Source organism: Anoplopoma fimbria, chromosome 7 (genome assembly GCF_027596085.1).
Source record: "Anoplopoma fimbria isolate UVic2021 breed Golden Eagle Sablefish chromosome 7, Afim_UVic_2022, whole genome shotgun sequence".
In the NCBI taxonomy this organism is placed as follows: domain Eukaryota; kingdom Metazoa; phylum Chordata; class Actinopteri; order Perciformes; family Anoplopomatidae; genus Anoplopoma; species Anoplopoma fimbria.
The window spans coordinates 1882850-1936448 of NC_072455.1; the positions used below are offsets into that span (position 1 = coordinate 1882850).

The 53599-nt window shown below is 37.3% G+C and overlaps 5 protein-coding genes and 1 long non-coding RNA gene across 7 annotated transcripts in view; 5 read left to right on the plus strand and 1 right to left on the minus strand.

Annotated features, from left to right (window-relative positions):
* Positions 1-3689, minus strand: part of ttc29 (tetratricopeptide repeat domain 29) — a 7031-nt gene extending 3342 nt beyond the window's left edge. The window contains exons 1-5 of the mRNA XM_054601951.1: positions 3598-3689; positions 2769-2828; positions 1452-1615; positions 903-1079; positions 131-343 (exon numbers count right to left, since the gene is read on the minus strand). Of these exons, the coding sequence (XP_054457926.1) occupies positions 131-343; positions 903-1079; positions 1452-1615; positions 2769-2828; positions 3598-3689 (706 nt within the window). The remainder of the gene's footprint in view (positions 1-130; positions 344-902; positions 1080-1451; positions 1616-2768; positions 2829-3597) is intronic.
* Positions 3690-9985: 6296 nt separating this feature from the next.
* On the plus strand, positions 9986-15364 carry LOC129093829 (endothelin-1 receptor-like). Its single transcript, XM_054601952.1, has 7 exons — positions 9986-10591; positions 11186-11313; positions 11887-12085; positions 13031-13183; positions 13272-13405; positions 13519-13627; positions 15266-15364. Exons 1-7 carry the CDS (start codon positions 9986-9988, stop codon positions 15362-15364), a joined length of 1428 nt encoding a protein of 475 aa, XP_054457927.1.
* A 4103-nt stretch (positions 15365-19467) lies between these two features.
* LOC129093830 (transmembrane protein 184C-like) lies at positions 19468-26057 on the plus strand. The gene is made up of 11 exons (XM_054601953.1): positions 19468-19584; positions 20315-20445; positions 21308-21344; positions 22525-22730; positions 22813-22887; positions 22965-23058; positions 23219-23331; positions 24507-24606; positions 24779-24856; positions 25006-25099; positions 25771-26057. The coding sequence occupies exons 1-11, from the start codon at positions 19468-19470 to the stop codon at positions 26055-26057; spliced, it is 1332 nt and encodes a 443-aa protein (XP_054457928.1).
* Positions 26058-30269: 4212 nt separating this feature from the next.
* Positions 30270-36223, plus strand: LOC129093396 (NACHT, LRR and PYD domains-containing protein 12-like). The gene is made up of 7 exons (XM_054601409.1): positions 30270-30356; positions 30893-30969; positions 31131-32904; positions 33048-33221; positions 33387-33560; positions 33884-33930; positions 34191-36223. Exons 1-7 carry the CDS (start codon positions 30298-30300, stop codon positions 34721-34723), a joined length of 2838 nt encoding a protein of 945 aa, XP_054457384.1. The 5' UTR covers positions 30270-30297; the 3' UTR covers positions 34724-36223.
* Positions 36224-37211: 988 nt separating this feature from the next.
* Positions 37212-47499, plus strand: LOC129093394 (NLR family CARD domain-containing protein 3-like). 2 transcript variants are annotated; one of them, XM_054601406.1, is made up of 11 exons: positions 37212-37311; positions 39240-39337; positions 39420-39518; positions 39924-40022; positions 40453-40551; positions 40988-41064; positions 41226-42993; positions 43137-43310; positions 43479-43652; positions 43976-44022; positions 44282-47499. In XM_054601406.1, the coding sequence occupies exons 2-11, from the start codon at positions 39261-39263 to the stop codon at positions 44812-44814; spliced, it is 3147 nt and encodes a 1048-aa protein (XP_054457381.1). In that variant the 5' UTR covers positions 37212-37311; positions 39240-39260; the 3' UTR covers positions 44815-47499. The 2 variants fall into 2 exon arrangements, with proteins under 2 accessions (XP_054457381.1, XP_054457382.1); XM_054601407.1 differs by having other exon boundaries at positions 39246-39337.
* Positions 47500-48596: 1097 nt separating this feature from the next.
* Positions 48597-51510, plus strand: LOC129093417 (uncharacterized). The gene is made up of 4 exons (XR_008531289.1): positions 48597-48671; positions 49277-49351; positions 50055-50149; positions 50449-51510. It is a non-coding gene; the product is annotated as an uncharacterized LOC129093417 (long non-coding RNA).
* Positions 51511-53599: the final 2089 nt, after the last annotated feature.

The following is a 53599-nucleotide window of genomic DNA, read 5'->3' on the forward strand; positions in this document are numbered from 1 at the left end:
TCAAATGTAGTATTATATAAATATATACCAGTACTTTCTACTTAGTGTTACTAGTATTCGTCTTCCTCTCTCATATATTACGTGTACTCTATATATGTGTGTATTTCCAGACCTTGAGTGCTGAACCTACTCTCAGCTGCTATGCTGTGGCCCTCGTGGAGGAGCCTGAGGGCCTCCTCGTAGTCTCCGGCATCCAGCGGGGCGTCGGCCAGCCGGCTGTAGATCCTCCACAGGGCCCCGAGGGCCCGGAGCCTCAGGGGCCGGTCGCTCGAGTCCAACCAGTCGACCCCCTCCGCCTGCTGGATGCAAAGCTCCGCCTGCTGCCTCGCCTGCTGCAGCTCACCTGAGACACAACGGAGAGGGTTAGTGTGTGTGTCTCTGTGTGTGTGAGTGTGTGTGTGTGTGTGTGTGTGTGTGTGTGTGTGTGTGTGTGTGTGTGTGTGTGTGTGTGTGTGTGTGTGTGTGTGTGTGTGTGTGTTTGTGTGTGTGTGTGTGTGTGTGTATGTGTGTGTGTCTGTGTGTGTGTGTGTGTAAGTGTGTATGTGTGTATGTGTGTGTGTGTGTGTGTGTGTGTGTGTGTGTGTGTGTGTGTGTGTGTGTGTGTGTGTGTGTGTGTGTGTGTGTGTGTGTGTGTGTGTGTGTGTGTGTGTGTGTGTGTGTGTGTGTGTGTGTGTGTGTGTGTGTGTGTGTTTCCTCTGTGTGTGTGTTTGTGTGTGTGTGTGTGTGTATGTGTGTGTGTATGTGTGTGTGTGTGTGTGTGTGTGTGTGTGTGTGTGTGTGTGTGTGTGTGTGTGTGTGTGTGTGTGTGTGTGTGTGTGTGTGTGTGTGTGTGTGTGTGTGTGTGTGTGTGTGTGTGTGTGTGTGTGTGTGTGTGTGTGTGTGTGTGTGTGTGTTCTGTCCACCTTGCTGCAGGTAGACCTCGGCCATACACACTCGGGCCTCGGTGGCCGGTCTGGATCGGCCTCCGTGCTCTCGCTCTGCACAGCTCTGGTAGAAATGTAAACTGAGCCAGAAGTCCTCCGGAGACGAGAAGTACCGACCCAGAAACAGACGCTGGTCACACACCACCGTCCACGAGCCTGAACACACACACACACACACACACACACACACACACACACACACACACACACACACACACACACACACACACACACACACACACACACACAGACTCCATTTAGAAAATCATGAATTTTACAGTTTCCTATCATACAAACATACATAACAAGTATTCTGACAAGTAATTAAAACCTTAATATATCTAATAAGATTAATCATGTACACAAAGCAGCATGTATTTAAATAGAAATACTACATTTCCTTCCCCTTACTCACTGTTATCTACGTTATCAGAAGCTACTATTTCCATTAAATATACTACATTTAATGACTTTTAGAATGTTTGTATTCATGTATTCTTTCTCTAAATACTAATGAGGTTTGTGTACAGGTCTTCTCAGCCTGCTCGGCCCGTCTCAGGTGCCGCCTCATGGTGTCCAGTTTGTCCCACTGCTCCTCCAGCGGGGTCTGAAGTCTGAGAGGAGAACCCGGTTCGCCCGCCGCCCTCCGATCCAGATCAGAGCTCAGCAGAGAGAAGAGCTCCGAGAACGACCTGAAGGAACCGAGGACAGAACGGACTGTTTCACTGGAATGAGAACGTTCCCATGAGTCTGTTTCTATCAAACTCTGAACGGAGTCTCAACTTGTGTTTGATGATAATAATAATAAAAACAATAATAATAATATTCTAATAATTGTCAGAATTTTTTTTCACTAAATATATGAAAAAAGTGAAGAAAATGTATTAGTAAAAATTCAAAATATTAGTAAAATACTGGATTTTTAAAAAAAAATGCCCTTTAATTCCTGAAAAATATCCCCAAAAAATGATTGCTAAAATATAAAAAAAGATATTAATATTAAAGAAATGTCAGAAGTTTTGTTCGTTAAATATATGAAAAAAGTGAAGAAAAAATATTAGTAGAAAAAAATATATAAAAAAATATTTTTTTAGTTAATTACGTAAAAAAAAATATTTGTAAAATATTTGAAAAAAAATTGAAAAATTCTTGAAAATATTAGAGAAATGTCAGAATTTTTGTTCATTAAATATATGAAAAAAGAAAAGAAAAAATATATATATATGTAGAATTTATTAAAGTATACTTTGATTTTAGAATATTAAAAAGATATAGAATATTTTTGGGGGAAAAATGCCCTTTAATTCCTGAAAAAACCCCCATATATATTTATTTTTTTAGTTAATTATGTGAAAAAATATTCTTGGTAAAATATTTGAAAAAGATTGGAAAAGATCTGTTTATTTAAACTGTAACGGGCCTCCTGTTTTGGACAGTTCTACCTCTAAAAAGAGATTTTCTATATAAAGGGACATCCTGGTTAAATAAAGGTTGAATAAATATAATTTTGTTTTCTTAGATTTTGTTGTATTTATTTTCTTACTTTATACTGTTACTGCTGCACAGCTATTTCTCTTAGGATGAATACATTTAGAGATTCTTAAATACAGATAAATGTGTCGACACAATCAACAGGTGAACGTTGTAATTTATAAAGTTGATGTAGTGATGACGGGCAGACAGAGAGATACCTGTGGAAGCCGTCTTAAAGCATATATATATATATACATATATAAAGATATAGACATATATATATATATATATATATATATATATAGATAAAGATATATATATATATATATATATATATATATATATATATATGAGAGAGAGAGAGAGAGATACCTGTGGTAGCCCTCTTGAAGCAGCTCCACACAGATGTTCTGCTTTAGACTGTTTCTGAACCTGGAGACACGTAGAGAGGAAGAGGAGGAGGAAGATGTGTAGTTAGCCTGTGTGTCTTAAAAATAGTAAAAATAAAATGTAAATAAATCTGTTGCCTAAATCAAAACAAAAAGAAAATTCCAGATCATTAAAACCATTTAATACTAAAATACAACATTGTGTTAAAGGCCTTAAAGAAAGAGCAGCGTCGTGTTTAAAGGTGACAGTCGTGAACTCACAGCGATATCTCTGACTTGGAGAGAATCTGAGACGATGTGGTCTGGGGAGAGTCCTTCTCCTGCTTCATCCTGATGAACACACACACACACACACACACACACACACACACACACACACACACACACACACACACACACACACACACACACACAAACACACACACGTTTAGTTATTATTCAAATGCATTCATGAGTCGAAAAATCTTCAATTTCCAAACACACATATTTTAACAAGACTTGAATGGGACAAATCAACATACATATTACCCAGAAACCATCACTGCATATCTATATATGACAAAAACACCAAAGAAAACTAGATATTATTAATATAATAAAAGTTTTACAGTTTATTTATCGTTTTAGTAGTTTATGTAGAATAACATCTTGTGATAGATACTGACTATTTGACAGGGATACGTTTGCCTTTCATAAAAAGCATTTATTCATATTTAATGAAGTTATTATTTTACCAGAGGCTAATGTGATTTTAACATTCTTTACGAACACATTGTTGGAGGGACAGCTCTCTCTCTCACACCTCTACCAACCTGTACTGGGAGTGTTTCCTCCGCTGGTTGCTGTTGTTGGTGGTTTCCAGTAAAGAAGGCTCAACGTGACGCCGTGCCAACGCAGCGTTCATCTTCACCGGTCGTCAAACTACAGGAGAGAATGTTCAATTAGCAGGACTCGTTATCTTTATGCATTGTTATTCTTGTTATAATATAAATATGGTGCTGTGTGATTTGTAAATGTAACGTTTCCTGTTAAATATAATATAATAAAAGTAAACATTCACAGTCTGAGGAAACTTGTTCAGTTGATGAAGACTGTGTGAAGTGACTGAAAGCTCAGGAAAGTACATTTACTCAATGTTGAGGTACTGACTCCATTTTCTACGACCTACTACTTTTATTCCACCACATCTAAGAGGTAAATGTATTTTTTACAACACTTTATTTATTATAAAGCTTTAGTTTCTTTTTAGATGATTAATTCAAACTATAATCAACTAATAAATGATGATGTATTATTACACTATCAGTATATAAAGTAATTATTAGGAGCTCCGTCTTCACCAGCTGCAACATTAAAGTGATGAACACATTAATGCATCAATAATTATAGTTTTATTATATAATATATATTAATTTTTAAATGATCCATTCTGCATAATGAGTACTTTTTACTTTTAGTAATTTAAGTATTTTTTTTATGCTAATACTTTTGTTCTTCTCCATCCATCCATCCATTTTACATTAATATGTAATATAACATTTAATTCCTGCACTGTTTTAATAAATGGTAATCTATACAACATGGAGAAAATGAATTGCAATAGATGCAAAATAAAACAAAAAAATAAATAAAAATTCTACAAGCTTCAAATAAGTCATTAATTTGACCAGTTAAATCTAAAATAAATGAAAGGCCTCCAAATATATGCTGAAATATACATAATGCAATACTTTTACTAGTAAGAGAGTATTTCTACACAGTTGCATTAATACTTTTACTTAAGTAAAAGGTCTGAATGCTTCTTTAAATACTAACAAATACCAGTTTTACTAAAGAGAGTATTTCTACACAGTTGCATTAATACTTTTACTTAAGTAAAAGGTCTGAATGCTTCTTTAAATACTAACAAATACCAGTAAGTAGTACTGAATACTGATTTATTCTTCCTTACAGTTGATTTTTATAACAGCTTATGTTACAGGGCTAAAAGTTAACTAATTAAGCTTTAATTAGGGTGGTTTAATTAATTAATTAATTATTAATTTTTTTTTAAATTTTTTTTTTAAATTAAACACATGTTTATTTTTTATTCTACAGACACCACACTCTGAATAAAAACCTTAAACACGCACAGGCAGAAAACAATAATAAAAATTAAGTTATTAACTTACTTAAAGCTTAAAGTTTCCACGGTGCTCTCTGGAGGAGTTACTGCGTCACCATGGCAGCAGGCCGCATTCCAACTCTGACAGCCTGCTGACTGCCTGGTTCCATTCAGGAACAAGGAAGGTTTTTTTTTACCACATAAACAGACAGTGAAGATGCCAGTATAGTACAGAGGAAGTACTTTATTATTTACCAAAGTTAAAGTACTAATACCACACAGTAAGAAATACTAAAAAATGTAGTAAAAGTATTCAGATTGTGACTGTTGTACTATTATTATATTAGATTATTAGATTATTATTTTCATGCATTAATGTAAAAGCAGGATTTTACTGTTATTGGTTGAGCTGGGGATCATTTTGAACTATTAACTATTGATTATTTTTATTATGGATTAATTATTGGATCATTTTCTTTATTAGTCGATCATTTGGTTTGTAAAAACAGTGAAAATATTAAATATTGTTTGTCACAATTACACAAAACGACACCTTTACAATGTTTGTTTCTACATTATTACTATACATTAACATTATAAACTAATACATTAACATTATAAAAATAAATGAATGTAACTAAACTTATAACTTAAACATTAACTTTATCACAATTATTACTAAATAACATTATTAACATGATTACCATGAAATGTTTTTACATGAAAAATTGTACATTTATTGATTATGATGAATCAACTAATCATTTCAGCTGTATTTGTATATTTTTATACGTTTTAAGTGCAAAAGTCTTAATTTGTAAAGTAACCAAAGTGAAAAGTGCATTATTATAGACTTTAGACTATAGTAAAGTACATCAAATGTGTATATGTTTGTATATGTGTATACAGAGCAAGAAAAAGTTACAAAATAGAAAACAGTGACACTTCAATAAAAGAAAAGGATGCATGAGGAATACGAGTATTTCCTGTTGAGGTAAACAGATGTTGGAGATCTCACCACAGCTGGGATGGAAACTGTGTTCAGTCTTTTGTGGCGAATGTGAAATATTTCCATCAAAGAGTTGCAGAGTTTCTAATAAAGTTTTGTGTTTGGGTTGAAAAATCATCAGCAGCAGCGTTTCCTGTCTGTTTCATTTAAAGAGACTCTTGTATGTTTGTTCTGCTCTGTTCTGTAATTTGTTCATTAAGCCGAGCGTTTGAAGACGAGGGCGAGAACTAAACTTCCACCAAATAACAAAAGTGTAGCTTTGGTCGTCATAAAGTTTCTGTGTCAAATAAAAAGCTTCTTCACAAATGTAATATATCTTCTTTTCATCTCTGCGGTCAGGACGTAGTCAAATAAAAAAATGTAGTTAATGTAAAAAAACAAATATTCCTTTACTTTGTTACTGTTACAAATTCTGCCTTTGTTATTTTTAATTGGAAATATGGTTAAAATAATAATAATAACCCGTTTGAACTTTTATTTTGAAATGCAATATTATACAAAATACAAATTAATCACATTTATTTCAATCAATTTCTCATTTAATTTCTTAAAAGAGAAGAAGAGAACTTTATATTTACACAGTACTGATGTGCTGTGTGTGTGTGTGTGTGTGTGTGTGTGTGTGTGTGTGTGTGTGTGTGTGTGTGTGTGTGTGTGTGTGTGTGTGTGTGTGTGTGTGTGTGTGTGTGTGTGTGTGTATGTGTGTGTGTGTGTGTGTGTGTGTGTGTGTGTGTGTGTGTGTGTGTGTGTGTGTGTGTGTGTGTGTGTGTGTGTGTGTGTGTGTGTGTGTGTGTGTGTGTGTGTGTGTGTGTGTCTTTATCAGGCTGCATGATCCGAGTCACGTACGGCCTTCATCTGTTTATCTCCTCCTTTACTGAAACAAACAAACTGAAAACTGAGTCTGAGAGGAAGCAAGAGGTCATGATGGAGGAAAGGAAGGACAGATGGAAGGACAGATGGAAGGACAGATGGAAGGACAGATGGAAGGACAGATGGAAGGACAGATGGAAGGACAGAAGGACAGACGAAGGGATGGAAGGACAGACAGACAGAAGACAGACAGAGGACAGGAAGGACAGATGGAAGGACAGACGGAAGGACAGAAGGACAGATGGAGGACAGATGGAAGGACAGATGGAAGGACAGATGGAAGGACAGACGGAAGGACAGATGGAAGGACAGACGGAGGGACAGAAGGACGGAGGGAAGGACAGATGGAAGGACAGATGGAAGGACAGATGAAGGACGGACAGATGGAAGGACAGACGGAGGACAGATGGAAGGACAGACGGAAGGACAGATGGAAGGACAGATGGAAGGACAGATGGAAGGACAGATGGAAGGACAGATGGAAGGACAGATGGAAGGACAGATGGAAGGACAGATGGAAGGACAGATGGAAGGACAGATGGAAGGACAGAAGGACAGACAGAAGGACAGACGGAAGGACAGATAGAAGGACAGACGGAGGGACAGAAGGACGGAGGGAAAGACAGATGGAAGGACAGATGGAAGGACAGATGGAGGGACAGAAGGACAGATGGAGGGACAGATGGAAGGACAGATGGAAGGACAGATGGAAGGACAGATGGAAGGACAGAAGGACAGACGGAAGGACAGACGGAAGGACAGATGGAAGGACAGATGGAAGGACAGATGGAAGGACAGATGGAAGGACAGACGGAAGGACGGATGGAAGGACAGACGGAAGGACAGATGAAGGACAGATGGAAGGACAGATGGAAGGACAGATGGAAGGACAGACGGAAGGACAGATGGAAGGACAGATGAAGGACAGATGGAAGGACAGACGGAAGGACGGACGGAAGGACGGACGGAAGGACAGACGGAAGGACAGATGGAAGGACAGATGACGGAAGGACAGATAGAAGGACAGAAGGACAGGGAAGGACAGAAGGACAGGACAGAAGGACAGACAGACAGACAGACAGACAGACAGACAGACAGACAGATAAAAGTAACTAAACCTGACAGACAATTGTAGTAAAAGTACAATATTGAGATCTAGTGGAGTAGAAGTATAAATTAGCATAGAATTCTTGAATGTGTACTTAAGTACAGTACTCGAGTAAACAGACTGAGATGTTTGAAGCCTCACAGTCATGGACGGTGATGAGAAATCACATCTTCTAGCTCTGCTTTCTATTTGGCTGGTAGAACGTCTTAATAGAAAAGAATAAAGTAGAGAAACTGGCTTTCCGTAAACTGAGTCTGGGTTCTGCCGTCACTCGTGTTCAAACACTCCAGTAAAGTCAAGTGTTTTACTGCCTCAATTTCCACAACTTTATTTTATAATCAAACTCGTAAGAGAAGAAACGGGTTAAACGCTGGCTTCAATCACAGTAAAAGTTCAGTCGCTTCAGTGTTTACGAGATGTTCCACTGTAGCGAGGAGGGAGGAGGTGACAAGGGGGCAGCAAAGGAGGGGAGGAGGGGAGAAAAGTGAGGCGGTAGGGTGATCAGAGCTTCTTCAGTTTGACTTCTTCAGTTTAGTCTGGACGAAGCAGAGCTCACTCTTACATTGGAGTGACTTTGGAAGGATTTAATCGAACTAAAAACCACAGAAGAAGACGGAAAAAAACACAAACAGGTGGGATTTAAACACTTTTCTTTGCTTTGTGAGAGGATAGAACTTGGATTTTGAGTGAATTTATGTCACAATTCTCTTTAGGATTCACAGAATATTTTATATATCAACAAATAAACATGTTTAAATGATAAAAGGCATCAGTTGAACAGATAGTTACATTACATTACAGTCATAGTTGAAGTTTATTTTAAGTTAAATTATGTGGTTTGACAATGACGGCTCATAGACAACAGATAGTATCGTTTTTTTAAAGAGGAAAATTAAATAAAAGTAATAACTTTTCCTTCAATAACTTCTAGGTTTATTTTAAAATAATGTTATTTGTATTAGCTTTGACTCATGTATGAAATTTAAAGCTGTAATATTTAATAAACATATATTTCAAACACTTTTAAAATATAAAGGACATTTATGAGCTGCTGTGTTTCATATAAAAGCTGCTATAATCAATAACATTATATAAACAGTGGATTGAATGATGTTTTAGTGTCTTTCAGCTCATTGTTTATCTGTCCAGCATGAACCTTTACTGTTCTGGTTCACCTTTAGAACTTTAATAGCATCGTTTTCATAAAAAGAAGCTGTAAAAACGGATATTTCTTTGTTGGTGAAAAACAATGAAAATTTCGGATTATTTTAGCTCTGTATCTGCAGGTTGTGTGAATAGGCAACTGTTTGCAAAAATGTGATGATATGTCAGTGTTTTTTCTGCCCCAGAGAGTCCAAAAACTCAGATAAAAGAGAAGAAATCTGAAATGTAGCGTTTTATGAACAGCATCCAGAATTTAGAGAGACAAAGTAAGTCCAGACTTTTGAGAGCTTGTTGTCCAAACACATTCTCAATCCCAACTTCTCAAGTACAGACGCTCTGCCAGTGGCCTTTCAGCTTTAATCTATGACCCTTCTAGTGTCAGATTCTACTTGTGTAAAGTGTGTTTTCAAAATAAACTCCCATCTTTGGTTTAGGCACAAGGGACACGAACATGCTCTCCTGAATGAAAGTCCTGTGTTTGTATGACCCATCCACCTCTGTTTACACCTGCTCTACGTGACCTATCTCACTCTTTGTACGTCATTCAATGAGTTTAAAGTGAGACTGGGTTTGTTTATCTGTAAAGACGTCATGAACCATCTCACATCTGGACTAACATCTTAGTGAACTATAAACAGTTCAAGAAACATCTCACAAAACTGTTGCATCATTCTGCAAAGTTGCAAATCTTTCTAACGGATCCTGTTTTTGTTCTTTTATCTTGCTTTCAGGCCTGATTCAACAGAACGACACCTTCTTTACTCCACTCTTCTAGAGACTCTTGGGGTTGCAGCACTGGGGTTTTAGTAAAAGTTTCTGGAATCTGGAATACGTTCTGCAATAAGAGCAGGTTCCGAACTTGGTTCTAGAATCTGTTCTGGAGCCACAGAAAGTTCTGGAAATACTGCCGGTTCCACAGTGTCCTTTAGATTTACTTTACTCTCAATGGGTTCAGAAGGTTCCAGGACTGGTTCTGGATTCACAAAAGCTGGTTCCAGTATGGGACCCCCGTCTGGTTCCAGGGTTCCCTCCATGCTCTTGGTCGCCTGGTGTTTGGTGTTCGTCCTGCCGGTCGGTTGCCGTGGTAACTTCTCATCCGAGACGTCGGACATGTCCAACCTGCAGGACCTCCACGTCACCGACCCGCCTCTGGGACCGGGATTGGACCACCTGGAGCCACATCTGGCGCAGGAGACGGTGATCCTCTCGTCCTCTCTGGAGAAATCAAAGTCGAAACACGTGAACAAGCAGAAACACAAACACGAGAGAAAACCTCACCCGTCGTCCTCCAACTCGTCCCTGGCGGTCCGCTCTCGCCCCGTGCCGCCCCCGAGCTGCCTCCACGCCACCTCCATCAAAACCGCCTTCAAGTACATCAGCACGGTGCTGTCCTGCATCATATTCACCGTGGGGATCATCGGAAACGCCACGCTGCTGAAGATCATCTGCCAAAATAAAAGCATGAGGAATGGACCCAACGCTCTGATAGCCAGTCTGGCTCTGGGAGACCTGATATACATCGCCATCGACATACCGATCAACGTCTACAAGGTACAGAACTTCAGCGTGACGTCAGCTACGTGTTTGTTTCTTACTTCAGAACATTACCAAGGAGTCAAACACTTAATAAAGACAATAAAGTCTGTCATTCCTTGGTTTAATGAATATTTTATCTAATTTCAACACAGGAAATGACAAAATAATAATAATAAAAGCCCATTCTATCAAAATAATTGTAAATATTATGATTCCTTTTGAGAAAGTTGTCAAATCAAACATATTCCACCTTCATTCTCATGTGTTTAATGCTTAAAATAAGTAATAAAAGTTGCTCAAAATATTAAATAATGACTCTTTAATCATTAACCAGTGTCCTGAGTTTACAGGAGCAGAAATGCATCATGGGACACAAAACTCATTCCCAGTAGCAGCAGTGTGTGTGTTGTGTGTCTCAGTCAGGAGGCTGAGTGTTACACTGATAACGGCACTAAAATACCCCACTGACTGAGATAACACACACTTTATGATGTCATGTTAATCTGTGTGTGTGTGTGTGTGTGTGTGTGTGTGTGTGTGTGTGTGTGTGTGTGTGTGTGTGTGTGTGTGTGTGTGTGTGTGTGTGTGTGTGTGTGTGTGTGTGTGTAGCTCCTGGCTATGCGCTGGCCGTTTGCTGACAGCGTGTTCGGTCTGTTCCTCTGTAAGCTGTTTCCATTCCTGCAGAAAGCTTCAGTCGGCATCACCGTCCTCAACCTGTGTGCTCTGAGTGTGGACAGGTAACACACACACACACACACACACACACACACACACACACACACACACACACACACACACACACACACACACACACACACACACACACACACACACACACACACACACACACATTAGACACACAGTCATTAAGTAGCTTTTAAAGGTACAGTTTAATATTTTTTGTATAGGAGGCTCACAATGTCTAACAAGCATCCCCTGCTTTATGGTCTGTTTGACTCTAAATGGAGCATCATTTACTAAATGAACATCATGCTGTATTGAAGAAGACTTGAAACTAGAGATTGAGACCATAAACTCATGTTTACAATGTTTACTGAGGGAATAAATCAAGAGAGAAGTAGAGTCATTTTCTCATAGACTTCTATACAACCAGAGGAGTCGCCCCCTGGTGGACAGGAGAGAGAACGCAGAGTTTTAGAGACCAATTCATGCCGTTAACAACAATGAAAACCATTATCATTCAATAACAAAGAATCAGTTAATAAGAAAGGTTACGGTGAGTTTTCAGGGTGCATGATAACCTTGTTTACACATCCATAAATGATAAATAATAACAATCACCTGTTCAGGTATCGTGCGGTGGCGTCCTGGTCCCGGGTGCAGGGCACCGGTGTTCCCACGGTGACGGCGGTGGAGATCGTGGCGATCTGGCTGCTGTCCGCGGTGCTGGCGGTGCCGGAGGCCGTCGGCTTCGACATGGTCACCTTCGACTACAGAAACGTTACCATGACGACCTGCATGCTGCAGCCCAAGACGCCCTTCATGATTGTGAGTGTGTGTTTGCACCAGAGAGTGTGTGTGTGTGTGTGTGAGTGTGTGTTGATATCTTCTGTAAACCTTCACCTTCAAACCTAAACAAAACAACAGCCACACAGTGGAGGTATTAACTACATATTTGAGGTACTTGTACTTGAGTATGTAGATAAAACTAGGTCTGCACCATCAATACTTCTACTTTGAGTACATTTTGCTGACACATACTCTTACTTCCATAAGCTTTTGAATGCAGTTCTTTTACTTGTAATGGAGTATTGTCACACTGTGGTATTAGTACTTTTGCTGCAGTAAATGATCTGAATACCTTGAGAAATGTGTGATTTTAAACTAGCATGGTTCATGTTATATAGAAAAGTTTAATGTAAAATCAAAAATCTTATTTCCAGGTCAGACTTTAAACAATTCATTCCTGTAAGTAGTATAACTGAACGGCGGTCTGGTGGGTCTGGGTTCTGGCCCCGGTCCGTCTGCTTAATGGAGGTTCTCTAAATGGACCCTCTGGTCCGTTTACGTGATCTAATTATTGTTGTGTTTCAGGGCGAGGTCTCTTTAACTCGTTTAGAACATCATTTCCTGTTTACATCTGCAGGTCGTGACTGCACTAAACACGGTCGGCCCGGCTCTCAGAACTGAACCTGGGTCAGCTGACCTGCTATCAGTCTTTAGAAGTGTTCTTTCTCTCTCAAATCATTTCCACTGCAGTCTGTAAAAACTTAATGAGGGCCATAAAGCAGGGTATGATTTAGGGGCGGGGCTACACGCTGATTGACAGGTCGACACCAGAGACGTATACAGCGTCTCTACGTCACTCCTCCTCTGTCCAAATATGCTTACTTCCTGTTAACTGGTTGCAAAAAAAAACCAAGATGGCGACTTGGTTTCCAGAGATGGTCGTAAAAATCATATATATATATATGATATATGATCTTGTTTCAGTTCTACCGGGATGCGAAGGACTGGTGGCTGTTCGGCTTCTACTTCTGCGTGCCTCTGGTCTGCTCCGTTGTTTTCTACGGCCTGATGACCTGTGAGATGCTCCGACACCAGAAGGGAAGTCTGAGGATCGCACTGAGTGAGCACCTGAAGCAGGTAAAACACACACACACACACACACACACGGTATAAAGGATTTAAGCATCGGTATGTTTGATGATCAGCTTCTCGTTTCTCCTCGCAGCGTCGTGAAGTAGCCAAAGCCGTGTTCTGCCTGGTGCTGATCTTCGCTGTGTGCTGGTTTCCACTTCATCTGAGTCGCCTGCTGAAGAGGATGGTCTACAAATCCCACGATGCACACCGATGCCAACTGTTAAAGTAAGGGGGAGAAACAAACACATGCAATAATTAAATATGCATTAATACTTTTCAAAAGGAACGGAATACTTCCTCACAGCTGATGTTTTGTGTCTCTTCTTCTGTGGTTGTAGTTTCCTGTTGGTGCTCGACTACCTCAGCATCAACATGGCAACCATCAACTCCTGCATCAATCCCATAATCCTCTTCTTTGTCTCCAAGAAGTTCAAAAACTGCTTCAAGGTAAAAACATTTAAACAAACCGCCTTTGTGCTTTTAGTGTTGATGAGGAGTGAATGTCAGAGTGACATCACAACGAGGTCACGGGGTCAGAGGGCGTGAGACAAAGACGGACAGAGAGACACGATCTAAATATTCTGGGAGTGATAAACACAGAGAGGTCGCGACCTCTTGATAAAAAAGGGCTTGTGGGAAGTGACCAGCGACATGTCTGCTTAAAGGGGCACTCCACCGGCTTTACACATGAAGGTCAGCCTACTCCTCCAGTGGAAACAATCTTTTTAAAGCCTGAGAAAATAACGCTTGTGATGTCATAGTGACGTCACCGGGGTTTATCTTGGCCTATTTTGTTTAGTTTATGTTGTTTATTTTCAAACTTACATAACTCAAATACACATATCATAAATAAACAAGTTATAACTTTGAAGTAGTGACAAACCAGGTTTAGTTTATCACATCTACCGTTTTTACATCGTTAATTAGCACAGCTTTAGATGTATTCATTATTTGTGTTTGTTCTTCGTGTTTAGCATTATTAGCGTTGTAAACAATGAAAGATATTTAGGAACAATCAGCAGCTTCACTGTTTAAGAGTTACACGTCCGTTATCCATCAGTGATGGGAAGACGACATATGAAAATGGACTGAAATCACATTAGAAGACATTTTGAATTTGTGTTTCTTGGTGTAGATGGCTCCGCTAAGAGGAACTACAAAAGTACAGAATCAGTACACCTGCCGGTCAGACAATCATTGTTTTGGTAAACTGATCACATATTGGGAATCTAAATACTTACTTTCTCGCCTGAAAACAACAACTTTTTTTAATCTTAAAAACAGCTATTTTCACAAGTAAAGGATGATTAAGCTAGCGATGCTAAGCAGAGTAATTGTACTTCCGCTCTTTACCGGATTTATAAATGAATATATGTATTTAAAAGTACAAAACAAAAAATCAAAAACAATAGTGTTCCTTTGTCAGTTTTATATTTTTTAATCATCTTATTTTTTAATATATATTTTAAAATTAATTGAGTGTATTGCACATTGTTATTTCCTTGTCAAAACTATTCTATAACTGTTTTACATTTTAGTTTTTTTAACTTATTTCATACTCACACAGAACAACTTTTCAATTTAGTCTGGAAGCATCTTATTTTTGTACTTTAAACATTAATTGCGCAGTTTTAAAATCCACCAAATCTTTAAATTTGAGCACATGACAACAAAAACATGTTGGTTGGTTCAGAGTAATCAATTTAAATGAATTCCTACAAAATTTGATTTCTGATTGTTTTGTACGGCCAGTGACGACCAATTCATAGCAGATATTGGGCGTCACAAACTGGTAGTGTGGAGTTTGAAAGTAAAAAGGAGCATAAGGGAGGATCACAGGAAATGATGCATTGTGGGAAATGTAGGATCAGGTGTTAGGGACTATATATCAGAACATCTGGGCCTCTGTTGCGTTATCCTTTTTTTTAAAACTTCTGTTTAAACTAAATAGAAGTGCATAACTAAATCGCTGGAGTTCCCCTTTAATCAAACTCTGTCTCTGTCTGTCTGTCTCCCTGTCTGTCTGTCTGTCTGTCTGTCTCCCTGTCTGTCTCTCTGTCTGTCTCTCTGTCTGTCTCTCTCCAGTCCTGTCTGTGCTGTTGGTGTTATTCTGGCTCTCTCTCCAACAGTATGCTGCCTCTCCACCATGGGACGAGTCTGCAGTACAAACACACTGACCACTGAGAGAGAGTCTGCATCTTCATCTGCTTCATCCTCATCCTCAGCCACACTGAGAGAGACATCTGTATCTATATGTTCAGCTTTTACCTTTTATTGTGTATTTATTCAGGTCTAAATATTATAGTTTATTACAGACTAACTATTGTATGGTGATATATTATATAGACTATATGGCAAAAAGTATTTTGACGACAATTGTCTTGAATAAAAAACACTTTATTTTGTTTATTTATTTATAAAGACAATGCAGGCAGCACAAAATGTTAAAATGTGCAGTTAAAAGTTAGTAAAATGGTGACATAATGCATATAAACCAAGCAGCACACAGTTGTAAAACACAACAATAGAATATTATAAAATAAAATAAAAATATATATATATATAAAAAATATGTTCATACTTACTTTTGGCCATGTAGTGTTTTTATTATTATGTTTTATATGTAAAATATTCTCTTGCAACTCTAGTAAAGAGATAAAAAACACAGGGTGGAGTTTAAAGCAGCACTAGTGGCCTCTGGAGGCTGAATTAGTTCATTACATCCCATAATATGAAACTGTTGATGGTCTTTCTGTTTAGAACTTGAACTTCTACTGGGACAAAAATGTTAAAAATTTGTGCTAATGGAGTTAAAATAATTCAAATCTGTTCAGCGGTTGTAAAGACGCTCTTTTTTATTTAAGTTAAAGGAACTTTGAATTATCAATGAGTTATAAAAATATTAAATTATATATCTGTATTTATCAATAAAGCTATATTCTCAAAGATCTTGCAAACATCTGTTTTAGTTTATACACACACACACACACACACACACACACACACACACACACACACACACACACACACACACACACACGCTAACTGTTGCTAATTAGCACTAAACAATGTCATTAGTTCTGCAGGTATTTGGTCATAAACCAAAATATTGGATACATTAAATAAACAGTAAAATGAAACATAAAGAAATGCGTCGACCAAATTTGCAATACATGAATCCATTTTTTATTATAATCCAATAATAATTGCTGTTGTTTCATATATATATTATTTTAATAGTTTGCCATCACTGTTTTGTTTGCTTGTCATGTTATTCTCTGTATAATACTCTTGTGTTTTCTATAATATTGTGATGTTTTTCTGCCTCTTTTGTATATTATGTATTATCTTTGTTATGTTTGTGTATTTTAATAAACTTACTAAGTCTACTTAATATTTTGACTGAAGGACTTTTACATCATACTACTTATTATTTATTTTTACACTGTTGTGTAATCCTCAGTTATCTTTGTTGATATTGTTGTTGTTGTTGTTTTGTGGTGCATTCAATGCTGCAGTAAAATAAAGCTTCCCTGTTTATTTACTATTATTTAACACAGATCTTTGGAAATAAAAAAGTAAAATAAGGGAATGAATGAAACAACAACAGTGGACACATTGTGTGGATTCTTTTTAAATTCATGTAATTAGATTTTTAGGGTGTTTCCTGTCAATCACGTGACTGATGGTGAGAGAGAGAGAGAGAGAGAGAGACATAGAGAGAGAGAGAGAGAGAGAGACATAGAGAGAGAGAGAGAGAGAGAGAGAGAGAGAGAGAGAGAGAGGGAGAGAGACATAGAGAGAGAGAGAGAGAGAGAGAGACATAGAGAGAGGAGAGAGAGAGAGAGAGACATAGAGAGAGAGAGAGAGAGAGAGAGAGAGAGAGAGAGAGAGACAGAGAGAGAGAGAGAGAGAGACATAGAGAGAGAGAGAGAGAGAGAGAGAGAGAGAGAGAGACATAGAGAGAGAGAGATAGAGAGAGAGAGAGACATAGAGAGAGAGAGAGAGAGAGACATAGAGAGAGAGAGAGAGATATAGAGAGACATAGAGAGAGAGAGACATAGAGAGAGAGAGAGACATAGAGAGAGAGAGGGGAGATAGAGAGAGACATAGAGAGAGAGAGAGAGAGAGAGAGAGAGACAGAGAGAGAGATAGAGAGAGAGGAGAGAGAGAGAGAGAGAGAGAGAGAGAGACATAGAGAGAGAGAGAGAGAGAGAGAGAGAGAGAGAGAGACAGAGACATGTAGAGAGAGAGAGACAGAGAGAGAGACAGAGAGAGAGAGAGAGAGAGAGAGAGAGAGAGAGACAGAGACATAGAGAGAGAGAGAGAGAGAGACATATGTATAGAGAGAGACAGAGAGAGAGAGACATAGAGAGAGAGAGAGAGAGAGAGAGAGAGAGAGGAGAGAGGAGAGAGAGACATAGAGAGAGAGAGAGAGAGAGAGAGAGAGAGAGACAGGGAGAGAGAGACATAGAGAGAGAGAGAGAGAGACATAGAAGAGAGAGATAGAGAGAGAGAGAGAGGAGAGAGAGATAGAGAGAGAGAGATATATAGAGAGAGACAGAGAGAGAGAGAGAGAGAGAGAGAGAGAGAGAGAGAGAGACAGAGAGAGAGAGACAGACAGAGAGAGAGAGAGAGAGAGACATGTAGAGAGAGAGACAGAGAGAGAGAGAGAGACAGGGGAGAGAGAAATATATATATAGAGAGAGAGAGAGAGAGAGACATAGATATATATATATATATATCTCTATGTCTCTCTATCTATATATATATATATATATATATATATATATAGAGAGAGAGGATAGAGAGACATAGACACATAGAGAGAGAGGGTTGAGATCCTCTCGTGACTCGTGTAAACAGACACCGCCTGAACCCGTCGGTCGGTCGGTTGATCATCACCGGATCATCTATAGAGGATATCAGACTATATATATATAGATATATCTATATATATATCTATAGAGGACATCGGTCCTGATCACAGGATGAGTTGACTCATCAGCTGGTCGTTGATCTTCTCCTCCTCTTCTTCTCCTCCTCCTCTCCTCCTCACCCCTCAACACAAACCGTAAAGTCCTTTATTCATTATTCTACAATGCACTGCATGTTTTATTATCTAATCGATATAAATGTAAATAATTGATATTTACAGTTGATGGATGCAGTAATGTTCTGCATGTGTTTAATGTTTAATGATGCGTCCAAAGGGCGTTTTGCTCTCTTCATGAGGGATTAATGATGTGTTTAATGACCTCACAGTATTATTATATTACAGGCCTGAACATGAGATTTGATTTAGTGTCATATAAATATGGATATAGATCAAAACAGTCCATTTAAACTGATAGATAGAAGCAGGCCTAACGTCCTTATAAAGACAGCTGATAGTGTTTAATAAGCTTTTCTGGCTATAAATACTCATTTAAAATGTTTTATTTCACATTAATATCACTATGTGGGCCAGTTTAGTATTTTTCCACTAAATACTGTTTATTTAAATGTAAATAAGCAGTAATGTTACTTTTAATAAGCCGCATCAATAGGTTTTTAGAGAAATATATCTTTATAGAAAATGAATCTTGATTTTATTCATTTGGTGAATTGTTGTGTTCAATAAGTTAATGATGCAAAGATGGGGCATAAATACTACTGGGATCTTAAAGTCTATAATAATACATCATCATTTGTTAGTATTAGTATAAGTATTATAGTATAAATTATCTCTTAATTAAAGTAACTACAGTAAATCCTTTTATAATAATGAATAGTTCTGTAAGAAAGTATATTATTTCCCTCTGAGATGTAGAGAAGTAGAAGTATAAAGTAGATGAAAAAAGTAAAAAGCTTTTGCATTTAGTAACATTTTGGAGGATTTAAACACAAATATGAGTGAAAAATAAAGAGCCACTTTAATTTGGGTAGACTGCGGACACATTTTAAGATAAATCAGATTAATATGTTTCTACTTTTACAAAATAAAATATATGTTTTGTTAGCTAGGGGTTAAAAATCCTTTAAAAATCTCAAAAAATCCTTTAAAAATCACATTTTTGTGTTTTGTTAGAGCCTCTTGGAACATTTGTTAAAATAAAGATGTTGTATTCGCTATTCTGATCCAGGTTATTGTCTTTATACTTTTGTACAATAAAACATAGTGTTATCATTCCTGGACGATGCTCACATACCTGTTTGCTCCTGATCACCTGATTGGTCGGGCCCTCAGGTGTGGCTCTCTGGTTCAGGATGTGGTCGTAGCCGTCGCTGAGGGCCGAGCAGCCGTGATGCCGTGTTCCTGCGCCGAGTGGAGGAGGTGGATCCGCCCGCTGGTTCTGGTTCTGTACGCTCTGCTGCTGGTGGCCGTGCTGCCGCTCTGCATCTGGGAGCTGCAGAAAGACAAGGTGCACCTCCTTCTTTACCTCCGTCACCACGTCTGGACCTTCAGCTCCAGTAGAGGAGCATTATACCTGATGAGCTTCATGTCCTGCAACAATAAATCAATTATTTATCAACTATTAGATCAATCAGCAACGATTTTGATCATTTTCTAAAGATAAAATAGTCAGATTCCTGCTTTTAAATGTGAATATTTTCACAGAAAACTGAATATTTTTAAATTTGTGGACAAAACAAGACTGTTTTTCTGACATTTTATTGACCAAACATCTAATCAATTAATCAAGAAAATAATCTACAGGTTGATCGATAATGAAAATAATCTTTATTTGCAGCCATGCTTAGAAATATGTGCTGACTTTACCTACATTTTACTGATTATTCTGACATACATTGAAGGACTTTTACTTATAGCAGAGTGCTTTTACAGTGGTGTATTAGTACTTTAACTGCAGTACCTGAGGACTTCCTCCACCATCTTCCTCTGAGCTGTTTGGTTCTTAATCTCTGTCAACATTAAGACAAGTTCTTAATGGAAACACTACATGAAGCAAAACTGGAATAAGAATGTGAAAAATGAACCTTAATCAAGACAAAAAAATCAGTTTTCCTTCTGTTTTGTTTTTTGTTTCTTTGTTGCCAATGAATATCTAAGTGGGGTAAAAATGATGTGCATTACAAACGATCAGAATACCAAAGATGACTGACTCTGTGTGTCTCTGGGTGTCCGTCCAGGTCGGGACTCACAGTAAAGCCTGGTTCATCGCCGGCGTGTTCGTCTTCCTCACCATCCCCATCTCGCTGTGGGGGATCCTGCAGCACATCGTGCACTTCACCCAGCCGGAGCTGCAGAGGCCCATTATCAGGTGGATATAGAACTTGTTGTGTTGAACCCCAATAACCTGGTTGTTAAGATCATCTGTGGAAATGAGTTGAATTGCCAAGAACAAGTTGTTATTCTTTGCAAATCCCATAACAGAGGTAAATAAGAATAACTTGTCCGGTGGAAGGATAAGCTGTATTGCCAAAAAGGTTTTCGTGACATTTAAGAACAGGATGTAAGAAGAGGACCAGATTACATTACAGTCATTTAACACCTTACAGGAAGTGTATTCAACATAGGTATTCAAGAGAACTACTAGTCACCAGAAGTCATAAGTGCATCTTACAGTCAAGTGTATTCAACATACAGGTTATTCAAGAGAACTACTAGTCACACATACTATACAGAAGTCAATAAATACACATACTATACATCTCCTTTCTTAAACAAGCATCTAAAGCATAAACCAGAGCAAAAGTACAGAAACAAACTAATATGAATACAATAAGTGCAACAAACTGATACGAATACAATAAGTGCAACAAACTGATATGAATACAATAAACAAACTAATACTAATACAACAAACTAATATGAATACAATAAGTGCTGTGTTTTGTTATGGTTGTGGTTGGCTGGTGGGATGGCTGGTGGGAAAAGCATATAAGATATGATGAAAGGATGAACGTGTTGAATTTTGTTGTAAGCTCGTCTGCAATAAAACATCCCCGCTGGTGGCAAACTCCAAGATCTGCGTCTCTGCGTTGACTTTCTGCCACAACACGTCCTCTACTGCACCTCAGTCAGAACAGAAAGGAGGAATCACATCGCAGTGACACAAGTTAACATTGATTCACAGCTTTAACCAGCAGTGGTCTCATGCTCTCTCTCGTTGTCTCCATCAGAATACTGTGGATGGTGCCCATCTACAGTTTGGACAGCGTGAGTCATAATCACACACACACACACACACACACACACACACACACACACACACACACACACACACACACACACACACACACACACACATATGAATACACACACACACACACTCACGCAGCAAGTTAGAGTAATCCGTTGACTCTATTTCATTACGTTGTCGTGGCAACAGCCCGTAATAGGAGGCAGTGGGACAGTGTCACAAGACCAGAGGTCAATTAAAGACACGATACACACAACTCTGTGTTTCCTTACAGCCTGTTATCAGTAAACGCCAACATAGTTAATGTGGTGATACTGTCTGTCTGTCTGTCTGACTGTCTGTCTGTCTGACTGTCTGTCTGTCTGTCTGTCTGACTGTCTGTCTGTCTGTCTGTCTGTCTGACTGTCTGTCTGTCTGTCTGACTGTCTGTCTGTCTGTCTGACTGTCTGTCTGACTGTCTGTCATCCTCCTTCCTTCCTTTGTCTTTGCTTCCTGTCTCTGTCTGTCTGTCTGTCTTCCTTCCATCCTCCCTGTCTTTCTGTCGGTATTCCCTTCTTCCTGACTGTCTGTCATCCTCCTTCCTCTCTTCCTTCATTTCTTTGTCTGTCTGTCTGTCTGTCTGTCTGTCTGTCTGTCTGTCTGTCTGTCTGTCTGTCTGTCTGTCTGTCTGTCTGTGTTCCCTTCTTCCTGTCGTCGTCGTCCTTCCTTCCTTCCGTCTTTGCATCCTATCTCTGTCTGTTTGTCTTCTTCTTCCTTGCTTCCTTCCTGCCTATCTCTGTCTACCTGTCTGTCTTCCTTCCTTTTCCTTCCTTCCTATCTCTGTCTGTCTGTCCGTCTTCCTCTTCCTTCCTTCTTGTCTGTCTGTCTGTCTTTCTTCCTCCCTGTCTGTCTTCCTTTTCCTTCCTTCCTTCCTTCCTTCCTGTCTGTCTGTCTCTCTGTCTGTCTGTCGTACTTAATTCCTGTCTGACTGTGGTCTCTCTTCCTTCCTTTCTGTCTTTGCTTCCTGTCTCTGTCTGTCTGTCTTCCCTTCTTTTGTCCACATTTCTTCCTTAATTCCTGTCTATCTAGCAGTCTCTCTCCCTCCCTCCCCTCCTCCTCCTGTCCTTCATGTGACTCCTGCTTCACCTCTACTCCATGTCTGTTATCACGTCTCCGTCCATAAGAACCTCACCCTCCGTCTCCCCCGTCTGTCTCCAGTGGTTGGCTCTGCGGTACCCCAGCCTGGCCATCTACGTGGACACGTGCAGGGAGTGCTACGAGGCCTACGTCATCTACAACTTCCTGATGTTCCTGCTGAGCTTCCTGAGTAACCAGTACCCGAGCCTGGTGCTGATGCTGGAGGTGCAGCAGCAGCAGCCTCACCTGCCGCCGCTCTGCTGCTGCCCGCCGTGGCCAATGGGAGAGTAAGAGGAGGTCACGTGACCGTCACTTGTTCAACGCACCGTCACATGACGTCTCAACCGTTCCTCTCTCTGTCTCCGTCAGGGTGCTGCTGTTCAGGTGCAAGCTGGGAGTCCTCCAGTACACCGTGGTCCGGCCCGTAACCACGGTGATAGCCTTGTGAGTTTTACCCCCTGTAACCATGGCGATGGGTGTTTTTTGAGACTGTGGCGTCTGACCACGTTGTCTGTCTGCAGGATCTGTCAGCTGTGCGGGGTTTACGACGAGGCCAACTTCAGCTTCAGAAACGCCTGGTCCTACCTGGTCATCATCAACAACATATCACAGCTGGTACACACACACACACACACACACACACACACACACACACACACACACACACACACACACACACACACACACACACACACACACACACACACACACACACACTTTATTGGTATGAAAACAAACCCGTTTATATCCTGCTGACATCCGTCTCTCTCTCCAGTTCGCCATGTACTGTCTAGTGTTGCTGTACCGAGCTCTTAAAGAGGAGCTGACTCCCATCAGGCCGGCGGGGAAGTTCCTCTGCGTCAAACTGGTGGTGTTCGTCTCCTTCTGGTGAGGAAAGGAAGCAAGGAGAGAGTCACTCATGATGTGTTTTGTATTGTTTTGTAACACACAAGACATTTTACATTTAGCTGCTCCAGTTATTGGGTTGTTGTGAGCGTTTCTCTCCACTAGGTGTCACTAAGAGTCCATTAATGCTGATCAGAAGCTTTTTCAACAGGAAGAAGGAAGTTGAAGCAACTTGTTTTTCAAAGCACACGTCTGAAATACCACAAAGAAACAGCAATCATCATGCAATAATTATTACATTTTATTTTCAACCATTTCATTGCTGTTTCATAACTTCATGAACTGAAATCGATTTATTTAAGAGTTGTTATTATGTCCTTCAGCATTGGATACACTGGTACACCATTGAGGAAAGATAAGAGAGAATGACGACCCACAATTCCTTGCGGCAGCCACATTTAAAGCGACACACCATTCAACCGTCCTTGAAAAACAAATGATATCTTAAATAGATTTAATGATTATTTTCATACAGTTGCAAACTAATGGGATTCATGTTGATAAAAACAAATAGACAGTGACAACCATTTTGTTTCCACTGTATTCAAACATTTCAACATAAACAAATATCAAATGTCCCCCAAAAAAGTAAAAACAAGACATTTGGGGCTCCGGGAACAAGTGGTCGTCTTTTTCCGCAATTTTTGACAAAATATAAACTAAACTACAGAAGCCAAGAACCGCCATGCTTGCAATCATTTTTATTTAATGCCTTTTGTCAGAGGATTCATGGGTCATTTATTGTCGTTATGCAACACGGGGATTCACAACGAAATTCAGTTTTAGACAATTTGTAACACAACAAACACATGACAAACAAAACAAAAACAGAAGTGCATTCCTGTATTGCATTTTTTTTAATTTCCATCATAAGGAATGTAAACAGCAGCAACTTAAACAAATTTTCTTGCAATATGGCCTTCGCCATCTTCGCTTTTTTACAACCAGTGAACAGGAAGTGACCATATTTGGACTGAGGAGGAGTGACGTAGAGACGCCGTATACGTCTCTGGTGTCGACCTGTCAATCAGTGTGTAGCCCCGCGAGAAGTAGAGTCATTTTCTCATAGACTTCTATACAACCAGAGGAGTCGCCCCTGATGGACAGGAGAGAGAATGCAGCTTGGTGCACTCATCTCCTCCTCTTGCTCTCTCCAGGCAGGCGGTCTTCATCGCGTTCCTGGTGAAGGTCGGCGTGATCTCCGACAAACACACCTGGGACTGGGACAGCGTGGAGGCCGTGGCCACCGGACTGCAGGTACGCACGGTCATGTGACCTTTGACACTGTAAATTGTATTTGTTTGTGGTTGTTGGTATTCAGACCAATGACTGAACGTCTACAAATGCCTGAAGATTTTTTTTTTCAATTCTGACGTGAAAAAAGTGCCATCGTTTGACTCTTGATTGACCGATTGTTGTATTGATACAGGACTTCATCATCTGCATAGAGATGTTCCTGGCTGCCATCGCTCACCACTACACCTTCACCTACAAACCATACGTTCAGGTAAACATCCGTCCATCCAATCAGTATAATCTAATGTAATCTAATCTTTAATCTAATCTAATATTATCTAATCTAATCTATAATATAATATAATAATTTATAATCTAATGTAATATATTCTTATCTATCATATTATGTCATCTATCCAGGAAGCAGAGGAGGGGTCGTGTTTCGACAGCTTTCTGGCCATGTGGGATTTCTCTGATATCAGAGCTGATGTCACAGAGCAGGTCCGCCATGCAGGTGAGCGTCTCAGTCACATTACTGATCATTGAGTCTGTTAAACTCATCAATAATAGGAAATGTTCTGCAAACAACTAGTTTGAGCTAATTAAAGAGATTTAAGTAAAATATTTTCTTTACACTTTTCTTTCATGTATATGTTTTTGTTTATTTGTTGGTTTAACTTCATTATATTTATAATATAATTGCTATATGTAGTATTATTTCATTTTATATTTTTTTCTAATTCTTTATATTAAATCATATTTATAGACATTTCATGTCTTTATTTAACTGAACTTGTATCATACATTTCTTTTTTTTTAAACATTCTCCATTATTTTATTTTCTGAGATTGTTTTGTATGACATTTTAGTTTGTTTTTCTCAATGTTTTTATGTTTTTAGCTTTTATTCAATTCAATTCAGTGTGGCTTTATTGGCATGTAAGTTCCAAAAAACAACGTACAACCAAAGCATAAAAAAAAAAAAAAAAAGTACATATGACCTTTTATTTCATTTCCGTTGTGTTGTAAATCAATTCTGTTTTTATTGTTAAGTTCCTTTATGAATTAAGTTTATTATTAGTATTTTTAAATACTGTACTGATGATATGAAATGAATCACATGTTCTTAACTGTTGAAATATTATTAATAATAATATTATTGTGGTAAATATCTCTAACCCCTCAGGCCGTACGTTCCTGGGTCGTCCCAACAAGATGTACTTCGGCTCGGCGGTTCGACCTGAACACACCGAGCACACCGGCCTCCTCACGGCGTCCTCGTCCCAGGACCCCGTCGCCGTGGCAACCACGTCGATGCCCTCCTCCCCGTCCTTGAGCGGCTGGTACCAAGGCCTCGGCCACACCCCCGCGCCGCACTCCATCTCCGCCCCGGCGGGGTTCACCTCCTCGAGCTGGGATGACGACAGCGACGGCTCACCTCCTCCGGCAGGCGACACCACCGCCAGAACGTAGCAAAGAAACTCTCCGGTTTAAGTCAGAATAAAAATATAACCCGTCTCCAAAGAAGCCAAATTAAAGATGGATTCCATCGAAGGAAGAGAGTGAGTCTCTGTGAAGTCAAAGCCATGTTTGTTGAGTATTTTTAAATAATAATTACCCAGTTTTAAATCTGTATTTGGATGTCTAATGATGTCATTTTGATAAATGTGCCTCCAGCTGTGGAAAGGAAAACATATTTAATACAAAAAAGCATATTTAGGTTGTTGTTGCGGTTTAAAGGGGGCATATCATGTCAGAAAACATGTGATTCAACAAGCCAATCCGATTCAGTCACACGAGCCAATCAGAGCAGGGCTATTTAAAAGAGGGGCTCTTAAAGAGACAGGCACTAAAACAGAGCGTTTCAGACAGAAGATGAATATATATACATTCAGACAGACAGTATGATACAAATAAAGTGTTTTTTGAACATTAAAGATTGGAAACATGTTCTAGTAGAAACCCAAAATACAAGTATGAACCCAACAAAGAGCATGATATGTCTCCTTTAACACTCCCTCAGTGCTGAAGTGTCCTTGCGCTTGGTTTGACTGTTTGTTCTATCATAACAAAATAAAAACGCCACATCTAATCACCAGGAAACGCTGTTGTTCGATTCCTCCAATCAGGGAAAATTAAGACAACAGAAGAACAAGGATGTAACATTTAGTTTAACACAGTTAGTTAGTACACAAGTGGATTTAACACAATTAATGATGGTTGAGTTACATTTAGCTGCTCCAGTTATTGGTTTGTTGTGAGCGTTTCTCTCCACTAGGTGTCACTAACAGTCCATTAATGCTGATCAGAAGCTTTTTCTTACAGGAATTACTATTCGACCGTCCTTGAAAAACAAAATGATATCTTAAACAAATGATATCTTAAATAGATTTAACAGTTATTTTCTTTCTACAAACTAATGGGATTCATGTTGATAAAAACGAATAGACGGTGACAACCATTTTGTTTCCACTGTATTCAAACAGATAAAATCAAATGTCCCAAAAACAAATTGTATTGCATTTTCTAAATTCAGCTTTAGACAATTTGTAACACAACAAACACATGACAAACAAAACAAAAACATAGTCCTGTAGTTGGCATCATAAGGAATGTAAAGAAAAAAACAAAACATCACAGTTTTTTTTTCACCAGAGAATCTAAGTGATCATATTTGAAATGCGGAGAAGTGACACATTTAAGAAATTTACACAACTAACTCATTATTTGTCATAAAACAACTAAATTCATTTTCTTATACTTCAGGTCCATCTGTGGTAATAAAGTAATACTTTTCACAGAATGTCCACTTTGATTATTACGTTACTTTAATAATAATAATAATAATAATAATAATAATAATAATAACTTTATTTATATAGCACCTTTTAAAAACAAGGTTTACAAAGTGCTTTGACAGACCAGCCAGCAAGACAGTGCATAAGAAACAAACAACTTTATTCCACAGAGGGGACAGAAGTTACAGTCACAGCAGCAAGTTATTATTAATCACATTACTATCCCTATTTTCATAACTATAATTCTACTGTAATAATTGCTGCTGTTATTATAAGTAGTCTTATTATATGAATCATTTATGTCATATACATTGAATGTGTTGTATCTCTGTTATGCTGTTCATTCTGGTCACATGACATCTATTGCATTCTGTCCATCCTGGGAGAAGGATCCCTCCTCTGTCGTTCTCCCAGAGGTTTCTTCCTTTTTTCTCCCTGTTAAAGGGGTTTTTAGGGGAGTTTTTCCTGTGCCGATGTGAGGGAAGGACAGAGGATCTATATAACTATATATCTATCTCTATATAACTATATCTATCTATCTATCTATCTATCTATCTATCTATCTATCTATATATCTATATATATCTATCTATATATAACTATATCTATCTATCTATCTATCTATCTATCTATCTATCTATCTATCTATCTATCTATCTATCTATCTATCTATCTATCTATCTATCTATCTATCTATCTATATATCTATATCTATATCTATCTATCTATATAACTATATCTATCTATATCTATATATATCTATATCTATCTATCTATATAACTATATCTATATAACTATATCTATATATATATCTATATATCTATATATCTATATAACTATATATATATATATCTATATCTATATCTATATATCTATATATCTATATATATCTATCTATATACTATATCTCTATATCTATATAACTATATATCTATATATCTATATAAATATATCTATCTCTATCTATTACTATATATCTATATAGATATATAGTAATAGATATATTTCTTGCTGTTTAAACAGAATATTATCAGCTCGCCCTTTGCATTGTATTTCAATGTTCCTCCTCTGTTGGAGACAACTGTCAACATTAACTGGACACTGAACATCTAAAGAGGTTTTACAGACTGTGTGACCACCTCTGAAACACAACCTTTCACCCTCCACATTTTAATTACTTCTTAAAGTCACAGTGAAGCTGACTGGGTAAAGAGGTGAAGATGGTATGAGGGTGTGGATTAATCATCCACAGATCACTGATGGACTTTGAGACCAAAAGTAAAGTCATAAAAAGATTAAGTTCCTCCACTTTTGTGCTACGTGCGACGACTGTAACTCAAAGCTTTCAGAGAAAACTGGATATTTACGGACTCACACCGCAACAATAGTGAAAGAATCCACTCAATAAAGTGAGTAACATATTTTCGATGGATATCTAACCAGCTGATTGGTTCGTGTCCTTTGTTATGGTGTGTAGTTTTTAGTGCACAGACGACATGTCGTTTCCTGTATAAGTGTGCAGTTAAGAACTAAAGGAGTGGTTACTCTGTGTTTGATGCAAACTTTAATCACTAACGAATTTAAACGACTTTATCAAAAAAACGAAGCCAATAAATTGACTTTGTGGATTTCTTATAAGTTAGCAAGTCAAACAGTCTGTAAAGCCTCTTTAACCCTCCTGTTATGTCAGTTTGGTCAGGAACAGCAATGATGTTCCCGGGTCCGGTGCATGTTTAATCATCCAAAAGTTGTCAGAAACCAAAAAATCCTAATAAACATAGTTTGTACCTCATCACCAACACCATTACTAACAATTCAATCAGTATTCGGAGGAATGGTGTTATTCAGCCCTCACAGATCATAGTTCCATGAGGATAACTCACTCGTTTTCATGAAAAATTGCAAATACATGATATGAACCATTTTCTTTTTAACGTTGATTACACTAATTAAGGCAAGTAGAAGAAGTTTCATACTTAAAAAGTGCTTTTGTAAAATATACTTTGAAACGGGTCAATTTGACCCACAACATTACAGAGGAGGGTTAAATGTTCAGTGTTTGTCTCTAAACAACATTTGGATCTTTTCCACACATGCGCAGTCTGGACCCGTAAACGTTTCCATCTTAAAGTCTGAAAGGGGGAGCTGAAAGTATTCTGTTTTGACAGGAAGAAAGAAGTTCCTGTTGATGATAAGTTTCTTTGGACTACAAAGTGTTTAAAATGATAAAATGTGGCTCTGTCAGATCATCTTTGATCATTTATGACTGTTGTTTCACCTGAAAATAGCCAGAATGATCAATAAACAGGCGGGAAATGATCAAATAAATAAAATTTAAGTTTCAGCTACAACGAAAGAAAATGGCCGAGAAGAGAAAGAGGAGGAGGGGATCCTACTCTTCTGAACAGCCAATCAGCTCGAGTGGTGACACGATCAGGTAATATATCATATATATTTAAATGTATTTATTGTCATTTATTTATTTATTAATTCACTCTTTTCTCTTAATAGTTCACAGATGAGTGAAGCCTCGGGTCCCAGCAGTGTCTCTATGAAGGATGATAGATCCATGGGTGAGCCAGTGTGGTTTGGTGTTAAAAAGACACAAAGGTAATTTAATTAAATATATATTTTGCAAAAACTAATATGTAACAGCCAATCATAAATGGGAAGCTGTGAACAAGGAAAAACACGCTGTAAAATATTCTTTTTGCATCTGTATCTTACTATGTGTGAAATAATACATTATGTGGTTGGTGTGCTTGTGTGTGTGTATATATATACACATATATATACATATATATGTGTGTATATATATACACATATATATATATACACACACACATTTATTAATTCACTCTTTTCTCTTAATAGTTCACAGATGAGTGAAGCCTCGGGTCCCAGCCTTGTCTCTATGAAGGATGATAGATCCATGGGTGAGCCAGTGTGGTTTGGTGATGATAAGACACAAAGGTAATTTAATTAAATATATATTTTGTAAAAAAAAAAAAAAATACATTATGGTAATAGCCAATAACTCAAAAAATGAATCCTTACACACATGCTGTAGTCTTAAGGATTTATTTACTATCCTACATGAATGAACAGAAGATCAAATCCTCCAGGAATTATCTGCTACCTAGTATGAATAGACACATGCTATAGTGGACCAGGAAATATCTAATACCAAGTATGAATGAACAAATGCTGTATAGTTCTGGGAATTATTTTCTACCAAGTATGAATAGACACATGCTATACTCGTCCAGGAAGTATCGCCTACAAAGTATGAATGAAGACATGCTATACTCGTCCAGGAATTGTCTACGACCAAGTATGAACGCCTTGTTAGTTGAATTATTTACGATCCTGTATGAATAAATGTATGCTTTAATCGTCAAGGAAAGAAAATTATTCTGAAACAAAAAGCGTACCGAGCTTTGGCCCAAAAACCGACAACTGGCACATATCTGGCAATCTAATATAATCATCTGTTGATCACCCTACAGCCCGCTGATTGTGGAACCGTCTAGAAAGAAACTCCGAAAAGATCCTGAATGCCAGAGAGATACAGAGGAAGACACTGGTCAGTTTAATTATCTGTTCTTTTTAGTGCATTAATACTTGCATCATCAGTGTTGGAGGTCAAATGTTTGCTTGTACTTTCGCAGGACTGAGCTAAACATATTTAATAATGATTCATAATTGTCATCTTGGAATTTGCAACCATGCATTTGATTGTTTCAGAGGGCAGCCATTTTTTGAAAGCAAAGAAGAATCTTAAAAAAGCAATGCAGAGGAAATATACCCTCACATTTGAAGGTAACGGTGACCAAGAGAACCGTTTGGACAGCATCTACACAACACTCTTCATCACCACGGCAGAGAGTGAAGGGCCACATGAGGAACAGTCGTTCAGACAAACCAAACAACCACAATCTTCTGAACAATCAGTCAAGCTCAGTGAAATCTTGAAGCCTTTGCCAGGCCAGGAGACACCAAACAGAACCGTCCTGACGAAGGGCGTTGCAGGAATTGGAAAGTCATTTTCTGTGCAGAAATTCATTCTTGATTGGGCCAAGGAGACAAAAAACCAGGAAGTTGATTTTGTTTTCAATATCGCCTTCCGAGAGCTGAATTTGAGTCCCGATAACAAAAGCTTGCACGAGCTCCTGACTGAATTTCACCCTGCGATCCAGGATCTGAAAGAATCAGAAGATTTAGTCAAAGCCAAGGTTATAGTGATCCTGGACGGTCTGGATGAAAGCAGACTTCAGCTGGACTTCAAGAACAGGCCGGTGACATCTGTCAGTGAAGTAACATCTGTGGGTAACCTTATAGTAAACCTCATCCAGAGGAACCTTCTTCCTAATGCCAACCTCTGGATAACGACCCGTCCAGCAGCAGCCAGTCAGATCCCTGCAGAGTGTGTTGACATGGTGACGGAGATAAGAGGGTTCAGTGACCCACAAAAAGAAGAATACTTCAAGACGAGGTTCCATCAGGACTTGGGTCTCGCTGACAGGATCATTTCGCACATTCGCTCATCTCAGAGTCTTGACATCATGTGCCAGATCCCGATCTTCTGCTGGATTGCTGCCATATTATATGAGGAGATCTTTGGGGTAGAAGAGAAAGCTGAAACTCCTCAAACTCTAACAGAGATGATGACGCATTTCCTGTTTACCCAGACAAAACGCAGAAGCAGAAAATATAAACAGAAGACAGAGAAAAACAAAGAGAAACTTCTGAAGACACACAAGGAATTCCTTCTGAAACTCGGTAAGCTTGCATTTGTTCAGCTGCAGAAGAACAACCTCATCTTCTATGAAGAAGACCTGGAAGAATGTGGCATTGACATACAAGAAGCAACCGTGTACTCTGGATTTTGCAACACCGTTTTTAGGGAAGAACAAGTCTTTCACAAGAAGAAGGTCTTCTTCTTTGTGCACCTGACCATACAGGAGTTCTTTGCAGCTCTTTTTGTCTTTGAATGTTTCACAAACAGGAACACAAAAGAGCTCGGCAACTTCCTCGAAGCGGATGACAAAGAACATACTTTACTTGATCTTCTGAAGATGACAGTTGACAAAGTGTTGGAGGAGGAGAACGGCCACCTGGACTTCTTCTTGCGATTCCTCCTTGGCCTCATGGTTGAACCAAACTGGAGAGTCCTTCAGGGTCTGCTGACACCGCCGGACCCAAGCCAAGATACCGAAAAGAAAATCTTGACTCACCTCAAAGCCATCCGACGAAAGGCCCTGTCTCCAGACAGCTGCATCAACCTCTTCCAGAATATGGTCGAGATGAGAGACCACAAAGTCAAAGATGAGATACAAGAATATCTCAAGTTGTCAGATCGTTCAAAAACAGAGCTGACTCCCCTGCACTGCTCTGCGCTGGCCTACATGCTGCAGGTATCAAAGAACGATCTGGATGTGTTGGACTTGAAGAGTTACAACACAACGGATGAAGGCAGAAGGATGCTGATACCAGCTGTGAGGAGAAGCAGAAAGGCCATGTAAGTGTACCTTCCCTGTAATATGTACCAGTATTTGTTGGTTCTTAACTCCCGAGTATTTTAATCTTGTCTTATTTTATGTATATCTTCACACAGTTGCACCTTTTTCTTCTTCACATTATAACCCTGTCATCCACCTTTAGACTAGCAGACTGCAAAGTGAATGAAGAGTGGATTAAGCATCTGGCCTTTGGTCTTAAGTTCCCCTACTTACCTCTGAGAGAACTGGATCTGAGCAACAACGACCTGAAAGATTCAGGAGTAAAGCTGCTCTGTGATGGACTGTCCAGTCAACACTGCAGACTTGAAACGCTGAGGTTTGTATTGTTCTGCTGCTCCGTCAGTCTGAGTTTGGACAAAAAGCTTCCTGCTCATTATTTTAAGCCTACCTTCCGTACATTCATTCAGGGATGCAAGAAACTCACTTCTTTATGAATACTTCTAGAACCTGCATGCTAATAAACCAAACACTTCTTCCTCAGGCTGTCAGGTTGTCAGATCACAGAGGTTGGCTGTGCTTCTCTGGCCTCGACTCTACGTTCAAAGACCTCCCAGCTGATGGAGCTGGACCTGAGCTACAATCACCCAGGAGTCTCAGGAGAGAAGCTGCTCTCTGAGCTGAGGAACGATCCACAGTACAAGCTCAGCACTCTCTAGTAAGTATAATGATGGAGAACTAGATTTTTTTACTTTCCTACTGAGCTGAGAGAGAAGTGCTGCTGGAGTACCTTTAAAAATCCTCTAGAGTGAGATGGAGGTTACTGCCAACAGCAAAACAACTCAAGGGTACCCTCTGATCGGACCCAATTCAACCAAAATGTCATCACGCTGTAGTGTAACACTATAGGTTGAATAGCAATAACAATACATGTAAATACTAAAGATTCACAATCGATACATACTCCTTTTGCAACGTTTCTGAGACCAACACAGTGTCAGTTAAATGGTTGTTCTTTGTTGGATTTTTCCTTTTTTTCAGTCTTGATCATGGCGGAAGTCACCGGATGAAACCGGGCTTCAAGAAATGTAAGTATTTGTGGAAATCTTGGACAATTGCTGAATGTTGTGATACATCTGCAGATAGTAATCTCAACAAATTGGTGAACTAAAATATTCTCCTGCACTTTTTTTTCACCTCCGCTTGAGAAGAACAAGAATAGTGACAATTCTTCCTGGAGGGAGGTTCCTGTTTCTGATGGTTTCCTTTGTAACTTGCTGACATTAATGCTGCCCAGCTCATCAATTAAAACCTATGCTCCTAAAATAAAGTGTTTTCTTACTTCCAGATGCCTGTGAGCTCACTTTGGACCCCAACACAGCCCACAGGAACCTCCTTCTCTCTGAAGGGAACAGAAAGGTGACCTGGGTGGAAGACCAGCAGCGATACCCCGATCATCCAGAAAGGTTTGATCGCTGCCAACAGGTGCTGTGTGAACAGGGTCTGGAGGAGCGATGCTACTTGGAGGTCGAGGTGATGGAGCCCTTCGAGATTGGGTTAACGTACAGAACCATTGGCAGGGAAGGGGATGGGAATGATTGCAAGCTGGGACGCAACGACAAGTCTTGGAGCATGACTTGCTCAGATAATGGTTGTTTTGTTCTGCGCAACGACAAAAGTATCAGTATATCGTCCCTGGTCTCGCGATCCAGTCGGGTGGGGGTGTATCTGGACTGGCCGGCTGGCACTCTGTCCTTCTACAGAGTTTCCTCCGACCAGCAGATCCGCCTCCATACCTTCAGAGCGGAGTTCAAAGAGCCCCTCTATCCTGCTGTTGGGCTTCGCACTCATTCCTCTGCAGCATTTTGTCAGCTAACGTAGACCATTCAGCAAGAAGCTCCTGGTCTCTGCTTTACTATGTAAGACTTGACCAAATTACTTTTAAATGTCAATGCGGTGTTGTAAATGACTTGTATGTTTTCATTGCTATTATTGTGTAACTGCCTAGTTAAGCAGATCAGGATGAAGATGAGGGGCTCTTTTTGATTTTAATGTAAATAGGTATGAGGTTTTATTTTAATGTTTTCAGCTTAGTCAGCAGCTGTATCTTTTATTACTTTACTTTACTTTAATTTTAAAGCTTCTACTTTGACAGGGGCAGAATCAGCTGTTTGTTTATTCTCTACAAGGGAAATTGTACTTGTGTTATATGTTATATGTACAAAAGTTATTAATATATTAAGTTCTGCAGGTTTCCTCGCTCTTAACACTATCAACTCTCAGTAACGTTACATAATAGGAGACTCTTTTGAGGATTTTGTCACATCTACATACATCGGTACAGTAAAAGAAGAGCTGATTTTAGTTTAATCTCCTTTTGAACTGGTTTTATCTTTATACTTTATACTAAAAATAGAGCGCAGCATTAAATAAGGTATCAGCCTCCATGCCTGTTTCGCAATATAAATACTATACTACATTTTCTTTACGTCATAATGTAGTTTGCCTTACAAATGTATGTCGTAACAAATTTAATAAAAACCTCATAGTTTAGTATGTCTTGAAAATGTCATAGTCTAGTAAATATATATATATATCTTTGACTTTGTACGACAGCATATGACGAAAAGTTAAATACTTTCTAGATTTCAAATGTTTTATATTTTATTATAAATATACATGTCACATATTCGTCTACAGTATGTTCATATTTCAGTGTTTTCTATATATTTCTATTGGCTGTCAAATTAATTGCCCATAAATAATCTTAAAATAAAACATACTGGTATCATGTTAAGCACCTTCTAAAATAAGAATCAGATTTCAGCAGTTGACTTTATATTTTATTTTTGTGTCCTTTATGCTGCAGGTTTGTGCTGTTTGTGAAAAAGTGATGTAACATTTGTAGGGGATCCTCTTTCATTTTTTTATTGTGTTTATCTGCATTAACTTTTAGCATTTGAAGAGTAAACTTTATAGATGGTATTAACCAAATTGTTATCATGTTGCACCTCATCAAATATGATTATTAAATATTTTGTGGCTTAGAAATCTATTTTAATACTTTCTAGAGTTCAGCTTTTATGTGTTAAGAGATGAATGCAAATGTCAAATATTCATGTTCATGTTTGGGTTTCCATGTTTCATGTAAAGAGTTAATTTACAAAATCAGAAAAATACGCCATTTTTAATCAAGACACTAGTTAGATTGGTATTTCCTGGAGTGCACAATAAAAAAACAGATATTTAGGAAATTAAATAAAATTTCAGATGCCTGTTTTTGTAACTGAGTTCTTTATGTATTTTGATTTTATGCTGCTATGTTTGTGATAGTTTCTTAGTGTTTTCATGTAACCAAAATATCCATCAATAAAAAATGAAAAACAAACTGAAAATCTACCGTGTTGTGGTCTGGATGTGTCACAGGAAGCTGTGTTAAAATATATGTACATTTAATGTTAATTGTAGTGAAGAAACAAATCATCATCACATTATTTTTCAGTGACTGAAGAGTCAGTTATAGTGAGTCTGCAGAGAGGAAACAAAATGTAGATGATGATGATTTGATGACATCTAGTGGAGAAAGAAAAACACGCAAAGACAAAAGTGAGTCCTTCACAACTGAACTGCATACATTTAAAATGAAATGCTCATATGTCCTTAATATTAATTTGTTTGCAGCATGTTTCACAGTGGTTTAAGAATATTTTTACAGCAGTAAAAGCACTAATATCACTGTGAAAATACTCCAAAACCTTAAGTAAAAGTATTATCTACTAAATGTACTAAAGTATTGATTGCAGTTAAAAGTTCCCAGTCAGAGTTTTACCATTATATATTCTTTCCCTCCACTGTTTAGTAATATGGCTGTGAAGAGTGAACGACCTGATACTACCTATATGACTTCTGATGAATCATTCCAGCAGACAATGAGGTAAAACAATGTTAGTTTATGATAAGCAGGAGGGCTGCTGGTTTATGAACAAGACACAGTGACAAGAAAACTGTCAAATGGGGGATTCTGAATCTGCCGCTGTGTGGAATAATACAGAATGCGGTTGGTGTGTCTATATATATGATAACAAAATGATAATTATGTTGTGAATGATGACTAATAATGTTGAAAGAGCATAACTTAGTAGAAAGGAATATCTAGTATTCATATATTATATAAATCCTTATTGTTATATAATATATACTAATATATTACATACAACATATTGTCCTAAGTTAACTAATTGAGATGTATTTTCTCCTTTTCTTCTGACATTAAACTTTGGAATACTATTGATAACTCAACCTGCTCTGTCGTCACATGTATTTTATTTTGAAGGGCATCCAAACCGAAAGTAAAGTCATAAGAGGAGTAATGGCGTTCAGTGAGGCTCCGTGTGACAGCAGTAAGGCTAAACTAGATCTTCATCTCTTCACACCGCACCGAGGAGACACACTGTGAGATAACTGCAAAGGTGAGTTATAATCTATTATATAATCTATTATATAATGTATTGCAGAGACGTGGAGCAGCTGATTGGTGGTGTTCTGTAGTGTTCAGAGCTCAGAGGAGGTTGTTTCCTGTGTAAGTGCGCAGTTAAGAACTAAAGGAGAGGTTACTTTCGGTTTGATGCAAACGAACGAATTCAAATAACTTTATCAAAAAACTAAGCCAGTAAATTGACTTTGAGGCCACACAGTCTGTGAAACCTCTTTAGATGTTCAGTGCTGTCTGTAAACAACATTTAGGGGAATTCCAACGCATGCGCAGTGCGGACCAGAGGAGGAACATTGAAATACAATGCAAAGGGTGAGCTGATAATATTCTGTTTAAACAGCAAGAAATATATATATTACTATATATCTATATATCTATATATAGATATATAGTATATTATATATAGATATATAGATATATAGATAGATATATAGATATATAGATATAGTTATATATAGATATATATATATAGGGTGAGCTATAATATTCTGTTTAAACAGCAAGAAATATATATATTACTATATATCTATATATCTATATATAGATAGATATATATATTATATATAGATATATATATAGTTATATAGATATAGATATATATATAGATATATATATAGATATAGTTATATATATAGATATAGATATAGTTATATAGATATATATATATTTATAAGAAATATATATAGATATAGTTATATAGAGATAGATATATATTATATAGATATAGATATAGTTATATAGATATATAGATAGATATATAGATTATATATATATATATAGGGTGAGCTGATAATATTCTGTTTAAACAGCAAGAAATAAATATATCTATTATCTATATATAGATATATAGATATATAGATATATAGATATATAGATAGATATATAGATATATTATATATAGATATATAGATATATTATATAGATATATAGATATATATATAGATATAGATAGATATAGTTATATAGTTATATAGATATAGTTATACATAGATAGATAGATAGATATAGATAGATAGATAGATATAGATAGATAGATATATATATATTATATATATATATATATATATATATATATATAGCGAGCTGATAATATTCTGTTTAAACAGCAAGAAAGAAGTTCCTGTTTTTTAACGGCAAGCAGCACAAATAAACTTTTACAGTCAACTATTAAACAATTAAATATTCTATTATGATAATTATATAATATCATATTTTGTAAAAAGCTGGACAGCTGAAACATCGACACCCTTAATCATAATTTGCATTATTTATTTTATTGCATTTTAATATCACGACAAATATAACTCCTCTATTTTAGCTTCTAATCGGCACTGATGTTAGTACAACTTATTTTACACTTTATATATTTACTCTTTTTTAATCTTATGTTATTGTTAATCTTTGATCAAACTGTGGCACAATATTTCCTTTGGGTTTAATAAAGTTCTATCTTTTTTATCTTATCTTAATGCAACAATATTTGACTCCAGTCATATTTTACATAAAAGCCAAATATTAATCTTACAAACTCTACTGTCAAGTTTGGCATTATATTACAATATGACTATATTATTATACAATAATATAAAATTATACATTCCAACTATATTTCAGTATAGTTTGGACCTACTGCACATTATATATGCTGCTGAAACCATAGTTGTAATCATAATTATTTTTATTTAAACATTTCTAAGCGCTTGCACTGAGATATTTATTTCCTCTTAAGTGGTTTCAATGCAATTTATTATTTAATTATAAGTTTCTTTGGACTAAAAAGTGTTTAAAATGATAAAATGTGGCTCTGTCAGATCATCTTTGATCATTTATGACTGTTGTTTCACCTGAAAATAGCCAGAATGATCAATAAACAGGCGGAAAATGATCAAATAAATAAAATGTAAGTTTCAGCTACAAGGAAAGAAAATGGCCGAGAAGAGAAAGACGAGGAGGGGATCCTGCTCTTCTGAACAGCCAATCAGCTCGAGTGGTGACACGATCAGGTAATATATCATATATATTTAAATGTATTTATTGTCATTTATTTATTTATTTATTTATTAATTCACTCTTTTCTATTAATAGTTCACAGATGAGTGAAGCCTCGGGTCCCAGCCTTGTCTCCATAAAGGATGATGGATCAATGTTCCAGCCGCCCACGTTTGGTGTTGAAAAGACACAAAGGTAATTTAATTAAATATATATTTTGCAAAAACTAATATGTAACAGCCAATCATAAATGGGAAGCTGTGAACAAGGAAAAACATGCTGTAAAATATTCTTTTTGCATCTGTATCTTACTATGTGTGAAATAATACATTATGTGGTTGGTGTGCTTGTGTGTGTGTATATATATATATGTAATATATATGTATTATTTATTTATATATTTTATTTAAACTTATTTCATAAATGGGAAGCTAAGAACAAGGAAAAACATTTAATGTATATATATCTTTTTGTATAAAAACTATGGTAATAACATTCATGTATACACACATGTGTATATATATATATACACATATATATGTGTATATATGTACACATATATATATGTACATTTATTAATTCACTCTTTTCTATTAATAGTTCACAGATGAGTGAAGCCTCGGGTCCCAGCCTTGTCTCCATAAAGGATGATGGATCAATGTTCCAGCCGCCCACGTTTGGTGTTGAAAAGACACAAAGGTAATTTAATTAAATATATATTTTGCAAAAACTAATATGTAACAGCCAATCATAAATGGGAAGCTGTGAAAGGAAAAACACGCTGTAAAATATTCTTTTTGCATCTGTATCTTACTATGTGTGAAATAATACATTATGTGGTTGGTGTGCTTGTGTGTGTGTATATATATATACACATATATACACATATGTACATATATATATATATATATATATATATATTTATATATATATATTTACTTCATTATTATACTTTATTACTTTATTACTTATAATGTTTGTATATATATATATATATATTTTGTATTAAACACACATATATACACATATGTGTGTATATATATATATACACACAGATATATATGTTATATATATATTTATATATATTTACTATCACACATTTTATTAATTCACTCTTTTCTATTAATAGTTCACAGATGAGTGAAGCCTCGGGTCCCAGCCTTGTCTCTATAAAGGATGATGGATCAATGTTCCAGCCGCCCACGTTTGGTGTTGAAAAGACACAAAGGTAATTTAATTAAATATATATTTTGTAAAAAAAAAAAAAATATATAATAGCCAATAATAACTCAAAAAATGTATCCTTACACACATGCTGTAGTCTTAAGGATTTATTTACTATCCTACATGAATGAACAGAAGATCAAATCCTCCAGGAATTATCTGCTACCAAGTATGAATAGACACATGCTATAGTGGTCCAGGAAGTATCGCCTACAAAGTATGAATGAAGACATGCCAAAGTCGTCCAGGAATTGTCTACGACCAAGTATGAACGCCTTGTTAGTTGAATTATTTACGATCCTGTATGAATAAATGTATGCTTTAATCGTCACGGAAAGAAAATTATTCTGAAACAAAAAGCGTACCGAGCTTTGGCCCAAAAACCGACAACTGGCACATATCTGGCAATCTAATATAATCATCTGTTGATCACCTTACAGCCCGCTGATTGTGGAACCGTCTAGAAAGAAACTCCGAAAAGATCCTGAATGCCAGAGAGATACAGAGGAAGACACTGGTCAGTTTAATTATCTGTTCTTTTTAGTGCATTAATACTTGCATCATCAGTGTTGGAGGTCAAATGTTTGCTTGTACTTTCGCAGGACTGAGCTAAACATATTTAATAATGATTCATAATTGTCATCTTGGAATTTGCAACCATGCATTTCATTGTTTCAGAGGGCAGCCATTTTTTGAAAGCAAAGAAGAATCTTAAAAAAGCAATGCAGAGGGAATATACCCTCACATTTGAAGGTAACGGTGACCAAGAGAACCGTTTGGACAGCATCTACACAACACTCTTCATCACCACGGCAGAGAGTGAAGGGCCACATGAGGAACAGTCGTTCAGACAAACCAAACAACCACAATCTTCTGAACAATCAGTCAAGCTCAGTGAAATCTTGAATCCTTTGCCAGGCCAGGAGACACCAAACAGAACCGTCCTGACGAAGGGCGTTGCAGGAATTGGAAAGTCATTTTCTGTGCAGAAATTCATTCTTGATTGGGCCGAGGAGAGAGAAAACCAGGAAGTTGATTTTGTTTTCAATATCGCCTTCCGAGAGCTGAATTTGAGTCCCGATAACAAAAGCTTGCACGAGCTCCTGACTGAATTTCACCCTGCGATCCAGGATCTGAAAGAATCAGAAGATTTAGTCAAAGCCAAGGTTATAGTGATCCTGGACGGTCTGGATGAAAGCAGACTTCAGCTGGACTTCAAGAACAGGCCGGTGACATCTGTCAGTGAAGTAACATCTGTGGGTAACCTCATAGTAAACCTCATCCAGAGGAACCTTCTTCCTAATGCCAACCTCTGGATAACGACCCGTCCAGCAGCAGCCAGTCAGATCCCTTCAAAGTTTGTTGACATGGTGACGGAGATAAGAGGGTTCAGTGACCCACAAAAAGAAGAATACTTCAAGACGAGGTTCCGTCAGGACTTGGGTCTCGCTGACAGGATCATTTCGCACATTCGCTCATCTCAGAGTCTTGACATCATGTGCCAGATCCCGATCTTCTGCTGGATTGCTGCCATATTATATGAGGAGATCTTTGGGGTAGAAGAGAAAGCTGAAACTCCTCAAACTCTAACAGAGATGATGGCGCATTTCCTGTTTGCCCAGACAAAACGCAGAAGAAGAAAATATAAACAGAAGACAGAGAAAAACAAAGAGAAACTTCTGAAGACACACAAGGAATTCCTTCTGAAACTCGGTAAGCTTGCATTTGTTCAGCTGCAGAAGAACAACCTCATCTTCTATGAAGAAGACCTGGAAGAATGTGGCATTGACATACAAGAAGCAACCGTGTACTCTGGATTTTGCAACACCGTTTTTAGGGAAGAACAAGTCTTTCACAAGAAGAAGGTCTTCTTCTTTGTGCACCTGACCATACAGGAGTTCTTTGCAGCTCTTTTTGTCTTTGAATGTTTCACAAACAGGAACACAAAAGAGCTCGGCAACTTCCTCGAAGCGGATGACAAAGAACATACTTTACTTGATCTTCTGAAGATGACAGTTGACAAAGTGTTGGAGAACGGCCACCTGGACTTCTTCTTGCGATTCCTCCTTGGCCTCATGGTTGAACCAAACTGGAGAGTCCTTCAGGGTCTGCTGACACCGCCGGACCCAAGCCAAGATACCGAAAAGAAAATCTTGACTCACCTCAAAGCCATCCGACGAAAGGCCCTGTCTCCAGACAGCTGCATCAACCTCTTCCAGAATATGGTCGAGATGAGAGACCACAAAGTCAAAGATGAGATACAAGAATATCTCAAGTTGTCAGATCGTTCAAAAACAGAGCTGACTCCCCTGCACTGCTCTGCGCTGGCCTACATGCTGCAGGTATCAAAGAACGATCTGGATGTGTTGGACTTGAAGAGTTACAACACAACGGATGAAGGCAGAAGGAGGCTGATACCAGCTGTGAGGAGAAGCAGAAAGGCCATGTAAGTGTACCTTCCCTGTAATATGTACCAGTATTTGTTGGTTCTTAACTCCCGAGTATTTTAATCTTGTCTTATTTTATGTATATCTTCACACAGTTGCACCTTTTTCTTCTTCACATTATAACCCTGTCATCCACCTTTAGACTAGCAGACTGCAAAGTGAATGAAGAGTGGATTAAGCATCTGGCCTTTGGTCTTAAGTTCCCCTACTTACCTCTGAGAGAACTGGATCTGAGCAACAACGACCTGAAAGATTCAGGAGTAAAGCTGCTCTGTGATGGACTGTCCAGTCAACACTGCAGACTTGAAACGCTGAGGTTTGTATTGTTCTGCTGCTCCGTCAGTCTGAGTTTGGACAAAAAGCTTCCTGCTCATTATTTTAAGTCTACCTTCCGTACATTCATTCAGGGATGCAAGAAACTCACTTCTTTATAAATACTTCTAGAACCTGCATGCTAATAAACCAAACACTTCTTCTTCCTCAGGCTGTCAGGTTGTCAGATCACAGAGGTTGGCTGTGCTTCTCTGGCCTCGACTCTACGTTCAAAGACCTCCCAGCTGATGGAGCTGGACCTGAGCTACAATCACCCAGGAGTCTCAGGAGAGAAGCTGCTCTCTGAGCTGAGGAACGATCCACAGTCCAAGCTCAGCACTCTCCAGTAAGTATAATGATGGAGGACTAGATTTTTTTACTTTCCTACTGAGCTGAGAGAGAAGTGCTGCTGGAGTACCTTTAAAAATCCACTAGAGTGAGATGGAGGTTACTGCCAACAGCAAAACAACTCAAGGGTACCCTCTGATCGGACCCAATTCAACCAAAATGTCATCACGCTGTAGTGTAACACTATAGGTTGAATAGCAATAACAATACATGTAAATACTAAAGATTCACAATAGATACATACTCTTTTTGCAACGTTTCTGAGACCAACACAGTGTCAGTTAAATGGTTGTTCTTTGTTGGATTTTTCCTTTTTTTCAGTCTTGATCATGGCGGAAGTCACCGGATGCAACCGGGCTTCAAGAAATGTAAGTATTTGTGGAAATCTTGGACAATTGCTGAATGTTGTGATACATCTGCAGATAGTAATCTCAACAAATTGGTGAACTAAAATATTCTCCTGCACTTTTTTTCCCACTTGCTTGAGAAGAACAAGAATAGTGACAATTCTTCCTGGAGGGAGGTTCCTGTTTCTGATGGTTTCCTTTGTAACTTGCTGACATTAATGCTGCCCAGCTCATCAATTAAAACCTATGCTCCTAAAATAAAGTGTTTTCTTACTTCCAGATGCCTGTGAGCTCACTTTGGACCCCAACACAGCCCACAGGAACCTCCTTCTCTCTGAAGGGAACAGAAAGGTGACCTGGGTGGAAGACCAGCAGCGATACCCCGATCATCCAGAAAGGTTTGATCGCTGCCAACAGGTGCTGTGTGAACAGGGTCTAGAGGAGCGATGCTACTTGGAGGTCGAGGTGATGGAGCCCTTCGAGATTGGGTTAACGTACAGAACCATTGGCAGGGAAGGGGATGGGAATGATTGCAAGCTGGGACGCAACGACAAGTCTTGGAGCATGACTTGCTCAGATAATGGTTGTTTTGTCCTGCGCAACGACAAAAGTATCAGTATATCGTCCCTGTGCTCGCGATCCAGTCGGGTGGGGGTGTATCTGGACTCGCCGGCTGGCACTCTGTCCTTCTACAGAGTTTCCTCCGACAAGCAGATCCGCCTCCATACCTTCAAAGCGGAGTTCAAAGAGCCCCTCTATCCTGCTGTTGGGCTTCGCACTCATTCCTCTGCAGCATTTTGTCAGCTAACGTAGACCATTCAGCAACCGAAGGTGTAGATTTGCAAGTAGATGGCTGGGACCAACACACATGCTTGCTATAAGATGTGTCCGTCCAACAGGTAACTTATGGTTAGACTGATTTAGCTGGTTGAATAGGCACCAAAGGTAGTCAGTGAGAGAGCTGTCAGTGATCAGTGATCTTGTTTCTCCATGTCTTTTCCTTTACCTTTTCGTTTGCCTTGTGCGACGGGCCGACAACAACCGTAACGTGAAACAAAACAGTCAGTCATCAGACATGATTCCATTTGTATATAAAGGAAATGCTAACATGGAAAGAACCACATAGCTTAGCCAACAACGAGCTTGTGTAACAAAAGCTAACATTCCTGTGAGACCACAAAATTAAGAAAACGTCCACCACTTTGACAGCATATGTGCAGAATTTTAATAACTGTCAACAAAGTGAGAAAATACGACCAAATACAGAAACGCCCCACAACACGAGAGCACATTCACTGAGAAATATTGTCAACTATCACCTGGAGAGAAAGGTTAAGATCAGATAAGTCGCTAAGTTGGCATCAATGCATGTGCTATGTGCCTCCTGGCTGCATTGAAATTAATGGGGCGCCATCTTGAAACATGGCATGCGAAATTAGTGCAAGTTTAAATATTTCAACAGGGGCAACACATTCAGTGAAGCTTTGTCGTGGAGAATAAAATATTGAACCTCATATTTGAACAGAGACCAGACGAAAGCTGTGTATAAATGTGTGTGTTTTAACCATAGACGTCTATGGTAAAGAAACAGTAACAGTAGGTTATTTGAGTGTCGTTGGAACAGCTACAATGTTGGTAAAGCCTAGCCCTGATTAATAAGAAGTCCATCTAGAAAACAAGCATTTTAAAAGTGTTTTGCTTGTTGTCTTGCTGACAGACTTGACGAAGCAAGAATTCAGACTTTAAACAAATCAACAATACGATGTTGTTATTTCGGCATCCTTTTTATCCATTTATTATGATTAAATCACATAAAAGTATGTTTATTTTTGTAGAGAAACAGCCAATATGTGGCTTGCTAGATATACTTCATTAAAATTCACAGAGCGCCTCCAGATGATGGTATGAACCCATCATCAATGCGAGGCAAAACATTTGCTTTGTTTTTGGTGACTTTCCTGATGTGACTGAATACGTGGGTGAATATGTGGGTGGGCTGTTTTTTAAAAGCTACTTCTTTTACTTGTAAATATCCTTTGCAACCCTATTATTTCTCATGAAAAGTCAAAAACTCACTGATGTATTTCCACAGTCAGAAGCTCCTGGTATCTGCTTTACTTTTTAGATTTGACCAAATTACTTTTAAATGTCAATGCGGTGTTGTAAATGACTTATATGTTTTTATTGCTGTTATTGTGTAACTGCCTAGTTAAGCAGATCAGGATGAAGATGAGGGGCTCTTTTTTATTTTTATGTAAATAGGTATGGAGTTATATTTTAATGGTTTCAGCTTAGTCGGCAGCTGTATTAAGTTCTGCAGGTTTCCTCGCTCTTAACGCTATCAACTCTCAGTAACGTTACATAATAGGAGACTGTTTTTTGTTTCTGGTTATTGTTTTTTAATCTTTTGAGGATTTGTCACATTTACATACATCTGTACAGTAAAAGAAGAGCTGATTTTAGTTTAATCTCCTTTTAATCTAGTTTATCTTTATACTTTATACTCAGAATATAGTCGTAAAAACTGCAATAAAAACTCTTAGTTTTGCATTTCAATATTAGCTTTGACTTGTATTTATATAAATGGTGTGTCCGTAATTCTTCCGGTTTGTGGTGTTTGAAAAGGTCGTTATAACATTTGAGGAGAATTGTATTAGAGTTTTAGCTGTTTTATGTATTTATCTGCATCGCCTTTTAACATTTCATACAATTCATCAGTTCAGTAATGTAAAGCACCTTGTCAAATACGATGACTGAATATTTTGTGGCAGAGAAATCAAGTAAAATACCTTCTAGAGTTAAGATTTTTTTAAATTATAATTACACATATTCATATACAGTATATTCATATTTGAGTGTTTTCTTCATATTTCTATCGGCTGTCAAATTAATTCCCCATAAATAATCTTAAAATAAAACATACTGGTATCATGTTAAGCACCTTCTAAAATAAGAATCAGATTTCAGCAGTTGACTTTATTGTATTATATTTGTGTCCTTTATTCTGCATGTGTGTGCTGTTTGTGAAAAAGTGATCTAACATTTCATCCTCTTTAATTGTTTTATTGTGTTTATCTGCATTAACTTTTAGCATTTGAAGTGTAGACTGTATCGATGGTTTTAACCAATTTTTTTATCAAGTTGCACCTCATCAAATATTATGATGAAATATTTTGTGGCTTAGAAATCTATTTTAATACTTTCTAGTTCAGCTTTTATGTGTCATTTGACAAGTGCAAATGTCAAATATTCATGTTCATGTTTGGGTTTCCACGTTTTATGTGAAGAGTTAATTTACAAAAACAGAAAAAAATATTTTTTTAATCAAAGCACTAGTTAGAAATAAACATAAAAATGTAAAAGTAAAAATTCAGATGCCTGTTTTTGTAACTGAACTCTTCATATATTTTACTTTTTATGCTATATGTTTTTGATGCTTCTCAGTGTTTTAATGTAACCAAAATATAAATCATATAAATCAATAAAAAATCAAGATATTTGATGAATGTGGCATTGAAAGACGTCTCATTTTACAAAATCATCACACAGGTGAGGTAAACATTTCACTTCCTGCACTTTTGATCCTTTTTTCAACACTCGACTGGACAAATGTGTCACTGAGCCGTCGGTCGTCTTTGTTTGCCAACTTACAAAGTGGGAAAACTATGCTATCGTATGAGGATCTGAATATACAATATATTTAAGGTGAGAGATAAATGATGTAGTTTAAGAGTTGTGGCTTGTTTTAGATCTGCAGTACAAAAATAAATATATTTTAAAATGTGCTGAAAAAACTCATTCAGTCAAGGGAGAAAATGCTTCTAGACACTTAATAGAAAGAGCTGCCTTATTTTTAAAACCAGTTTTAACTACCGGTTATTTTTATTTTTATTTAAACAAACAAACACAAAACCTGTAAACTCTGACACACATTGACATAAGAAACACAAACTGAAAATGTACTCACAAGTCGTGGTCCGGATGTGTCACAGGAAGCTGTTAAAAGAAAATATATATTTGTCTTGCAACTGCACTGCATTCAGCCTCACAGACTAAAGTGATCATGAGTCCGCAGAGAAGAAACAAAATGTAGATGATGATGATTTGATGACATCTAGTGAAGAAAGAAAAACACAAATAAAGACAAAAGTGAGTCCTTCACATGCAACAAACACAAAAGTGACTTCACAACTGAACTGCATACATTTGAAATTAAATGCTCATAAGATATTTATTTGAATTTGTTTAGGGCATGTTTCACAGTGGTTTAAGCATTATTTTACTGCAGTAAAAGCACTAATATCACTGTGAAAGTACTCCAAAACATAAGCAAAAGTATTATCTACTTAATGTTCTTAAAGTAAAAGTATTGATTGTGCAGTAAAATGTTCCCTGTCAGTTTTTTACCATTCTATATGTTGTTTTTAGATTAATATCACTGCTGCATTAATGTGTATGTTGCATGTTTTTAACTCATTTATATCCTAGTTAAATGTACAGTTATGCATCATATTCAATGAAATCCCACAGCACAACAGTGATCTTAGTCACAAACCTCCCACTGCTGAGTGACTCATCTGAAATCAAAAGTGAAAGTAAATTTGACCTCGCCACCCATTTTATTCGCGCTACCGAAAGACGACCAGAGATCTTATCTATTAAACACAAAGGTGAGTCCCCATTGATGATTCCTTCTAATATCATGTGGTTCAGGTTTCTGTTGTTTGGCTTCCTGCTGGAGGGGCCTTTAAACCACATCACTAGCTGTTCATTGAACTGGAGCTCCTGCAGGTAAACGGGTAAAATAAACACGTCACCATTATTCTCAGTAAATATATTTTTAAAAGGTGCTATTGACATGAAATTTTCACCAGATGTCGGTAACAACCCAAGTAATCCATACATACAAAGAAAACCAAACAAATAAGTTCAGAAATTAAGTTATGTGTAATGAAATGGAATGACACAGGGAAAAAGTATTGAACACGCTTACTGAAATGTATTTAATACTTGGTACAAAAGCCTTTGTTGTATTAAATTGAGACTTGTATCATTGTAAATGTGTGTTTAGAATAATATTCTCAATATCCTAATTTTGATTCAATATTTTATACACAGTTACCTTTTTATTTTGTGAATTTATCATCCAGATAAGAATATTGAAGGGCATTCATTTATAATTAATGTCCTGATTCATCCAGCCAACATACCTGTATGTATTAACAAAAGGTCATGTGTGTGTTTTTTTGGTGGATAAAACAATCTCTTCTCTTAGTTCACAGATGGGTGCCATGAAAAGGACAGGATCCATGAACGAACCAATCTGGTTTGGTGGTAATGAGATAATAAGGTAATTTTAATTAATACTGTAAATTTTGCAATCTAATAACATTTTTTTGTATTGTATAACAGGTTACGGTCATTTTATCAAAGATTTATTATGAGATTGAAAGCGGTGAAGACATTTGTAAATGCAATAAGAAAGGCTGAACATGAATGTTTATCTTAAACAGACACATTTTGAACTCTTAGATGTGTCTTAACTGTTTGTATTATTATAGTGCGCCCCTTCCAGAGGACCGCCATGGGACCTACGGTAGTCAACGGCGAGAGACAAATTATTTTAATCCTGCGTGAATTGGGCCTTGATTTACACATATGATGGAAGTCAATGGAAAAGATCATTTTTACAAGTCAAGAAAGTCGCAGTTTGTCCGGAAAATGTTTCGCACCAGGATGAACTCACAACAAACAATGGATTGTGCTCGTCTTTCACATCCTGGTTGAAAACAACATAAAAAAGAGTAGCTGGAACAAGCTAAGCTAACTAGCAACCAGAGTTAACAGCCATGTTGGCAGTGAGACGAGAAACTGCGACTTTCTTGTCGTGCAAAATGATCTTATAAATTGACAAACTTTTTGTCCCTCACCATTGACTACCGAACATACTTTTAAGGTCACATGTTGGACGCCAAAAAGGGCGTGAATTATCCTCTTTATTATTTATTATTTTTATTATTTATATAGAATTAATGTGTGATTTGTTCTTACAGCAAACAGAGTGAGGAGCAGTTCAGAGTACGGAGGATTTTAGAGATTCAGTCAATTTCACCGATCAACACCAAAATCAAAATACTCAAGAAGATGTGTAAGTACAACTATGTACTAAACAACTACTTGTAGTGCTGCTTATACTGCTACTGTTACTAGTAACTTCTACCGATGACTTGTAGTAGTATATTAGTACTTTATTGATGTTGTATGCCACATTTAAGAGTAATTGGATTCTTAAGGTTTTGTTAGAGCCTCTTTTCACACTTGGTTAGGTCAGATAAACAAACTGGTAACTGGATGATGTCTGTCTCCAACTATGTTTGTATATCTTTTAAAAACTATTTCTAATTCATAAAAACAACCTAAATGGACACTTGTGTTAATTTGTTGCAGGGGACAGCCGCCTTTGGAAAGCAAAGAAGAATCTTACAGAAGCAACGCAAAAGCAATTCCCTGCGACAAACGAAGGCAACGGTGACCGACAGCCTTATCTGAAAACCATCTTCACAACATTAGTAGATTTCTTTAATCACTTATCAATTAGGCAAGAAAATGATCAATAGATTGGATTTGTAACTAGTCGTGGCTTAGCAAAGTGTCAATTGTTTGATAACAGCTCTACTTTAAAGTGGTTTTGTAAAAATCCCATTTATTTACCACTGTTTTTTATTAAATTGGTTTTAGAAAAAGAAATGTACCAGAAGGAACCTGACAGGGAATATTGACAATAATGGTAGTTTTGTTTTATTCCTTTACATGAAATAGAAAAAGCCAGGATATGGTGCAGAATTAATTGACTAATTCTGTATTCTTTTTTTGTTTGGAAAGCTGTTATAAGAGTTTGTGTGATTTGGTAGTTTCTTCAATGGTATTCTAAATAACTTCAAATAACCCTGAAGAGCTGCAGGAATTTGATGTGATGTAACTACAGCAGCTTTGTATTATCAAATACTGTTTGTTACTCTACTTATAATCTTGTGGTGAAAATGTGCAGAACAAAATGGCATCTGTGGTGCTCTAGTTTTAATTAGTCACTTCTTCTGATGAAACTCTCTGCCAGAAAGGAAATACGTATGTGTATATTCGACACTTCATTACAAAAGCCCTGAAAATGTAAAACCTTGCGATCCATTTGTTTTAAGTCTCATCTTAATTGTTTCCTCTTCTGTGTTAACGACTTTTTAAAAGGCGATAAAAAGGCTCTTTGTATTTTCCTTTACTTAAAAAAAAAAATCATCTATGAAATATATGTGCCAAAAAACACATTTTGCCAAGTGAAAGTAAAAGTTGTGGGTCAAATAATTTACTTTTACTTGTTTTTTGCCACGATCATCTAGCTTTAGTAAAAAAAACATGTTTAATACATTCTAATACAAGATTTTGAGTGTAAACTATAAAGAAATTAAGAAAAGTGTGTGTGTTCCTTTAAGGTATGAGCATTTTTCTTTTTATCTAGCTGAAGGACTGACATAAAAATGTATTTATACGTCAACCATCAGTAATCTTTTGTGTTTTTTTTCTTTGTATTTATTCACAAAGATGAAGGAATAAAAAACAACACCTCCAAACCTTTAAAACCTCAAATGAAAATGTATAAAAACACCCTCATCTTACTATGTTGTTTGAATAAGCTAAATAACAGAATTATCTGTATTGGTTCATGTGTGCAGGAACATAATGGTTTGTTCACCTCGTCATAATGGGATGAATGGTTCACTGGTTTGGCTGACGGTTAAAGGCGGGGCGGTCTGGCGGCTTCAGGTCCCATCTGTCACACACACACACACACACACACACACACACACACACACACACACACACACACACACACACACACACACACACACACACACACACACACACACACACACACACACACACACACACACACTGAGGAAGGGTGGGGCATCTTCATCAATGTTTCACAATAAAAGCCCTGACTTCTAAAAAAGAATAAAGAGAAGAGGATGCAGGTTAAACACAACATTTTAATCTAAAGAAAGGATTTAACACTAAATAACACTTTATATTTTGTTTGTTTAATACAGATTTTATGTGCCTGATTATTTCTTGGCCTGTTGCCAGTCTATAATAAGTAAGTATAATTTATAAAAAAATAAATAAAAATAAAAGTCTCACTGAATTTACTTACTTATTTTCCAAGCCGTATATGTGCATTTCCCCCTTGTTTTCCCCTATTATTATTATTGTTATTATTATTATTAATAATAATATTATTAATAATATTATTATAATCATTAGTATTATTATAATCATTATTATTAATAATATTATTATTATTAATAATAATAATATTTCACTTGATTGCTATGCCATAATCATTATTAAATTGGTGTGTGTATTTTTTGTAATTATTAACACAAACTACTGATACTGGAATTACTGATATCGATTTTTAAAAAGTCTGATAACGATAAATTGTCCGATAGTCATTTTTAAATAAATATACAAAATATATATACTTATCTGCAATAAGCCAGTAGAGCTATATTTGACTAAAATATATAAACTGACAAGTAACATAAGTTAATATCAACAGCCACGTCCTTAACAAACATTAAACCACGGCCTCGTTAAATAATTAGCTCACTAATGGGGAGAATTATTTACGACTTTAGCCATTATAGTAATTAATCATCATTTATTTATGAGTTTTGGATCTTAGTTGCTATTCAACCTTTTTGTCAAATTATTATTTTAAATATTGATGTTGCAACTGTTGTTACGATACATGGTGGTGGTTTCACGACGAAAGCACTCCAGTAATAGCAGTACTAACAGAAGTAGAAGTAGTAGTGCTAACATTAGTATTTTTGTCCTGGTTTCAGACTTTATGCTAAGCTAGGCTAACAGTGTCCTAGCAAGGCTAAAGTTAGCATTAGTATTTTTGTCCTGGTTTCAGTCTTTGTGCTAAGCTAGGCTAACAGTGTCCTAGCAAGGCTAAAGTTAGCATTAGTATTTTTGTCCTGGTTTCAGTCTTTATGCTAAGCTAGGCTAACAGTGTCCTGGCCAGTCACAAGCTAACATTAGCATTTTTGTCATGGTTTCAGTCTTTATGCTAAGCTAGGCTAACAGTGTCCTGGCCAGTCACAAGCTAACATTAGCATTTTTGTCATGGTTTCAGTCTTTATGCTAAGCTAGGCTAACAGTGTCCTAGCAAGGCTAAAGTTAGCATTAGTTTTTTTGTCCTGGTTTTAGTCTTTATGCTAAGCTAGGCTAACAGTGTCCTGGCAAGGCTAAAGTTAGCATTAGCTTTTTTGTCCTGTTTTTAGTCTTCATGCTAAGCTAGGCTAACAGTGTCCTAGCAAGGCTAAAGTTAGCATTAGTATTTGTGTCCTGGTTTCAGTCTTTATGCTAAGCTAGGCTAACAGTGTCCTGGCAAGGCTAAAGTTAGCATTAGTTTTTTGTCCTGGTTTCAGTCTTTATGCTAAGCTAGGCTAACAGTGTCCTGGCAAGGCTAAAGTTAGCATTAGTATTTTTGTCATGGTTTCAGTCTTTATGCTAAGCTAGGCTAACAGTGTCC

What these genes read in the sequence shown, in the direction of transcription:
- LOC129093394 (XM_054601406.1), top strand. Translation starts at nt 39,261, where the DNA reads ATGGCCGAGAAGAGAAAGACGAGGAGGGGATCCTGCTCTTCTGAACAG. An exon ending in GGTGTTGAAAAGACACAAAG is followed by an intron (nt 40,023 to 40,452) that starts GTAATTTAATTA and finishes TTCTATTAATAG; the next exon opens with TTCACAGATGAGTGAAGCCT. An exon ending in GCAACCGGGCTTCAAGAAAT is followed by an intron (nt 44,023 to 44,281) that starts GTAAGTATTTGT and finishes TCTTACTTCCAG; the next exon opens with ATGCCTGTGAGCTCACTTTG.
- LOC129093829 (XM_054601952.1), top strand. Translation starts at nt 9,986, where the DNA reads ATGGGTTCAGAAGGTTCCAGGACTGGTTCTGGATTCACAAAAGCTGGT. An exon ending in TACCGATCAACGTCTACAAG is followed by an intron (nt 10,592 to 11,185) that starts GTACAGAACTTC and finishes GTGTGTGTGTAG; the next exon opens with CTCCTGGCTATGCGCTGGCC. An exon ending in TGTGCTCTGAGTGTGGACAG is followed by an intron (nt 11,314 to 11,886) that starts GTAACACACACA and finishes TCACCTGTTCAG; the next exon opens with GTATCGTGCGGTGGCGTCCT.
- LOC129093396 (XM_054601409.1), top strand. Translation starts at nt 30,298, where the DNA reads ATGAAGGATGATAGATCCATGGGTGAGCCAGTGTGGTTTGGTGATGAT. An exon ending in AGATACAGAGGAAGACACTG is followed by an intron (nt 30,970 to 31,130) that starts GTCAGTTTAATT and finishes TGATTGTTTCAG; the next exon opens with AGGGCAGCCATTTTTTGAAA. An exon ending in AGGAGAAGCAGAAAGGCCAT is followed by an intron (nt 32,905 to 33,047) that starts GTAAGTGTACCT and finishes ATCCACCTTTAG; the next exon opens with ACTAGCAGACTGCAAAGTGA.
- LOC129093830 (XM_054601953.1), top strand. Translation starts at nt 19,468, where the DNA reads ATGCCGTGTTCCTGCGCCGAGTGGAGGAGGTGGATCCGCCCGCTGGTT. An exon ending in GGGAGCTGCAGAAAGACAAG is followed by an intron (nt 19,585 to 20,314) that starts GTGCACCTCCTT and finishes GTGTCCGTCCAG; the next exon opens with GTCGGGACTCACAGTAAAGC. An exon ending in AGAGCAGGTCCGCCATGCAG is followed by an intron (nt 25,100 to 25,770) that starts GTGAGCGTCTCA and finishes CTAACCCCTCAG; the next exon opens with GCCGTACGTTCCTGGGTCGT.